Source organism: Nothoprocta perdicaria, unplaced genomic scaffold, assembly GCF_003342845.1.
Source record: "Nothoprocta perdicaria isolate Ctin4 unplaced genomic scaffold, notPer1 scaffold_56, whole genome shotgun sequence".
Lineage (NCBI taxonomy): Eukaryota > Metazoa > Chordata > Aves > Tinamiformes > Tinamidae > Nothoprocta > Nothoprocta perdicaria.
The window spans coordinates 1,478,259-1,546,300 of NW_020455821.1; the positions used below are offsets into that span (position 1 = coordinate 1,478,259).

The window sequence follows — 68,042 nt, forward strand, 5'->3', positions numbered from 1 at the left end:
TGCCAAAAGAAAAACATTTGGCATCCAAAACAGCGTAATGTTTTTTTTCCACACTTAGGCAGAATGACAGGCCCAGAAGCCTCTGTGCTCCGAAGAAAACCGAGTTATTAAGGGGACGTTGCTGTGCAGCACGGTGCCCATGGCTAGACAGCAGCCCTGGGAACGCGAGGGCAGTGGGAAGAGTCGCAGGCCCGTGGTGTGTGTTTGCTGTAACCCTTTAATTCATTAAGTGCCCTAATGAATCCCGCTGCCCTTCCTCGCCAGCCCCGAGGTTGTCGTGCTGGTACTTGGGGGTTGAGACCTTACGTTGGCATCCATTCGTGTCCGAGTCCTGATGTGGAAGCCACGGCAGCGGGTGCGTGCGGCTGTAAGCGGGTCGGAAGGCTGTTGTTAAAGGTCTGGTATGGAAGTGTTATGTCCTTATTACCTGTGTCTTGACGGGAAGTGGAAATCTCCATGACAGCCGCTTAAAGAAAGGAGTCCGTCTTTATTAGGACCAAGTATAATACACGTATATATGTATATGCTTAAATGTAAGTAAAGACAGTTGGAGATGAGGTCTAAGCAGAATATACGTGTCACTAACCAGACCAGCTGTTTACATGTCAATGAGAACTATGCAAGAGTAAAAAACACCCTTTTCCCTGGGAAAGGGGTACTGTTAATCCCAAAACCTTGTTTGGTTCGGAGTGTTTGGCTCTCAGGCGCTTTGGGGTGACGAGTACGAGCTGCGAGGCAGCGTGTGGCAGCGAGCACCCTGTTCCCGGCGCCTTCCTGGGGGGCTGGTGTCCTCCGGGAGTGCCTGGGGGCTCCCTGCGGCGATGCCAGATCCCTGTGAGCACCTCCGGCAGGCTGCGTCCCTGGGAACGCTCCGTGCAGCACCCGGAGACGGATCCGGGGTCATAAGGTCGTGTGTCAATACAGCCTCTCCGTGCTGTAGCTGGGAGCTGAATAGCGACAGATACACCAATCTCTGGTGTATTTGCAGTGCTGCTGAAAAGTTCTGTAAGGAGGCAGGATAATTCTGCTTCCTGTGCAGCGTCCTCCTTCCTACTCTGCAGAAAGATGCAGTCGAAAATGCAAAATTCTTTTGAGGTAGCGACTTAAAGTAGAATTGAACTTTTTATGGCGAGCCGTCAGCAGCGCGCTTGCCCTTTCTGCACCGTAACCCTGGCGCGGCCGAGAGGAGAATCTTAATAACACCCCAGAGCTGGAGCAACAGAGGGGTTTATTTTATTTTATTTTTAATCTTGAGGAGCTTAAATCTTTCCCTGCTCGCAGCAGCCAACATGAATGGGATGGAGATGATGATGGTAGTGGAGAGCTGTTGCAGTGCTGTTGGAGCTGCGCTTTTAAAGGGAGGTGCATTCTCTCTTCAGATAGTGTATTGAATGTCTGCTGCTGCATCTTAAAAGATTTCAGAGATCTCTTTTGGAGAAGCCAAATGATTAAGGTATAGAGGGTTTCCAAAGGAAAAGTGAAAGTGGGGGAGTGCTCTTCCAGGAAGGGAACATAAAGGCAGCAGAGCAGTGATAAAGCGAGCTCCAGATAAAGCTGCTGTGTTGCGCTCTGCTAGAAGGCTGCCACACATGCACTCCTTGTTACTGCAGGTACAGCCAGAACTGGGAAACAATATGTTTTTTCCAGGCAACTAGCCTTGCAGAACTCTGTTTCTGCAAAATACCATTTGAGGGGAAAAGTGCTAGCAGGATCCAGTAGAGGTATTCATGCCGTTGCAATAGCAGAAATATCCAAAGAGAATGAGATAATCCTCACTGTGTAAAACTCTTAGCTTCCAGCCTAAAACAAACAGGCTCTTAATGCATTATTTACTGCCTGAGCTGCCTGAGTCTTTAAAAAGCCTGTTTGCCTCTGTGTGAGATAGGACATCCCCTGTCTGACAGCAATGGCAAAGGGGCCCGAGGCCTTCGTGGGGATACAAATGTGTGGTGGTTTTTGTGGGTGCAGCGTGAGGAGTCCTGCGTGGTTGCTGGGGGCTTGTACCCTTCGTGATCAGGGGCCAGTGGCTCCGAGGAGGCTCCGTGGAAGGGCTGGTCGTGAATTAGTGCTCCGGAGTTTTTAATGGAGCGATGTGTAATGGGGCAAGCGGAGGGAGCTTGGGGTCCTGTTTTCCTGAGGCGATTGGCCAGCTCCGTGCCGCAGTGTGCTCGGCTCTCTCCTCTTCCCCTTGGCCGTCCTTTTCCCTAGAGCATGAGGGGAAGGTGGGAGGAATGTCCCTGTGCCCTTTTCCCTGTGGAGGGAAGCAGGAAGGAAGGTCCCGCAGGTGGTGTGGGTCATCCTCTGCAGCTCAGGGAGCTCGTAAAGACTTGATGGATGTGTTAGGCCAGCTGGGCCCAAGCCAGAAATGTGGCGGTGGAGGCTGCAGGAGCCTGGGGATGGCTTCCCTGTTCCCAGCTCTTTTCTCGGGCAGTTGGAAAGGCCGCCTGTGAGCTCGGTGCACGCTCCACAGCCTCCTGTTTGGGAAGCTGTTGCGATAGGGTTGGAGTGTCACCGTGTTTCTAGTTGTGCTGGCCCGTGGCCGCCGCATCCCAGCGCCGATGGGCTGCCCTTCGTGTACCTTGGGGTGCACCTAAGGCCTCAAATTTGCAGTGAGGAGGGTCTGGGCTCTTGGCTACAGGTTACCTGTTTAGCAGCTCTTAGGTTTTATTTTAGAGCGCGACTCCCCAGTCTAAGTGAGGTTTGATTTGGGGGGATCTTCGCGTGGGTGAGTGCAAATAGTTCAGCCGTGTTGCCCTTCCTGTCGCTGCCCCTGTCCGTAGCATCCTGGCGCGTGGGCCGCGCGTGTTCCCGCATTGCTCCCAGGAGCCTGTGAGCTGCGACACGGGGCCCATGCCCTTGTGGAGGCTGCCATGAGCTGCTCTTCTCCACTGAAACGCAGAGGATTTACTGTGTGGAGCGGGGAAAGAGGAATGGAGGCGGCGGGAGGCTGCTCCTGGCCTCTGTCACGACAGCCCTTTCCTCCCGCCGCGACGCGAGGGCCGCTCATATCCCTTGTCTGCGGCCGGACTGTCCCGGAGAGCGCGGTGCCGAGCTGCAGGAGGCGCTCCAGGTGTGGCCCTGGCTTAATTCCATGCAGCAGCCACTGCTTTCCCTCCAGGAGCAGCAGGGAATGTGCTGGCGAGGGAGCAAGTGAGAATTGCCACGGCCCGAGGGGGCCTTCCTCACGGGAAGCTTTTCCTCCTCGCTGTTTAGTGCAGTGATCTCTAGTGTTGCTAGCGACAGTAGTAAGTGAAATATCTTCAGTCACTATTATGGTGTGTGGGTTTTTTTTCTTTTTTTTTGTTTGTTTTTGTTTTTAAATGTTTGCTTTCATCTAAATTGACTTTGGAAAAGCTTGTAAAGATCAGTCGCCCTTAGGGGAATATAAAGGACTTCCTTTCTAACACGTCAAGGGTTTTGGACAAATGCTTCAGTTTTGCTGCACAGTAAATGACCACCAAGTGGTTTTCTGAAACGTATGAGGAAATTAAAACAATCTACATAATTCCACAACTTATGTCTGTGTGCATTTGTATTTTTACAGTCTATATATATCCTTATAATTGTTAGTAAACTTTTCTTGAACTTTTGCTTGTTTTGGGGATCAGTTATGAGAGGTTGGGTAAATAACTCATCAATCCCTTAGGGCTACTGACTACAGGTATTTCCGCTGCCTCTTTATCTGCAGAGAGGAGCTTCGCAGCACTTTTTGTGTGCGTAGAAGAGTCTATGTTATGCTGTTCTAGTCCTCGATGTTGGCTTTTGTGAGTTGTATAAAAGACAGAAAACCTGAAGGCCTTAGGTTAGGACTGACTCAGGCTTTTTAAGAGTCCCATTGCTGGAGAAAGAGTCCTGGATCTTCGAGGAGCTACCAGCAGGACCTGCAGCACAGGGGAGAAGGCGGCTCTGCTCCTAGCCAGGTCCATGCAGCAAAAAAATCCTGTTTATTCTGTGATGAAACACAAGTGCACAGGAGCAACTCTAGCGTGCTGTTGGAAGGGCCGCTGAAGGGTGAGACAGCAGCCATCGGCAGGAGTCTCTGCGGCGGGTTAGCGGGGTGATTATTTGCTAAAAACCAACCCAGAAACGGTGGCTTGCGCCAACAGACAAGAGTGGCCTTTCAAAAGAGCATCCAGTGGAGATCAGCACTGTTAAAAAGGGGGAAGGGATAAAGAAAACAGAATTGAGGGATGCTGGCTGTGCCTCGCTGTAGCTGGTAGTCTTTGTGTTCTCCTTTGTGCGATGGTGTGGGTCGGGACGGGGCCCCGGGCGAGCGGTGGCTGCCGCGCACGGGGCCTCGCGCGTGGCCGGCGCTTCCCCGGGAGCCGGGACGGCTCGCGCGGAGCCGGCGTTCCCTAATGGAGAACGACAGCAGCTTCGTCCTATTTTTGTGAGATATTAAATCAGCGTTGCGGGAGACTGCCAAGTGGAAATAGGGCAGGATAAGCTGCTGCGTTAATAGGTTTGACTTCCACCTTGTGAAGGGGGGCAGGAAAGATGCCGCTTGCAGCAAGGGGGCTGTCTGGGCGCAAAGAGGGATCTCAAGTCTGGTAACAGTTGCACTTAATTACTGGTTTTCCTCACTAAGTATGGAAAACAAACGTCTGCTGTGAATGATTAGATTAAATATAGAAGCGTGCTGCTTAAAAAGCTGCCTCCTCCATTTGTTTTCTTTAGGCTTTTCATGAATTAAAGGGAGTTTATCTTGCTGGAATCTGCAGCAGAGAGGAGGTGGCCTGGGTTTAGAGACTGTTTGGGTGAGTGGATTTCCCCCCATGAGAGGCTGCTGGGTTTTTTGATAACGTAGGTTTTAGAAAAGAATTATAAGCTCTTCGTATAGTTATGGTGTGTGGGTTTTTCTATTATTATTACTTTTGTTATATTTAAACCAAAGGTTAAGCTTGTGCTTTATAGCAGGCTTGTTCATTGGGATTTGTCAGTAAACTGCAGCCTCGCTGGCCCTGAAGGAGCTCGCTGGGAATGCGGGTGCTTTAGTGGAGCTGGCCCATTTTGTTGCTAGTCATGGGCAACGTGTTGAGGAGAAGCACCATTGCTTTGAAGTCAGCTTTGTTACGGTCTTCATTTTATTTGGGTTTCAACAGTTTTAAAATGTTTGCTAATTCAGTTTCTCACTGGGTTTGGTAAGTTGATAACTGGCAAAGACCAGATTCTTTGCTTAATGTGGGCTGCTGTTGAAACAGGTTGATGCTTTTCTAGGGGTGCGTTTTATAGGATTCCTGTTTCCAGAAAACCCAATCATTTCCCACATGGGAATAAAAACACTGTTCCTGTTAGGCTGCATGTATCCTTTATATATATAAAACAAACCAAAAAAAAACCCCAAAAAACAAAACTACCCTTTTTATAGTCAGGAGGTGATGCCTGAAAAAGGATCCAATTAACCAGGAACACCTGAGGAGGAAGCCGAGGTTTGTTTTGCCTCGCTGCTGAGGAAGGGAAGCTATTAGGATCCCTCTGCAGCTGCTGCTTTCATTGCTTTCATTTTCCAATTTGTGTTGCCTCTGGCTAGAAGGCACCTTGCATCATCTTGCAGGCCTTCCCCTGCTCCGAGCGCGAGTCTCCCTCCCTTCTTGCAGAACAAAATACTCCTTTCTTGCCACAGTGCACCAGTTCCTGCTGCCGTGGGAAGGTCTGTATTTCATCTTGCTCTCATGCCACCTCTTCTGGGTGTCCCTGCTGGAGCAGGGGGGGTTGGACTGGATGGTCTCCAGAGGTCCCTTCCAACCTCAACCATCCTGTGCCCGGCTCCGGTGTTTTTAGTGCTGCAGGACAACGTTACAGGTGCCGTCAGTCAGCGCTGATGTTTGGCATGAGCCTCAGCAGTGGCAGAAATACTGGAGTTGTAAGGAAGTAAAAGTGAAGGTAAAGGCAGCCTGCCCCTTTACATGCTGTTTACATTTGGAAAACTTTCTTTACAGCTGAAGGTCTCAAAATATAGCTGTTGATGAAAGGAAAGCATAAGCAGATGGTGCTCTGCCCACGAAGTTTCTTTCTTATTTTGCTGCCTTAAAAAAAAGAAAAAAAAATGGCAGTGAAAATGGCTTAGCAAAAATTGCTCTGTATTAATACAGTTGAGTTTTTTTTTTTTTTTACTAAGATAAGAAAAAATGTGAAATACTATAGAATAAATGCAACATTTTTATGGAAATATGTGAATGTTTTTCATATCTGAGCATTGTGAGCTGAACTACTTTGATTTAGGTTTGCTTTAACCTATAGGTAAAGATTTTTTAGAGTTCCCTTATTAGGAAGCCTAAAAGGGTGGATAGTGTTTCAGTAGGGACGAAGCTTAGGGTGGCTCCATTTTATTTCTCATTTTCTGTTGCTAAAGATTTCAGATAACTTTAAACGTTTTTTGGAGATAGCAGATAAGAATTCTGCTTAAAATTCATTTTGTTTTATGTTAGTTGACTGTGTTAGTTGGAGAACATGCACCAACCACGGTAACATTTTAAAAATAGTTAAAACCAAACTTAAATGTCCGGGACGATGATTATGTTGTGGATTTTCCATTTCCATTCTGTTTGTGAAGGATTCCTGGGAAAGGCAGTATTGAGAGGAGGTTTCCTTCAGGGAAAAGGCATCTGCTCAGCCTGGTTTGCCTTAGCCTTGAGACTGGTTTGCTGGTCCCTTGCTTAAGCGCAGCCTTGGAGCGCGTGCTGGTGATGTGCTTACCGCAAACCTTAGCCTTCCTCTCCTGCTCTGTGCCTCCTACTGTCTCCCATGCTGTTATTTGCACTCTCCACATCTCTGAGCAGGTCTAAGCAGCAGCTGTGAAGTGCCTCTCACCTCCCCCGCCTCCTCCTTCCAGACTTTTCCCTTCCTTTTCTTCCCGCTCTGCATTTGGGATGCTGTGAGGCATCTTCCTCTTGGGCAGGATCAAGAACTTCCCTTGTGATTAGCTTGAAAATAACAGTGTCTCATTAATCTGCACAGGTGGAGAGCGGTAGGAGCAGTTTTTCCTTGGCTTCTTTTTATGAAATATCTCCCTTTAGTGGCTATCTGCAAATGTATTCCAGTCGTGGGCATGTAGGCAGTGACCTCCTTGTGATCAGAGAGGTTTTAGTCGGCAGTCCTGAGGTCCAAGAGGAGGGTGCATGGATTTCCTGTGCATCAGCCGCTTTTGATGAGCGAGTATCTCTTAATGCATCTTTTATCACTGCTTGGAGACCATGAACTCCAAATGCTGCTTGCTCTCTCCATGTGTGGCCCAGATTTATTCAGGGTATAAAGTGATCTCGAGTACTTTCTGTGCAAGTATTCTAGCCTGGGGCCTCTGAAGTAAGGCTGCAGATTTAATTTATGGGTTATGTTAGTGTGATGTAGATATCTAAGAGCAGAAGACTCCTTCTCTGATTTCCAAAATCATATTTGTGTTGAAGACCTGTATTTTTTTAGTTAGAAAATTATCGCAGCAAGATTGTGCTCAAGAAGCCTGAAAAGTGTTGACTTGTCACTGGGATGTAACGGTGTGGCCCTGAGCTCCTCACTAACTTGTAAAACACCTTTGAGAAGCATAGGTGCTTCCCAGAGCACTTGGAATCAAGTTTAGGAGAAATTTTTGCTGTCAAAATGGGGTCAAAAAGTTTAGTTTAAATTTGGGACATCCCACGTTCACAGAAGGCCAGTTTCCCTTAGGAGGAATTGAAGAGTATTTTCCGCCTGCTCTGGAAACTGGATGTTTCTTCCATCGGCCTCTGCAAGGCTCTGCAGGCACCCATGGGCATCTGCAAGGAAGCTGCCATTGCCCAGCCCTCACCTCTCCAATTCCAGGTCTGCCTTGTTGCCGGGAGAGGTGCAGAGGACACTTGTGCCCAAGTCACCTGCGTGAAGGGAGTGCCCCACAAAACTGTATGAGCATTTTTGGATCTAAAGGCAGTTTGTGCAGCCCTCGAGTCCTTGGTTGGGTAGTGCATCCTGGAGCAGTACATGGGAATTCAAGCTGTCACTACCACAGAAACTCTTATGTGGAGAAGCAAGGATGAGAAATTTCCGTAAGATAGAGTCACTGTGTTAGAGGGCAGACGCCTCTTCCATAAGTAGTCACTCCAAGCTCTCAGGTAGGTTTCCAGGTTTTGCTCCTGTTACTCTCTCCCACCAAGATTTGCGGTGACAGGGGAGTTGTCAAGCTCCTCTGATAAAAGGGAGCAGACTGCCACAATAGTTCATGTAGCCTTTAATCTTTGTGTATGCCTGAGGGACCTTGGGAAAGGAGGATGGCAGGGAGCAGACTGGATTAATTTTCCTGGATGAAATGGATATGTCCTGGGGGTTGGCCTACTTTGTGATAATTAGAATCCTGTGAAACGTGCTGTCCTTGAGCCCGCTTGCTGCGTGCCCGTCGCGCGGGGCGCCGCGCGGCGCCGCCTCCGGAGCTGCCGGGGCAGGCCGGGCCTCCCCGCGGAGCGGCGAGCAAGGCCTTCACGGGACACCGTGTTTGCGGAAACACCTAAAATACTAACAATAAACCCAAACCCTCTGTTTTATCAGCCCTGTCTGTTCAAACTGACCATGGTAGGGTTGGATCCTCATGGATCCAGCTCCGTGTCGCTCGCTGACTGCAGCCTGTGCTCGCCGAGTGGAACGTATTGATCCTTACCCTGCCCATACCATCCCAGCTGAAGGATGGCTTCCTCATTCAGCCTTTTTTCTTTTCTCCTAGCGATATTTTTTTTCTTGTTGATTCTTCATAGGAACTGAGGGAGTTAACTAGGCTTGTTCTCTTAGCCTTCAGCATAGCCTCATATTCTTCAGCACATTGCAGCACAACCAGATATTAGGCAATATGAATAAACTCAGGGAAATTACTTTTCCTGAGTTTATTCTCTGGAATAGCAAGGGCAGTGTATCTGTTAGTGCTCTGACAAACCTGTTAAGATTTTTATTGGATTTAGGAGAAAGAACTGTTTCTTTTTAAACCTGATAGCTCAAGTTTAAAGCCAAGGAAGTCTTTACAGCTTCAAATGGTAAGCACCAAGCTCTCACCGACAGCCTTAGCCAGTTAGCTCAGCTGCAGAAGAGAGGCGACTTTTCAGGGTTCTTTTAATGCTTGAGGCATTTGCAAGAATTCAGTCTGTACTGGTAGCTTCTCAAAACCCAGGTTGCAGGTTATGCCTAGCGAGCCTGATGCTAAAGTGTGGCTCGCAGCTGCTGATTTTTGAAGAAGCTGACAGGATTGTTTTCCCTGATTTGGTTTATCTAACCACCTTAATGTACTTTTTATGTTATCAAAGGCATAATATTGCGAGCAGAATCTATTATGCTTATTAGGTCTATACTTTAAAAAGATGAATTTTTCATAAGTGACTGAAGCTCTAAAATGCTCATCAGTTAGAAAACTTCAAAGGATCTGGAGGACTGTATTTTAATCTTCCTTCTTTCTCCACCTTCCTAACATGAGATTTGCTAACCCCACAGCAAGACTTATAAATGTGCTGAAAAGCAGGGACGTTTTTAAAGCCCAGCTTTCCTAATGAGAAAGCTAAAGTTTCAGTTACAAAATCGGTGTCTAAAAGCTGAACTGGTTAAATATTTATGCACGCAGTTGACTTTTATCTGTTACTCACCTTGCTTTTACAAGTGGCAGTCGTTAAACTACATATGTTGTCAGAGATCTATAGTCTGTTTAAGGCTAAACCTTAACGGTTTGTAGTAGAAAGTCCATTCACTGCCTCAACACACACACACATTCACTTGTTAGTCTTGCAGTTTGTGCTTCTTGTATTGCATAGTTCTCTGTGCAGCGGAGTTGAAAAATACCACCTTCAGGTTGTCCTTCATCCGTGTATCCGCAATCTTGGGAAGATAAATGTCATGTAATGCATCACCGTATTGACATTCAGAAGTCTTCCAAACTTTGCTTTTCAGATAAAGCAGGCGAGTCGAATTTGAGTACCTTTACTCAGTAGGGAATGTAGACAGATTCTTTTTTTTTATTATTATTATATATATGTGTGTGTATGTATAAATCTGACTTTTTACAAAGCTATAGCTATATGTCATACTGTCAGGAATTACAGCACTGGAAATGCTACCCTAAATGGAAAGAAAGCATCCTGTTTCCAGGCAAAATCTTACGTCTGGAACAACTTTTACTGCTTGTGGCTTGTACCTGCTCTTCACTAAAAGAATAATTTCTGCTCTTCATGTTCTTTTAAAGCTAATGGAAAGTGCGTAGCAATAGCATTTTTTAGGCTCTTTTTTAAAAACTAGACTGAATTTAAAAAGTGAGAAAATCCAGCTGTAAAGTCAGGCTATCATCTCAGCCGTTTCATAGGATCACTGGATATTTCCAACGGGAAGGTACCTCAGAAGGTCCAAACTCCTGCTCAAAGCAGGGTCTCCTCTGAGGTCGGACCAGGTTGCTCACAACTTGGTTCAGTTGGGGCTTAAAAACCTGCGAGGATGGAAACCATTTGACCACCCTGACCTAACTGCTGCACCTCTTGACCATCCTCTAGGTGAGAGCTTTCCCTTACATCCAGTCTGATGTTCCCTCCCGTGGGCATGTCTGTGTAGTAGAAGCTAAGCCCTATGTACCGTAGAGAGCTGTAGTTCCAAGAGTTGTCATAAAGAATACGGAGCCCAACTCTTCCCAGAGGCGCACAGCTAAACTGCAGGGGTCCTGGAGCAGTGGCCTTTGCCTAGCAAGGGAAATAATCCGTGGATGTAAAGAAAAATTGCTTCTCATGAGGACAGTGAAGGACTGGAACAGGTAGATCCTCCATCCATGGAGGCAGGTGGAGGGCAGCAGAGCAAGGCCTGGAGCAACCTGCTCTTGTCAGTGTGAGGTTGCCCCCACTCTGAGCAGGAAGCCGGGGGAGAATCAAGTCCTCTGCGTTACTGTGGGAGTTGGTGGTAATAAATACCAGTTAGTCTGTCTGTCTCATATCTTTGGTTTGGTTTCAGACTTAAAACCTTAAAATTGTTAAATTGCAGGTTAAAAATTTAAGAATTTTTTTTTTTTAGTTTTGAAACGGTCTGGTGAGTTAGTCATTTAACTTCCTTATTTTTATCATAATTACTTGAGGCAATTTATCCAAGCCTGATACGGTCAAGTACTGTGTTGGAGTAACTAGCATGTGACACTTGGCTTTTTATTTAAAAATAAATTCTTCTATATTGTGCAGAGGTATGCAAGAACTTCTAAAAATGACAGCCTTTCCAAAAGGTAGTTGGAGAGTGACAGGCATTATTGTATATTGTTATTCGTTAACTTCAACACAGTAGTTTTGCAAGTAATGGAGATGTTAGAATAACACAGTGAGATATATATATATATATATATTGAGATATATATATATATATATATCTCAAATGTGATATAAAATTAAGGCTTTTTTTTTTCTTTAGTGTCTGGGATTACAATATTGAGGGTGGTGCTTCTTTTTCTATTTTTTCTTGCCTTTGCGGATTCTGTTCCGAAGCCAAGTAAGGAAGTCTGTCTCGGTTAGTGTTTTGTGGAGGTGCTTCCTTCACCTTCTCCTTCTTTGGCATTTGGTGCCTTTTGCACCTTTTCCTTTCATGCTCGAGACCCAAGGAGTGACGCCGCCGTCTGCAGCTCCCCCCATGGGAGGCACTGGCTATTCCAGTGTGAACAGTCTTGGTGACTCTTCTGTTCCTGATTGCTGGCCAGATTTTGCTCTGTTAGAACAGAGTGTTTCTTAGGGACTGGGGACAGCTTGTGAAATGCCATTTCTAACTGTTTTTAACAAAATAGTCTCTTTTTTTTTAACCTTAAGTGCAAGGCTAGCTGGTGATATTCTTGATTGAGGTCGAATTGTGCCCTCTTATAAACCCTTACTTAATGAGCTGGATGTATCTGAGCTATGCTTCCTTTACATCTTTTACATGTTTGATGTAATAGATGAAGGCTGCAGTCACCTCTGTGTCCGTAGATTGGGCGCCTACGTGCCTCGCCTTTATGTCTTGATTTGCAGCAGTGATCTGAGGAAAGGCTCACAGTCATGTTGGACTATGGGATTTTAACCAAAATTCCATTTTAGTCACTTAGGTGGGGAGCTTGAATTGCAAAGTCTGCTGAGTTCCTAACAGAAAAGCTTCTGTGGAGTCAACTTTGAAACTATTGCAATACTTAATGCAAATATCTCTCTTTCCTGCTTCGATGGTTGTGTGTCATGAGGCAGCCAGACAGACCACCTGGCACAAGCACTGACCTCCGTGCAGGAAACCCCCATGTCTCCGCTTGTCTTCTGCATGCGAGATGATTTAACCAGGAGGGTGTTACTGTAATCTTTCTAAATATCCATTTAAATGCAAGAGATTCCAACAAGCAACATTAATGGTTAGCTTTATATTAAATTCCCTTTAAAAAAAGGCAAGGAGAGGCTTATCACACTAGTTGAAATTCTCATCACTTAACAGCACAGGAATTTAACTACCAAATAGAGCTGCTTGCTTTTTCCTCTGGATTCTTGTTGTTCATTAGGAAAAAGGGGTGACACAGCAGCTGTTGCTGCCGGCGTGTGACACGGTCCCTCTCCTCGTCCCTCTCGCTCGGCCGCAGGTTGTCTGCACCGCCACGTCCCAGTGGCAACCAGCGAAGTGAACATCGGGGTAATGGGGTTTTCAACTTCAGCACGTGTGGATCCCCATTAGAGAGTGTCCAGAGAGGAATGTGGCAGCTTCTGCGGCCGAGGGAAAGCTTGGTGCACGCGGCGCTCCGAGGTGCATGCGGGGCCCCGAGGACAGAGAGCAGAGAGCCCAGCTGAACTCGATGCTGTCACTGGTAAATCAAGGCAGCCTGCAAGAAGTGTGTGGGCCGCCTTGTCCTCCTCCTGACCACCTAAAAGGTGCAGTCGCTCCCTTGGCCGCACATCACAGCAGCCCAGGGGCTGCTACGGCACGTGCAGAAAGCAGGGTTTGACATTCATCTCTTACACTTCACAGCAAAACAAATAACCCCTCTGGTTGTCCTCATCATGGGAAGAGACATCCGTCTTTTAAAATTGGTGTTCATATTTTTTTATTTTTTTAACAAATGTACTATCATTTCAGAGCCTGTTTCTTCTCTTCCTGTGCTTCAAATGTATTGCATGCATTTCCTTGCTTTCCTTATTTTGCAAAGTAGTCAGGACAGATGACTTACCTCAGCAATTCAACAGAATATTGATTTATTGGCGGATATCATGCACATTCTCTTTAATATCCTGTGCAGAAAAGAAGCAGAGATTAAGGGTCAGGGCAGGATGGACAGAACACAACTGCCGAGAGAAGTGATTCCCCCTTACTTTTATTGTGAGTCGGCACATAAGGTAATAGTGTAAATGCTCCAGTGACTTTCTCGTATCTGTTCAGATTAAATTTAGAGAAGTGGGTTTTCGTCTGCGTGTGTAACCTGCATGCAAAGCAGCTTTTGGTTTTAGCTGGTTATTTCTTTGAGATATTTGTGAGCAAAGTGGTAAGGCTTATCAGGTTGTGAAATGCAGCTTTAGAAATGGAGCTTAAAACCCCATGCAGGAATAGGCTGAGCCTGAGAATGCGAATAGTATTTCAAGATAATGAAAATCTAGTCGTGCCGTTTGTTTTTAATAGCAAGAAGTATGAAACAAGATTGATGTATGTGGTTTAAAGAAATTGAAGCACAAAATATAGTAAAAACCTACATTCCTTGATGGAGCATGTCCATCGGCAATGGATTTATTACACTGCAAATGCCATTTACTCGCTGAAGTATATAAAATAGATGCATGATTTTTAAATATCCATCCGTCTCAGATGATTGAGAAATAAGGATGAAGTTCCACAGTCTTTCTCCACTGCCTTTAACTAGCTCTGTGTGTCCTAACTGGTGCCTGGAGGGGGTTAGGATTTATAGCAGGTTTTGTTTCTTTCTGAGGCATTTTGAAAGAAACCTGAGGCCTTTGGAGGGAAGAGTCATGTAAGTTGGGTTACTTCAGTAGCAGAGTTATGGGTTATAAGTGGCAACCTTTTGTTTGGTCTCTTAAATTCAAAGCATCTCCTTGATTCTGCTTGTTTGTCTGTCAAGCTTAAAATTTGATCGTTTGAATTTTGGTCAGCGAAGTCCAAAAGAGAAAGCTGCATCTTTCTTCAGTGTATGGGGAGCGTCTCTGGGAGGGACTTGGTCTTAGTTAAATCAAAAGCCTTTCCCCCTCTAGAGGAAGCAAATGAAGCTGGACAAAGTCGGTCTTAGAAGTGCTCAAACATCTCTAACGTCCATATGAATAAATATGAGTTCTAGTTATAAAGTCTTGCTCCAACATGAGCATATAGTGAAGGAGATTCCTCAGGGAAGGCAGGATGTGGAAGGAGCAGTGACTCAGCTGGAAAGGCCACCAGCTTGACCCAGAACTTAAAGGCAGTGACAAGATCCTTATAGCAGCAAACTGCAGCCGGGAAGGCTTATGGCAGGATGGGGAAAAGCATCTATTCTGAAGCCTTGTCCGTGAGTTGTTGAAGGATGAAGTTGGCATTCTTCCCTTAGAAGCTTTTGGCATTTCCAGGCCCTGGCTGGTGCGAGCTGTTCAGCAGGGATTTCAGTCTCATCAGGTGCTTAGGCTGACTGCAAACCTGCTAGCAGGGTGCAGATGTAGAACTCCTGATTGCTTGGAAGAAAGGGAGAGGGGAAAAATACCCTGTGTTTGCTGCAATAAGCACAATGTTTGCTTTAAAGGGGATTTGCTGATACTCAGTTTTTGTCTAGGAAAAAAACTACTTGGAAAAAGTTCTCTTCATTCTGCCTTCTGCTCCTCGGAAACACGAGTAAGCAATGGCAGCATCTTAATCAAAGCCTTGTAAACAAAACTGGCACTGTTAGCTGCACTCCGAGAGAGACGGCAGGGGGAACATAAGGTTGCACTTGAGCAAAATACATAACAGCAAATGTTTACAAAATGAGCAATGATAATATTGATTAGAGCTAGCCAGAATTCCGAGCATTTGGTGCCTTCCCACAGCTTTCGTCTGCTTAAACAGTTTTCTGGGGCTGGCTGTGTCCGCGGAAGCCGCTCCGAGTCGCTTTTCTGCTCGGAAATGCATCCCTTGCAATAGCTGCTGTGCTCGCTTGCCAGCAGCTGGCACCAGGGGTAAGAAGCTGAAGCAACATCCAGGTTGAAAAGCTGGGGGGAAAAGAAACTCTGCAAAGCTTCTGCACAGCAAACGAGGTGCAGCTTCTTCAGCAGTGAATGCTGACCTGACTGTGAGTAGCTGCAGCTTGTCTCGTCCCAAGGCCTCGAGTAGGGAGTGGTTTTGGGAACAGAAGTAAGTGTGGTGGAGATTTGGTCCTTGGGAGTCTTGAGACTGGGCTGAAAAACTGCATTTTGCCTTGGAAAGAAAGGGCTCCCTTTGTGGTGGACTTGGCCGATGTGGGACACCCTCCTGGAATGAAGGCAGCGCCGGAGGCTCTTTGTCTTCCCTGTTCCTTGGCCTTTCCCTGGCACTTGGCTTTATGTTACAGTGCTCTCTGAACAACTAAATGACAATAACTTCTTACAAATGGCAAAATAAAACGAGTTGACTGACTGAATTGCTTTTGCTTTATATGTGGCATCTCATCTGTGAACAGCAACCTGTATGGTGTGTTTAAGGGTAAATATTGAACAGATGGGTTTTCTGCTAGCTTGCGGATCTGAGTCACTGCAATCTCTGTTTGAGAATGAATCGCTGTGGTTGGTGCTGTTCGCCATTGAAATCCCATGCTAAATACAGGCTAATAACAAAACGTAGGTTGCAGTATCTACAAACCCTGCTGTCATGCAGGGAAGGAAGGAAGGAAGGTTGTGTAGTCAATGGCAGACTCAGAGTTAAAGCCTGGGCTCCGGCTCAGCTGGTGGTTGATTAGACCAGAGTCTTAAGTACTTAACCTAAAATGACTTATCTGGTGTGACGCAGGGTATTTGTCTCTCCTCAATTTGTGTCGCGTCCCATTAGGAAGAGTGGGCCGGGATCAGGAGAGTTCAACTGCCCTGCAGAAAAGGAGTTTTTAGATGCCAAGAAGAATCCAGCTCCACTCTCTGCTAGGCAAATAGCTGGGCAGTCGGGTTATTTCTATGGAAAATAAGAATTCTCTCCTAGCTGGAAGTTTATAGCAGGATCCTTTATATTTGCAGGTAAATCACAAAAAAAAAGGGAAGGATGAGAGGCCTCCGTACAGTTTGGTTCCTGAGAGCTTGAGAGCTGAATACAACCTCATATTCAGCCACACTGTGAAATGGTGGCAGCCTGCAGGCAGCAGCCTGGAGTCACTGTCCTAGATAAATCTTTGGATTATGAAGAAATAGACAATCCCTTCACAAAAATCTGCAGAGAGAGGAAAAGCTAGTTGATCTTTTGTCCAGAGAGCTCTTGGGGCACCTGAAATGGTAAGAAGGTTGAGAAAATGAGTTTTATTCTTCCCGAGGGCTTGCTGCCGCTCACAGCTTGCAGCAGCTGCACAGGTGACTTGGGATGTTAATGGAATATCTCTAGTTTTTGGCTCATTGCTAGGTGACAAGAGGCTGTTTTTGCAGTTTTCTTAGACCGAGTGATGCAGAGAGTCTCAGACTAATGTAGGTCACTTGGAGTTTGGGTGCTAAATTCTGACAAACTCTCAGATGTGCATTCGGACAAGCGTTTCCTCCTCCTTATTATGGGGTCACTGTTTTGGCCCATGACTTTTTCTTGAACAATGCTCTCAAACCTCAGGACTGTCAACCCCAGGACTGAGGAAAATAGGTAGTCTCACTTGCAGTGTGGTTTTGCCTCAACTGGTTGTGGCAATTCAAAGTTATTGCTACTTTATTTCTTAATACCATAACAGGTGCTAATGACTGCAGTCCACTGGCATCTCTTGAAAACTTAAGTAGCTCCTGCCTGGATATGGAGCAGAAGTGCAAATAAATACTTGTGATTCTCCTGCACTGCCTTATTGGGTAGGATATAAAGAGTGAATGGATCTCTTTTTTCCTGAACCTTGCTGTTTAACGTTGCCATTGCCTCTGTCTTGAACAGAACAGTCCCCTCCTGAGCAGCCCCTTGGGCACCAAGGGGACAGGGCAGCCAGGCTCAGTCAGGATAGGCTGGAGTAGGAGCCATGCATCAAGTAGCCATCAGCTGGATGGGCTCAATCAGCACGATGAGGGGTAAGGAGCAGGAGGGATGGAAGATGCCCCGCTTCAGGAAACCGAGTTTCATGGTTTATCACTCACATGTAGCTCGGAACAAAACTGGGGCTGAACACAGTTTTCTGCAAGGCTGCTTGTAGTCCTTGCACCTTAGTTACACTTCTGAGTTGTATAATATTTTTTAATTAACTCAATATTTGTGTGTGTGTATACTTGCCTGTTTAGTTCCTTAACCCTAAGCTTAAGGTTCTTTTAATGTTTTTTTTAAGATCTCTTGATCTTAAATCTCCAGGGTTGTACATCCATGTACTCCATGTCATAAGCACTGCTTGGTTTCCCTAGAGTATTTATTTAGCAGGACAAAAATCAATTGTGGGCAGACGTCCTTAGCTGTATGAGGACTTGTATGTTTTAGGTATATCCATCAAAATGGAGGGCAGCTGGGTGTAAACTTAACTTGAGGACTTGTTCTCCTGGGAATGTTACTGACAAGCACCTTTAGCAGCAAGGGTAATTACAAGGTGTGAAAATACAGTGTTTTAGCAGTCTGTTGTTTTTGTAAGCATGTAGTTTTAAATGTCAAAAATTAATTTAGGAAGTAGGAACTTGTAAAATTGTGCTTCTGTCACGTAAGTTTCTGCAGCTTTTCACGGCTGCTCGTGTCTGAGGCTTCACAAGTATTAAAACTAACTTCCTGTAGCAATCGCAGAGCGCCGCTCTGTCCCCTTCGGAGCGGCTCCGAAACATCCCGAGAGGAGGCAAAGCAAAAGAGACTGGGAGTTTTTCTCGGATACTGTGACAAAAAAAATGCCCCTTTCCAGTGGGATCACTCAACTACTGCTCCTCAGAGCCATGCAAAGAGCCCTCCTGGTCCAAAATCTGCCTTGGCTTGGTTTGCATCGGAGTGTATTTGTGTGATGGAGGGTTTTCCAAGCCTGACTTGCAGGCAGCGCTCCTTATGGGGCGTAAAATAAACCCCTTTGTGCTGGGACACTTGGCTGTGTTTGCCCAAGGATTTGCAGCCCTTACGAGGGACCTGCTGGTTTTCCTGATGCTGTCTGATTTCTGCACCCCCTACCAGCTGGAGGAGCAGGGTCCTGCTGCAGGACACGGTCACTATCTTCAGCACAGTGCTGGTCAGCCAAGGGACCTTCCTCGTTTAGTTCTCCTGAGCTCCTTTGCTTTTCCGGTGAGGTGACTGCATAAATGTGAGCACCTTCCCATTTACTGGCGTCATTGAGTTTGCTGGGCTCTCAAACGCGTTCCCGTGATTCCTCTCCTGTGGACTTCTCCCTTGCCAGTGATTAAAATGCACCCACATTAAGCTGAGGCAAGCAAAACCAAATAGTACCTTAAATATATCAAAATCCTTGCAAATGTACCCAACAATACACTGGTAACAGCATGGTCTGTATCACGATACTTGTGCCAATCTCTATTCCCAGTTTTTTACACTGTGTTTAAAACCAGTTACATAGATGACTCTCCCTAGAAGACAGGGAACTTTGGGAACTGAGGAGTTGTCCGCGATGAAGAAATCTTTGACCTTTTCCTCATGACATAAGAGCACCTCATGTCTGTCCTTGCCTCCTGTGGTGAGAAGAGGGGTGTAGATAGAGCCAAGAGCTGTTAAAGGCGACGACTGGACTGAAGGAAATGGAACTGCACCAGGATTAGCTTCCTCGGTTTCTAAAATATTAAACTCTATCAGGTTTCTCTAGCTTTCCCCCTGGAATATATAGCGGAAGTAGTGCTTGGCATTTGTCTTTAATTAGCAGTGTATGAGTACGTATATTCTAAGAGTGGAAGGCTTTTTAATAAAACTTCCATTTTGCATCCTCGGATAACGAGTGTACCACTGGCTGCTGCTTAATTATTCCTCTTCCAGTTTTTTATGCATCACGGATTTTTGTCCAGATAAGCAACTTGCTTTTGTAGACGTCCCTTTGAATTAGCAAGCTTCTCTTCAGTTGATAATCTTCTCTCTTATAAGTTGAACAACCTTCTCTTCCATTTTTTTCACATCAGTTTGTACTTCAGATGTTATTTCCTAGGTTTTTAGGGAGTTGCTGGTTTACTTAAGAAAAGCAGATTACGTAGCCTTAATGTTTGCAGTTCTGTTGCCAGCTGCAGTTCAAACCCACATGTTAGTTGACCAGCCTTTTGAAGGCACCTCCCTTTTTATTTTTTTCCCCTCGCTTTTTATAATTTAGAAATATTTTTTTCCAAATGGAAACCTATCCCTTTATATATAACATATTCCTTATCCCATAAAGCCATATCCCAGTCTCATTATCCCACCCCGAGCTGCTTTTACAAGAACTTAACATACAAAAAATCCAAGCAAATAGCCCTTTTTTGTTGTTGCTGTTGTTACAAAGTGAGGAGCTGACTGAATTTACATCATTTCCACATTTCTGAAACGCCCGTTACAGTGACTCATGCCTGATCCTTCTAAAGGGAGAAAAATAATGTCTGAAAGGTAGTGAAATGTGCACTGAGCTGCAGCTAGAAAACATGGCAGGAGCTCTTGAATTTGACCCTATAGAAACCATGCAAACACCCAGTGTTCTATGGGGAGGGGAAAAAAAGCATTTTTCTGGGTTGCTGTAGGTAAACTGCTTATTGCTGTTGTCTGCTCTGAGGATCTCATGGGATTCTGGCTGTGTCAGACTTAGGGAGTGAGACACAGTGATTTCAAATGGTTTTAGTTTGGGGGGGTGTATGTGCTTAAGGATCTTCTTTTCTCCCCTTTTTAAATTGCAAAGGAGTTGTCAGTCATACAAGAGAAGAAGTTTGCAGCCAAGGCATGGGGCTTTGTAGAACAGCTGAAGCAGTTGGTTTGCACGTGGCTTGACCCTGCGTTTTCTTTGGCCGGGATCGGGGAAATCCTGTGTCGCGGTTGGTGCCGATCTGTGGGCTGCCCTTTGCCCTTGAGCACGTCTCGTTAAATGTCCCTAAAAGGCTCCCAGCCATGTGTTTCACAGGAAGAGGTGCCTGCGGGTGCGTTTGGTGGGTGTGCAGTTGCCTGGTGCTCTGTGTAGCTCTTCTCCATGTCCACAGGAAGAGGAGTCCGTGAGGGAGCGGGATGCGAGCGCGGTTGTACCCAGCGGCTGCAGCGAGGCCTCTGTCCCGTGAGAGGGGACGTCGCTCCTGGGAATGGCCGGGAATGGCCGTGAGCAGCTTCGTGCTGCAGCCACAGGAATGGCCCCGTGGGAGCTCCCAACTGCTGTTCCATGGGCGATGCTTGTGGAAGGAAAGGATAAATAATCTTAAACAAACTAAGAGTGTAAGAATTTCCTGCCCAGGTCAGGCCAGTGACGCAGCCCTGTGACGGGCACTAGGACGGGCGTTCCAGCCTGCCCCGTGCCATGGTCCCTTCCCTTTGCGCTCCTGCAGCATCCGCAGCTGCTGAGGAAGAGGCTTAGGAAGGCAGACCCTTAGCCTGTCGGTCAGTTTTGTTCAGCACCTCTAGTGCTTGTGTTTGAGGTGAGCAGCACCTTGGCGTTTGACTTGTCCCTCTCCTTCACGGCTTTGTGAACTTGAGTCAAACCCTCCCTCGGGATTCACCTCCAAGCTGGAGCCCCAGCCCGCCACGTGTCTCGTCCTAAGGTGCCTCTCCACCGCCTCTGACATTCTGGTTGCCCCTCTCTGTCCCTTTGCCCCTTTGTCCCTTTCCCATCCTCTCGGGATGTGGAGAGCAGGGCTGAGCACAAGCAAGGATGCAAGGACATCAGCTTCACGCAGCCGGGGTGACCCTCTGCTTTCAGCCGCCTTCCCGAGGATGCCCAGCGTTTTGCTGGCGTTTTTAGCTGTCCCTGCACTTTGGGCTGGGAATTATATGGGAGCTTGTAAGCAGCGCTGTGTTCAGTGATGTTAGCAATAATCAGAGCGCTGAGTGCTGAAGCCTCCCTTTTGATTTCTAGTGGCAAGGAGGATGATGCTCCTCTTACGAGTCCTCTTGGGGATTTATTTAGATACTCGGCAGCCTCTTACCGCCCTGCCGAGAGTGCCATTTTGTGTGCTCAGATCCGGCCCTTTCTTCTGAGGGCTTCTCAGAGTTCCTTTAAAAAAAACGTGGTGGAAGAACAGCAGAATAATTTAACAGCTCTGCGTTTTGTGTATGTTCCCCATTTGAACTGCGACCAGCAGAGAGGTCAGCATGGTTCTTGAATAAAATCAATTACTTTGAACTGAAGCCAGTCCGTCCCCATTTGTGTTCATGTTGCTTCAGGTACATGTTCTAGGGGGGTTATTTTTCGGGAATTGATTCCGCGCGGCGGTGTGTGTGGAGCAGCCGGAATCGCGCGGCGCAGGCGCATGCGACCACCCGTCAGCAACGCGCCCTGTGCTGCAGCAGCGGGTGCAGGTGCTCCCAGGAGCAAAGCCATCGAGCCCAGGAACGTGGTCTGGTCCCTGTGGAGCGTGGAGGAGCTCCCGTCGGGAGCACCGTGTCCCGTGTTCCCGCTTGCTCTGCCCCATGCACGAGGGGCCTTAGCACACGGAGCGGGTCTAGCAAAGAGCTGCTGAGCTGTTCCAGGCACTGGTGCACGGGAGGTCCCTGGAAAGGCCGCGGAAGTTGCACTGACTTAGCCGGGAGAATGAATGTTTGATGGGGAGCTAATTACAGCTTTCTGCATTCGAAAGGGAGGTTACAGAGAAAACCACCTTTTCTCGGAGATGCACGGTGAAAGGGCAGCCGGCAGCCACGACAAGGTCTGGCAGGGAAACTTCTCACTGGGTATGGGGAAAAATATTTTCACTGAGGCTGATTAAGCCCTGAAACGACTTATCCAGAGAATGTGGAGATCTGAAAATGTTGGCCACACAAGAGTGAGCAACCCAATGTCACTGTGAAGCTAGCCGCGCTTTAGCAGGTTGGAATAGATGACTTCATGCTACCGACTTTTTTTTCTTTGATTCTGTGTTTGAAAATAGATAGTGAGACATTGCTCGAGTGTCTGTGTTGTTAGGTCAGGCTGCAGTCTGCAGACGGCATCTGTCCCATTTACTAATGGATAATTTTAGCTGGAAATCTGAACTTTCAGCAATGTTTCCCAGCTGCCCTACAGTCCTGGCATTCTTAGTGACAAATACCAGCCCAATAAGATGCTTTTCAAAACAGTAGCCAAGAGGTGGTTGCAACTGCCTGAGGATTTAAGTGCATTCCTAACTTCCAAGTGTTACAATATCCGTGTGTAAAACATCTTTCTAGTTTCTTTGCGAGAAGTAAATCGAGCTTAAATGTTCCCTTGAGTATGGGAAGGGAAGGAGCTTACAGTACTTTCTAGTGAGTGTTCGTGGATGTGGGAGTTGTACTTGGAAATCCTTTGCACTCAGACTTCAGAACCTCATGTATACATATATATATATATGTATATATGTATTTAGTTACCGAGCCTTATCCAAACCCTGGAATTTTTTGGGGAAGCTTCGGGCTCTTGCCATTTCCCGGCTGTGCACCCAGGTAAGTGTAGATGTTAGCAGTGATGTTCTCAGACTCGCAGCGGGTAGGAAGCTTCAGTACCAAGTTTGGCTTTTGACCCTTCTCGGGGTCTTAATGAACATATGCTTAGTACAGACTGACCGCCTAAAATACGGGATTTGTGAAATGAAAGGTCATAAATTTATACGATCTTCTGCTGTTTCTCTGTGTGTGTATATATAGGATGGGAAGGAAGCCAACAAACCCATGCCAAACAAAGGAGACCATGGACTAGGAAATGAGAAGTTCAAACCCGTGGTACCTTGGCCTCATGTTGAAGGTGTGGAAGTGGACTTGGAATCCATTCGAAGAAAAAATAAGGCCAAAAATGAACTAGAGCATCACGCTGGTGGTGATAACAATCAGCAAAACATCATCCAGAGGCAGTATCTCACATTTAAGCCTCAGACATTTGTATACCGAGATCCCGTGTTACGACCTGGAGTCCTTGGTAATTTTGAACCCAAAGAGCCCGAGCCTCATGGAGTTGTTGGTGGCCCTGGAGAGGAAGCAAAGCCATATGTTTTAGGACCAGAATACAAAGAATCCATTCAAGCCAGCATTAAAGAGTTTGGGTTTAATATGGTGGCAAGTGATATGATCTCGCTAGATCGGAGCGTTAATGACTTGCGTCAAGACGAGTAAGCAGACTTTTTGTTTTATTTTAGTTCTGTTTTTATGCAATTTGATCATTTTCTTTCCATAGATCTTAATCGATGCTTAAAATAATATTATTAATTAGACCAAGTAACCGAGGCCTCTTGTCTTGGCAAGCAAGAGCAATGTACTATGCCAAATGTTTCCATATATTTATCTTTATGCTGTTCCCGTTAATCCTTTCATAAATACTTAATCTATATTGATTTTCCTCTGAAGCCATCCATTTTAGTCTCTAATTGCACATGTTTCGATGTTCCGGGTCCAACCACGCACTTTATTGTCTTATTTGCTGTACTAATCTGTAACTTCTCGTGGTCTGTTCTTGAGTAAGAATGCCTTTTCTTTATTATTTCATGCAGAGTTCATATACTACAGTGGATTGGTTAGGTTTGGGGTTCTCCTCAGCGCTTAAAAAAATAACAGAAAATCCTAAAACATTAAAAAAAAAAAAAAAAGTGAGAACTGCAAGGAAAGAAGGTTATTTCCCTTGAATAGCTCTGCTTATTTGCTTGCACTGACCGAAGGATAAGTCTGTAGACGGGCCGCTGTGGCAGGGTTTGGGGCTGGCAGCGGGACAGCCTCCGAACATTTTCACACTGGGTTTGTCATGGGCAAGACCAGCATCTCAGAAACAGGAGTTTTCACTTGATTTTGGAGAAGGGGAGGGGAATTTGGGGAGGATGTTCGTGTTTACTCCGAGAGTGTGACTGCTAATGGATTCACGTCATTTAGACCAGTGATTGCCAGGGGATTTACGCAGTGGTCTCTGCTGGTCGTTAAGCCGCCTGCCGGAGCCAGATTCGCTCCCAGGATTCGCTCCCTGTGACACGGTTTCCTTGCTGGCTCCCAGGGACAGGTCTCTGAGCAAGCTGTTCGTGTGGTAGCGAAAGGGGGGCTCTCGCCTGCTTTCCCTCGAGTCATCTCTTGAGTTTATGTTTACTAAGGATGTAAAGGAGAGTTCTAGCGAGGAATTCCCCCCAAGGGATTGAGCAAGTGGTTTGCATAGCTTCAGGAACATGGGGCTCCCTAACGCTCCCTGCATTAGGGAGCGGAGCGGGAAACGTGAGCTGGAGAAAACACTGCTTCCTGCCAAAGAGCATTTGCAGATGTGTCTTCTATGGAGTTTAAAGCGAGTCAGTAGCTCGAATGAAAAGGTTAGGCTTTGTTATGGAATACACTACTGTAAAGAAGCAAACAGAACAGCGCTAGGAACTGCGTTGACAAAGCAGTCTCTCAGGCAATGTTATGATGTCCAGTGTTTTGTGTGTTGGCCTCTTGGGGTGTTGGCCCTATCCCAACTCTGTATAGTTTCTGAAAGAAAATGTTTTCTTGTCCTTTTTTTGGATGTTTTTATTATTATACAGGTAGATGGCAGCCTTTTATTTCTCATGCTTATTGCGTTTCACATGGTGTCCCTTGTCTTGTTATTTTTTATTTTTGTATTTGGGATCAATATAGAGAAATAGCCGATGTAAAAACAGAGTTAAAGTTTGTGGATGATCCTAGATTAAGGATAAGCACTCCCTGCTAGGCAAATAAAAGACAGATCTGGGCTGGCCATGAGTGCTGCCAGGTACAAGGTGCATCCTCACAGACAAATCTTGATGGAATTGCTTTGAGGGAGAACAAAAAATGGGGTTTGGCTTCTTCTCCATAACTTAAGTATAAAGATGTATGGGGCCAGAGATCTGGGTTTTGTTTGGTTGTTCTTTTTTCCCCAATATGTTGTCTCTAGCTGTGGCCAATATGTTTGGAAGAAGACATATGTGAATGGGGTAAATGTTTGTCTGTGGCAACCAGAGGATTTATTGAGCCGGAGATTGGGATGGGATGGTCGTGCTTCACACAGCTTTTCCTGTGCACTGACTTGTCTCTAAATGAGTCAATGACTTCTCCTTTTCCAAGCCAGGAAAGGTGGTGTTTGTTTAATCTCTCCCATTGGGAATTGCCCTGTACTTCTGGGCCTTTGCCACCTTCCCTCATGGCTTTGCTATTGCACCAAAGTCTCTGAGGTGGAGTGATTGGATGCAGTATTCCAGCAGAGGGAATATCACGGATATCCGCACAAAGCGGCTGTATTCCTCTCCGTATCATTCCTACTGTTCTCCTTGCCCGTTGATCCACTCCAAGGTACCATTTTCAAAGAGCTGCCCATGCTGACTCCAAGATTTTCTGAGTAATAATAACATATTTAGGTTCTGTCGCTGAATATGTGCAGTAGGTTACGTCTGACAGTCCTTATACACTGGATTTGCAGTGGTGAAGAGCTCTCCTGCCAGTGACTGCCTGGTTTAGTGTCCTTGATTTTTCTGCAGCTTTTTACAGCCCTTTTAAGCACAACTACGAAGACTATTTTTCTATTATTCAAAAATGACCTGGAAGAAGGGTTGGACAGTGGGGGTCTCAGCACAGATACTTATGTGTTACGGCCACAGACTCTAGTCGGGGTAGAAAATGAGTACTTATTCCTATTTCTTAAGTGATTATTAAGAGAAGGTCGTCCATCATATCCCATCACACTTTGATTTCTTTACAAGCAGAGTCCTTTGGGAAGGAACCCCATCAAAGGCCTCTTAGAAATGCAGTTACTCTGTTACAGACTCACCCTTGATTCCTTTTGATTCCTTCAAAGGACTGTAATAGGTTTCTGCAGCACGGCTCTCTTGCACAGCAGCTATTTCTGTGGTTTACTAATTCTGTTCTTTGTTACAGCTTCTATTCAGCACAGACGTCAGACTTAGCAGTCTGCAATTTTGGGGTCCTCGAGGCCCTTTTATAAAAATTGATGTCATATTTTCCTCCTTGCGTTCCCTTGATAATAAGGCTGGTGTCAGCAGTAGTTATGTGCCACAACAGTTTGTCAATTTGTGTTGCATTCTTCTAGAAATACTGGGTGTATAAGAAGAGGGGAAAAAAAAGCAATTAGACTGCTCATGGCAGAAAAATCCAATAAAAGCCATTGTACGGAGATTGTCTGTTATCTCCATATTACAAAGTCCCTAGGCTTTAGATAGCTGAGGGTAGCAGCAGATACTGGGGAAATATTGCTGTTTGCTTGCTCTGCTCCTAGGCACTTCCCTAGGCATGTGGTGCTGGTTGCTGTTAAGAGGTTAGTAGAAATACCCAGTTCGTGTTTCTTGCTGTAGCTTTCCCTCTGGAGTGGTCCTTTTCCGTTCAGATCATCTGGCAGCCCAACGGGCTTTCTGGCAGGTGTCCTGCTTGTGATATTTAAAACCTTTTCAATAGCAGCTTTTATACTTCAGTACATTATTTCTCAAGCTCTCTTTTTCATCTACCTTATTATATATGTTCAGTTTGCCTGAATTAGTGCTCATTTTTACTTTCCTTTTTTGGACATCACCCAGTGTGTGTAAAGAATGTCTCTTTTATTGCTAACAGCGTCTGGCTTTTGATCACGCTGGCTTTTCTAGTTTCCTTACAGTGTGCTTTTTTTTTTTTTTTTTTTCTTTTTAATCATTAATGGTAAACACTCTCTGTTTCTGCTGTGGTGTCTTTCAAAACACTGTGCTCCGGGGAAGTGCTTTATCCTTACTTTTTCCTTTTAAGCCTGCTCATCTCTGCGTAGTTGCCCTTTTCAAAAGGAGGTGTTACCAGGACTCCTCTTTGCGGTGCTGCAGCTCGGTTGTGCTGTGGCTGCGGCTGCAGAAGGTCTCCTCAGTAGCTGTGTCCTCCACTGAGTTCCACGCCGTGTTGAGGCCCAACAAGCGGGTTTGCTCTCCTGTGGGTTCCCTGGCTCAGTTATCCGTGGAAGCACTGACGGATGGTACCCAAAGCATCCTCTTTGGAGCACGGTTTATATCATCTGTGTGTGCTGAGGCAGCGGTGCTCATTTCTCTGTGGGCATCGCGGCCGCAGCGCTGGTGGCTGCGCGGGCGGGCGGCCCTTCTGCTCTGCTCCCTTGTGTCCGTGACTCCCCTCCTTGCCTGGGGCTGAAGGTTCCTGCAGGATTTCGGCTCCACTAATCTGCTCCTGATTTATTTCACAGAAGGCAGTCCTTCCTGAATAAAGCTAATTAACTCTCCAAATTTCCCCAGGTACTCATGAATTTAGAGCATGCTGTTCTACACTGTTTTTTCAACCAGGTGCTGAAGGTCTCTGCTTTTTCCTTTTTTTATCTCTCTCCCCTCATCTAGTAATTCGGTAATTCCAAATACTCTCTCACTGTTTCCACCTGGAAACAGTAAATAAACCGTCGGTGCCCTCTCCGCCTCGTGGCTCGGGATGTGAGATGCAGAGCAGGTCCCTGGGCCAGGGACGACGCGGCTGAAGGACCGAGAGGACGGGCACAGCGAGGGCCAGAGAGGCCGCGGCATGTGGAGCGGGGCAGGAGCACAACCGAAGAGCCCCGTGGCTGTGCGAGGAGCCCCCGAGGCCGCAGAGCTGGAGCGCACGGGCAGCGGTTATCGATCGCGGCGGCCCGGTGGCTGCTCGCCCCGCCGGAGGGGCTGGGGTTGCTCTCCCGTCGGGCCAGCACAGCGTGGTCTGCCCTGCGGTCCCGAGGAAGGTGTTAGTTCTGCTACGCAGTTACCTAAGGAGAACGTAGGTAGTCGCTGTGTTTCGAAGGAATGCGGGTCCCGGTGTGAAGTGCTGTTGAGATGTTGCTTCACTTCTGCACACGTGGCCGCGGGACACAGCGCGCTTGGGAGCAGGGACAGCCGGCCCTGCTGGGAAAGACCAAGGGAAATAGGGTGCCGAGTGTGTCCGTCCTTTCTGTGCCCTCTGGCAGCAGCAGCCGCCCGCATGCTCAGCGATGAACCCCCGTTTTCAGTTCGTTTGTCCCTAAACCTTCTCGTTGCTCTTTCCATGTCCCAATAATGTGAGCTACGCCGGCACTTTGCCTTCCTGCACGCTGTCTGCATCGGCCCAAGCAGCATTTCTCCCTTGCCTCTACCCACTTCTGCCTTTCCTGATTTCTTTTGGAAATCTTGCTCCTTGAGAACAGCCCCTCTTCACCTCTGCTCTTCCCACGTGGGTATTTTGCTGGGCTCAAATCGTTCATTTGCTTCGTATTGCACCCAGGATTGAAATCTAAGCCAAGAAGCACTCTCTTAAAGCATGTTGCAAGTGACGTGCTGTGAAACTCCCTGTCTGTCCTGTTAACCACATTGCATGATTTCAGAGCCCTTAAGCCAAGGATGTTCATCCTGTTGATCAAATGTTGTTCCAGGGTCATTAACTACGGAGGCTTAGGAAAGGATCAGTACTCAGCATGTTTGCTAAGACTTGATATGCTGCCGTTGTTCAGCCTATCAAAGATTTGCTTGCAAGTAACTTTTTTCGACCCGAGGGTTTTAATATTTTAATTTTTTTTTTTTTTTTGTGCCAGATTGACAGCTTCTTTTGACAGAAATTGCAACAATTTTATTCTGACTAGCTTGATGGGGAGAGGAACTGGGAGAGACTCGGGACGATGCCGGCTCTTGAGGAATGTCCACAACACAGGAGCAGTGAGACCGGTACCGGGTGTTTCTCACTGCGTGTGTGTGGTGCTGGCTGCACCACAGGTGACCCAGCCCCGAGCAGGGCACCGCGTTTCCAGGGCTGCTCCTGGCAAGGGCTGCGTTTCAGAAGCTGCTGCCTAAAAGCTGAGCCCTGAGCCCGAGGTTTTGCCGCTCGCCTGTGGCGTAACCCGCTGCCTGCTTCGTTTCACGGCAGGACGTGCGGTTCTTCTGGTAGAAGGACAGAGAGAGTAGTTTTATATTAGATAGCTGCAGTCTGTGTGATGTCTAATAGCAGCTCGATCCAGGCTTTTAGTGCATCACCCACGCACGTCTGTCAGGTTGATAATGGCAAAACAAATATTTAAAACATCTTTTTTGTGTGTGTGTTTTGTTTTCTTCCCTTCCAGGGGCTGTCTGCTTTCAGTTCTCTCTCTCAGTGCCATTTCTGCTGTGACAGGGTGTGTCCTCTGGACCGTTCATGTTCCTATGTGAATAACTGGATCTGTTATCATAGATAAACATTTTATTTTAAACAGAACTCCTGGTGATAAGCTTTTTTGAAAGATCTGAAAAAAATAACTCTTCCTTGCTTGGCTACAATGGTCCTTGTGCAGAGAAAGGTATTTTTGGACATCTGTTCTTTTAATCTTGTTTGTTTTATGAGTGTTACCTTTGAAATGTCAGTTGCTTATCTTAGGGAGTCATACACTGTTTCACTAAAAATAAAATGTTACCTTATTTTTAAATACCAGGCTGTACCTAATCTCACTGTTGTTGGAAAAACTATAGTTATGTTTCCTACAGCTAGACTGAACCAGAAGCAGTAATTCATTACCAGACTATGAAAGCCTTGTAATTGTTCCCAGCGTTTTTATAAATGGTATTTTGATAGTCAAATCCAAAGTGAATGAGAATTGGTTTGTTCTTGAAATTATAATTTTGAAGGTTGTTTTTCCTCTCTCTCTCTCTCTCTCTCTCTGTCTCTCTCTTTTCGCTATAAATGGAGGAGGACCTTTAAAAAACAGACTTTGGAGTTTGTTTAAATATACATATGCATCCAGCTATGTGTAAGTTACTTTTTCTGTTGAAGTTTAGTGAAGACTGCCCTTTAGTTGGGCCAAGTGTTACTGAAGATGCCAAGCTGCAGTATCAAGTTTTTATTGCTGGACTTGAGGTCTTTAGTTATAAATTACTCAGCGTACGGAGCAGGGCCGATGAATCTTGGCTGCTGCTTAGAAGAGGGTGTTGTTTTTATGCAGGGTGAGCAACGTGCGTTTCCCATCCCCTCTGCAGCAGTTAGTTGTCCAGTCAGTCACTGCGGAGATGCCTTGGAGCTGCTCTCAAGTGGGGCCTGCCTTCCCCAGGATTGCGATTAATGGCTTAATTACGGCACGGCACTAATTACATATTTGGTAGCGCCACGTGCAGTTCCAGCAGTAATTGCTGAGGGCTTCTCTGTGTCTTTGGCATGGAGCTTGGGGGAGCTGGGTCCGTTTCACGGGTCTCCTGGGGCAAGGGCTTCTCTTGGGGCACTGCGGCGTGGGGCGACCGTTCCCAGCCTGACGCACCTGGTTTTGCAGCGGGCGCATCAGTCCTTGCGGGCAAGCATTTGCTGGAGGCCAGGAAAGCTTGGGATCTTGGGCATTGTCCTTGGAGGGAAAACAGGCATTTTCTGTTGGCTTTTCAGCCCCCATTGAGCTCTAAGCAGGGCTCCCTATTGCAAATACACGTGTGGCAGGGTGTACCCGAGCCCTTCCTTCAGCCCTGACTTCGGAGCGGTGCGGAGGGAGCGGGAGCAGGGCCCTTCCCAGTTGCTCCCTATGTGGCCTCCCAGCCGCAGTGCCTGCTCTTGCACATTTGGGGTAAGTGATGGAGCTGGTCTGTCAAACGCGGCGTAATCTGGATGCAACACCAAAAAAGAAAAAGAAAAAATGGAATAACTTATGCTCTGTGCTGTTTCTGTCGTCAGGGTTTGTCGTGTTAAAGCGTTTAAATAAACGTGCCTCGTATAAAGTGTAGTTCAGTGCTGAGCGTGGACGGGAACTTGAGGGCTTAATGCCTGGTGAGCGAGGCATAGCAGAAATATTAGGTATTTCCTTGGGACTGAACTGGCTGCCCCAGGAGGTTCTTTGTGGCCTTTTGTGTCCCGTATTGGGTAGATCCGTCTGTGGCTGCTGAATCCCATTACGCGCGTCTGGGAAGCGCGAGTTGTGCCTAGGCAGATGCCTTCCTCAGCAGCTCTTACCCCGCGGGAGAAATGGCAGGAACTGCCATGGACATGGAGGCCTCAGCAGCTCATCAGTGTTTTCAAAGGGTTTCTTTTAAAGCTCTGTTAGAGTTGCTCGAAGTGTGAGAAAAATACAAGCCCTGCCAAGCAATTATGAGCAGGTGCTGCATAATCTCAAACCACTATCAACTTGAAGTACAACTTAAAATACGGTTTAAGAATGTGAACAGCTCTATATTAATGCAGAGGAGAACTTATTTTAATTTCAACATGCGGGAAGACTGGGTGATGTAAATGCCAGACGGAGGCCTTGGGCTTTTCCCTGGTTCCGGGCTTGGCTTGATGCAGCGCCGAGGAGCTGCTCAGGATGCGTCTCCCGGAGCGGTCGCAGGAATTGGGTGGCCTTGGGTGGCCAGGACAGCGACCTGCTGCCTTGGGGGAATGTGGCTGCCCCGCGCTGGTCCGAGGATGCACGTTCAGTGCTTCAGCGTTGGGAACAACGTCCAGGGAGGCACCTGGTAAGCGCTGGTCGGGCCTGAGGCCCGAGGAAGACCATCTCGAGGAGGAAGGCCGGCCGAGGCTGCGTGCTGTGGTGCTGCTCCCCGGATTTAGGTGCTCGCACCCCGGGGGATGCAGAAGCTGAGGGTTACGGGCGAACGCCTGCGCTCTGGCTCCCGGGGATTCAGCCGGGATCCCGGGAAGGGGCCCTGCTGCAGACCCCACCTCGGCAGCTCCGTGCGCTCGTGGGCAGCCCGGGCAGAAGGGACATTCCCTGTTTGTGCTGTTTGGCTTGGGATCTGCCCGTCCACGGGTGCATGTGCGTCAGCTCCCTCCTGCCCCCGGCCTGGAGGGATCGGCAGGCACGGCCTGGTGACAGTGTCAGCTTATGGATGCAGCGGACCTTCCTGCACATCCCTTGCAACGTGCTGCCCTCTCAGCTGTACTCATAACAGTCCTTAATATACAGATATCTATTTATGCATTTTCTTTCTCTTTTTTTTTTTAATTGCTTTTAAGACTTATTTTCACCACTTGGGTTCACACTATCGCCACAATTGTCATCCCTCAGGTTATATCTGAAAGGGAACCGTGCTGCAGTCTGTGGGTCTGGAGGATGAAGTTAGAGGTTGGAAAGTCATTAAATCCTCTTTGTCCCTGTCCCATTCGTGCTGTGAAACTGGCAGGTGCCCCGTGCCAGCTCTGAATAACCACCTGGTCACTGGGCTGTGGAATCTACTTGATCCCGTCATTCCAAACCGAATCCCAGTGGTCTGCAAACTTAGGCTTCTTATTTTTCTTTCAGGACTCTCTGAAGTTTATAGGTAAGCAGGCAGTGTTAAAGGCAGCTTCAAAGGCAAGGGAAGGGCACGTGCTGTTACCTGTGTGGTGTTTGTTTCACCAACCACTGGATGTCACTGCTGCTCCACACACAGGTTCTTCCCAACTTCTGCTCCTTGGATTTGAAGGAGACGAGAGAGTGGAGGCTCCTGGTTTTGGCACCCAAGTAATTCAGTAAAGTTCATATATCTTGGAAAAATTGCTGCAGAGACTCCAGTTCACATTAACAGCATGTAGTTAGAGTTACTGCCATGTTTCAGCCCTCCAATTCTCAGTGCAAGCCAAGAGATGAGGTTGAATGTGCAAGTTATTGCAGCCTGGTGCTGCTTATGGGCCTGATGATGAGTCACTGTGGTGACTGTCCAAGAAGTGTAATCAAATCTCTGGAAAAGGCTAAAATAATGCTCTTACTACAAGTATAAATGCAGTGTTATTATGGCTTGCGAGTGGCACATTTAGCCAGACATGATTTTTCAAGTTGAAGAAGTAAAATATGCTGACAGGTCTGCAGGAATTAAGTTGGATAGGCAGCAGAAAACCCATCTAGACCTCTATTTTTATGTTTTAAACAGTGTATTAAACACAGAGCAAAAAATGCTTTAAAATTGCTTTTAAATTGCAAGCAGATGTTTTGTATTATTCGGGCTTTTGTAATCAGCTGGGGTTTTTCTAATTATGTTAAGCTACTTAGTATCTTTTTGTTCTTACATTGTTAACCGTTTTACTCCTAAATATTATTTTTCTGCAAGAAGAGGATAAAATAAGCGGGCACGATGTTTTGGCTTGTTTGTAGTGTTTGCTTTTGTTTCTGTTATCTGTTGAAATGCCCAGGTTTTGTCCATTTGGAATATAACCCTTGTCTTTTTAAATGGAGACCGAGAAAGCTTTTTGCCTAAGCGTGGGGTGCTGGAGGGCAGCAGCAGCCGCTGCAGCCCGTGCCAGGTCCTGCTTCTCCAAGGGGAAAAGGAGCCCTTACTTTTCTGCCATCCTTCCATGGAGCTTTTCCTTGGCCTTCAGCTGGTGTTCCAGCTTGGCTTGAGATCACCTCTTTCTCATGCTCTCTAATATAACTAAATCACCAAACCTAACCCACAAGAACATGTGCGTATATAAAGCAGGAGGCATTTCTGTCTTTAATCCCCTACTAAAAACACAATGGGAAAAATTTCCTTGGAGAACTGACCTGACGCAAATGCCTCTCATCTCTGCAGAGCTGAGCAGCTTAAGTGCAGGGCTGCAGACTGAAGTGTTGCAATTTGAAATCATCAAAATCTGTTGAGAAGGATTTACGAAAGGCACGCATTAGTGGCCTGAATCCTGCGGTTTAGAAGTCAGTCCCGCACTTGCATGCCCGTAGTTTATAAATAGGATGGGCTGCAGCAAGTTAAGGCCTAGAGGCAGCTGAGATGGGGGATTTTGGCATCAGCAGACGGTGCTTTTAGAGACTGTGCCGCTTCAGAGCTTGCTTGCATCGAACACGAGTAAGAGAAGGTCTTACCATGAGTTGTCCTAGCTCTAATGCGTTCTGATTCTGTAATTTTCATTTTCCCCGGGATCAAAATTAATGGTATGTTTCTGCCATTTTTTTCCCCAGCAGGGGAAGAATTGATAAGGTTTCCCTATAATAAGTGGGAATTTTCTTTGACCTTTCTAACCAAAGATGTGCTGCTTAAATACACATGTATGTCTGTTCTTTGTGTGTGTGGTTTGACTTTAGTTTCAGAACTAAGCTTCAGAATTTTTCTTTCCAAACACAGGAGTGATTCTTTGCACTTAAGCTCTTTGTTGCATGGAGAAAAATATAAACATGGAAGTTTGAGCAGCTGTAAATTCCAGTGCCAGGGTGAGTGATCAGATGGTAAAATCCCCGGCAAACCAACTACCTGGGCTGGTTTTACCTGCAGGAGGCTGTTCCGTTTTACTTAGGTGCATAATTGGGTAAATGGGCATTACAATTGCCAATCAAATGTATTGCTGATAAACATGATTTATATATAGGAAAGCGTGGATTGAATTACTCATACATATTATTTGTTTTTAAATCATCTGTAATCTCTTGGCAGCAGGGGGAGGAAAAAGAAATGATTGAATGGATGTTTTATGTGAAAAAACTGTAGTATGCATCAGTGGACGGAAAAACAAGGCAGGTATGAGGACACGTAGGGAGTGAGAAACAACAGGAGGAAGCGATTATGCCACCCTGTGTGTTTAATGACATGTCCCTGCGTGTGGAGTATTTGGCTCTGGAGATACGGAGCGCTGCCTGTGTAGCACTGATAGCAGGAACAGAAGGGATTCAGGGAGAGACAGAGCTCGGAGGGTACCCGGAGAGCAGGTTTGGAGCTGTCTTTCCTGCACGGCGATCGGTGGGGTGGGAAGTGGAGCACAGGGTGGATTTTGTATTTCCTTAGCAGTAAAACAATAAAAAAGAGTGCGGTGGAATTGGCGAGCGGAATGTTTTAAGTGGCTGTAAAAGTGCTTTTCCATGGTGCACAAAGCTGGGAGCTGCCAGGGCGGCTGTTTAAATTGAAGGGCTTAATAGGAATAAACAGAGGAAAGAGTCGCACTTCCCATGTGCGTCTAGTCAGGGGGTCAGGCAGGTTGATGCCAGCTGTGATTTGTCACCGCCAGTGAGGAAGTGCAAGGCTGACACTGTAACCACACACATGCTGCTCCTGGAGCCTCTTGCCTGAATAGCCTTTCTAGGCGTTTGTAGGGGAAAAGAAACTTTTGTGTTGATTAAAATATGTGTCATTTACTATTGTGATAGCATTTATTTATTAGCAAATTTTAAGTAGACATTACAGTTTCAAATGAGCTGTAAATCCTTGGCCTTTTCCTAAAATCCCGTGGCCTTGCAGTGTGAAACTTGTCATTTTTATTCTGTCGAGGGTTCTGCGCTATTTCTGCTTGAGGACTGTGACGGGCTGTGTCCGTCCGTCCCAAGGGGGAACCCTAGTGTTTCCAGAGGGGATTCTCATCTCACAAGCCCCAGTTTGGGGCTGTCGCTCCCTGCCAGCTGCCCGGCAGTGGTGCTGCTGGTGGCCCTGCCTCGGGGCCGGGGCAGAGCACGGGAGGAAGCCCCGAGCGATTCGGGCAGCGCTCGAGGCTCCCTGCTGCATCCTGCCTCATTTGGGAGGTAAAAAGGGTCTGGAAAGCCTGGAAGCAGGCTGCGATTTGGGCCTCGTGCATCCAGATGAGGCACTTAAGGTGCATTGAGGTATGGATTTCATGGCTTGTTTTTCTTTAATCCAAAGTCCAGCCACCTGTGCAGGTTTCATTTGTGCAAATGTGTCAATGAACAGTTCTGTAAATCTAATGTCAAAACTGATGCAGAAAAATCTTTTTGCAGGTGCAAATACTGGCACTATGACGAGAACCTGCTCACCTCCAGCGTTGTCATTGTCTTCCATAACGAAGGGTGGTCCACACTCATGAGGACAGTTCACAGTGTCATCAAGAGAACGCCGAGGAAATACCTAGCAGAAATTGTGCTGATCGATGATTTTAGCAACAAAGGTATATTTGGCATGTTAGCACACCATGTGTAGAAAAGGAAATATCAGCTTTTAAAAAATGCATTTTTTTGCTTCTGATTTATTACCTGTCACGGCTTGAGTTGACTCTGCAAGAAAAGTAAGTTGATTTTTCAAAGTCATTGCAATTTTCAGTGCAGGATGGGCTCCTTCCCACTGAATTGCTTTCAGTGGTGGCGATATTTTATGTCTATTCAATTCTTTAAAGTACAGAATTTGTGCTGGCTGCTTTTCCACTGTTATGGAGCAGTGTATATCGGAAAGCTGTGGTAAATAGCTCTGCTCTTTGCTCTTGTCAAAATGAACAAATTTGAAGGAGGTTGTGATAAGCCTATTAGGAATATTATTTTTTTCCTTTGCATTCCACAGAGGAATCCTCATTTCAGTTTATACTGTAATACAAATGTGTCTAAGGCTGTTGAATTATTCATTTTCATTATCTTTTAGTTTAAACACAATCTTTAAATGTGTTGAAGTTGTTGTTGCTCCTTATTTTGGGGAGAAGGGGATACTTCTAAGTGCATTTTCATTTTTACCTTTCTTTGACCCACGTATTTCAAAGTTTTCTCAAGTCCTCAGTCCAAAGTTTCTCAAGGGATTTTCTTCTTCCTTTATAATATACATTATGGTCTTGGTACATATTTACAATGTGTGTACTTAAAAGCACGATGTTTTTAAGTGCAAAAAAAAAACCTTTGGCTGTAGTAGTGTTACCTTCAGAATTAATGCACTTTGGGGATAGAAGAATGAAGAAGAATAGAGGCACCAGTGTAAGATGATTGACAGTGGATGTCAATCTGATGCCTGCTTTTAAAACATTTAAAACTTTGAACAAATTTCAGGATAACTATTCAGGATAACGTATTAACCAGTGCAGGGCCAGTTTTTTACCAGATTTTATTGCTGCCTAGTTCTGTAATAGATGTCATTAGAGAAAAGAAGTATATGTAAATAAGAATCTTGTACTCTTGTCGCCCAGACACCATTGAGACGTCAGTTACTGCCTCTGACTTTTTCTCTCTCTTCAAGTATCTAATTTCTTTATCCTGTAACTTACTTGGCAGCAACTGTATTTCTGCTTCATGCACAGGTTTGTGGGGGTAAATCCATGAAACTTGGGAGGCATTCAGGGAGCAAGAGGGAGCAAACCAAAGACGTTCTTAGAAACCCTTTCTGTAGGGTGAAGATCTGTAGGAGGTGCAAATCCGAGATGAAACCTCTTCAGAGGCTCTGTAGGGATGTAAATCCTGGTTTCAGAGAGCTGCCTTTTGCAGGCCGTTGGCTGCTGTGTGTGTGACCTTGCAGGGCAGCTCCTCACTGCAAGGGGAGCTTTGACCCGCTGGCACCGCCATGCTGGCGGTCCCCTTCGCGCCACGAGGAGGAGGATGAGCAAGGGCGGGATTTTAGGAGCAAGGGCGGGATTTTGAGCTGCTCGGGAAGCAGAGGATAAGCTCCCTCGGCCCTCCTCTTTGTTTTTGTAATAGCTGAGTTGGGCAGTGGCCCAGGAGAGACGATGACTCTGCTCTGAAACTCTCTGTTTTATCAAGCGATCGGAGCTTCTCCTAGTCCTGGTTGTTTTCTTGTGGTAAACCAGCAAGGAGCTTGAAAACTTGACTCATCCCACAATCAGGACCATCTTTTTTGGAGTATTAAAAATACTTAGTATGTGTTAATTTTTGTATCATGCCTTGAGATAAGTAGGTGATGTTTTCTGTTTGGTTTTATGGGAGAGGAAAAAGTTTACCTGCATTGTAAACTTCAGTGCATCTGGTTTGCAGTATAGACACTGAGTCCTCCATAATGGTCTCCTGTATCCCTGTACAGCCTTTGAGAATTTGGCTCGGATATGCACACATGCTATAGAACAAAAATATCTTCTCTCCTAAGGGATATAATTTTAGTAATTCAGTCAGCAGACATGTACTGTAGTTTTCCCTTTCAGCTGGGATCACAGCTTTTCTTTAGGGCTGTTCGAGGACTGACTGAGTTAGCAATATAAAATAACTACAACACTGATGGTCTCTAGGAATATTACTAGAGTTTTACTAACGATTGGGCTCAGTTTTGCATGAGAAAATATGCATATGTGATTCGTGGAATAAGTGAGTCTGGCATAATAATTAGCGTAATAAAACAGGTTTCCAAAATGCAAATAATTGTTACAAAAGCTTAAGATTTTTCAAGAAACTTACTTTGAAATACAGAACCTAGGCTCCCCGTGCATATGTGAATAGTTAACAGACACAACCAGCCTGGAACTGACATCCAGCAAGCCCTTGTGTTTATCTTTCCCACACGTGGTCTTCCCACGCAGCTTTCCCAAGTGGCAACGTTGGGTAAAGCGGGCGCAGGACGAGGTCTGCTCGTGTGTGCGAGCAGCTGCCGGGCAAGCCCGGGCTGGAGCAGCCCTCACCCCCTCGCTGCGCAGCTGCTCCGGCTCGCCCCGATAATTCCTTACGGGGCTCGAGGCTGTTGCTCGGTAAACATAGTGAACCTAATTCCCATAACTCGGGTTGCATTCTAGATCAAAAAACCCAGCGTGAGCGTAGGATCTCGCTCCGTTTCTTCCTGCCCGGAGAGGAGGCGCGAGGAGCGTGCCGGGCAGCCTGAAGGGATCTCCAGCCATCGGGAGGGAGCAGCTTAGTCACAGCAGAGCTTAGTCACAACCGAGCTGCTGGTGGCTGTTGGCTTTTGCAGCCACAGTGTCTGATAGAGCAGACAGAGGCTTCATACCTGCCTGCAGAGTCATCGCGGGTGCCTGCGGAGGAAGATTCGCACCGGGAGCCACCGTGGGGCTGCGCTCCGAGAGTGCCTGGTGTTGGAAGGCAGGTTCCCAGCCAAGCACACGTCTGGTCTCCCGCTTTCTTACTGCTTCGGCCCTTGTTCCTCCAGGGACCTGGAATTAAAATGAAGCGTGGCTGTTGCAAGTGCCCCTGCACGGTGATTTAAAATAAAAGCGTGTGGGTCCTTTATGAGAAATCCTACTTTGTTGGAAAACAGTGACATGAAACTGCATATGTCAGTTTATCTGTGTGGTAGCTTATGGGGAGACACAGTTGAAATGTTTGGGAAATGTTATTTTCATTATAATTCTTTGTATGAAGTCAGGGAGCAGGGATTTTTGCAGAACAACTTTTCTTGTTGGTCAAAATAGAGAGGATGGTAACAAGAAGATGCTGCCACTCATTAAATTCTGCCAGTTCTAGTATTTGAATGCAAAAAATCTGTATTGATATATGTTAGAAACCCCAAATCCTGTCCTGGTATCAGTGTGGTCACACTGGTGCCTGTGGACTTTCTTTTCCCACTTTGTCACGAGCATTAGCTGTGTGGAGGATACAGCAAGGATGCTCATGAGGATTCGTGACACTGTATTTCCTGAAGCATTTGAAGCACTTGGTAGCTAATGTATCACCTTTATGGATTTCTGTAGAATAGGGGAAGAGAAGCACTTCCCCCATCTCTCAGTTTTAGTCTTCTATGCCTAGGATCTTCTGAAAGAAAAGGAAGTCTCTCTTTAAAAATTAGTTGATGTACTAAGGCATGAGTGGAGAGCCAAAATAAGGAAACATCACATTGGTGGTTATAATGTTTGAAAGGGTAATACATATAGTTTTAAACAGAAAATAAAAGACTTTGAGGCTGCTGACAGATATCCTAAATTACCAAAATATACAATTTAGGTGGGAAGAAATGATTACTGGCTAAACAGTATTTCTCACCATAAAAATACTGGAGTTTTACACACTTCTGTCACACAACCTTGCAAAGCCAAGCCTTTATAATAAGGGAAAGGGGTAAATTCACAGTTTTCCTGTGGGAAATACCACTTGCTCTTAGCTCTGGCGGGCTTTCAGATATTAGACTGCAAATTCCTGAGACTTGTGCTGTAGAAGAGCGTTACACAATCAGTATTACAGATTTTTACAGCTCCCCATGAGCCTTACAATATTTAACATTTGATAACTAAAACATTTGGTTTCATAGGCAGGAGAGCTGGAAATAACTTCAGGATTTAAAAACTCTAAAACTTTTCTGACAGTCTTTCGGTAACATGTGAAATTTACAGAATAAATAATGGGGTGGTTTAAGGACTCTGTTAGTACCCCTTTGGGATGGCCTCCTAACTCTCTTCCTTAAAAATTATATTACTGCTATCAAATCTCATATTCTATGTCTGTTGTGTGGTATGTTATGTTATATAGTGTATGTAATAATTTTTCTTTCTCTATTCTGGTAATTCAGTGCCCATGATTTTTCTTTCTAGTGCATGAGGATTTACAAAAAGTTACAGATGTGCAAAAGGGAGAGGGAGAAAAGGATGCATAAAACTTTCACTTGAGAAAAACTTTTTTTTTTTTTGTAGGTTTGAAGAGAAGGGATACACAACCTTCTATTAGTGATTTTCAAAAGATTTTCAAAAGATTCAGGAGAATTGCTGAACTGTCAACTTTGGAAACAATGTTTAAAAAATCAGTTTCTATTTCAATTATTTATATGTAGTCTTTGTTTAAACTAGCTCTTTTGGGGGGGATGCTTTCATCAATAATGTACAATCCAGCAGTTGTACTGAAGTGTAAGCCACAGCAATCTCCAGACTCCGATCATTTTAATTTAGGCTGCAGCAGCAGTTACAGCCGAACCACTCAGTGGGTTTATAGCTGCCCCAAGGGATGTCCTTCCCCTGCCACCGGACCCCTCTCCTGGCCCTGCTGCCGTGTCCCTCCCTGACAACATGGCCAAATGGAAAATGGAGGCACCTCATCCACCGCAAAACCTCTGACTTCCCTTGCTAGTTGGATTGCTGACGGATTGATGACTGCCCATGAGATAAGACAAGGTCCAGAGCTGACGTGAGGCCTCGGGTAGGGTCCAGATCTGGGCAAGAACAGGCTGCCCAGGGAGGTTGTGGAGTCTCCTTGTCTGGAGGCCTTCCAAACCCGCCTGGATGCCGCCCTGTGCCACACGCTGTAGGTGTGCCTGCATGAGCAGGAAGGTTGGACTAGATGATCTCTAGAGGTCCCTTCCAACCTTGAATATTCTCTGATCCTGTGAGAAAGAAGATTTGGCTACCAAGGTCCCCCCGCTTTCCCCAAGACCAATCTAGATGAAGGAGGGTATGGCTGAGAATCTGAGTATGGCTGGCTTTTGTTTCAGGTTTCTGCTGGACTGGAACCCAACTATGGAAAATGTTACTGTATAATAACTGAAGCGAATTGCGATTTTTCACATAATTCCAGCTACTTTTAGCACCTCAAACATGTGAAAGAGGAAGGTGTGCCAGGAGGTCAAAACCCCCCAGTCTCACTGTCTTTACATTTAGCAAAAGTTTGTGAACAGTAGTACAAGGAGCCGAATTAAGGCTCTCTTAATCCTGAATGCCCCGGCCAGACGTTTTTAAGTAGACGTTTTTGATCTGGGTGTGTATAAAGCTCATTTCTAAACTTTACCTAAGTACTCCTTTTTTTCTTTTCTTTGTCATTTGATAGCACACTTAAAGGAGCGACTGGACGAGTACATTAAGCAGTGGAATGGCCTTGTAAAGGTATTTCGAAATGAGAGAAGAGAAGGTTTGATCCAAGCTAGAAGCATTGGAGCCCAGAAGGCTAAGCTTGGAAAGGTAGGGACCAGTTTTCACTCATACTTTGTGTTTCTTTTCCTGTGCTTAGTTAGATGCATAAAAATTCCTAGTATTGTCTTATGAATATTGTTTTTAAAGTAGCTTGGTTTTGCTCGATTAAGCTTAACTTTTTTAAATGCAAAAACCTGTCAATGTAGAGGAAGCTGAATTAAATCTGTGTGTACAGAGGTAGTAATGTTTTTTCTTTTTTTCTTTTGAAGGTTTTGATTTACCTAGATGCCCACTGTGAGGTGGGAATTAATTGGTATGCACCACTTGTGGCTCCTATATCTAAGGACAGGTAATGTTCCCTTGTTATTTCCAGTGCTGGCCTCTTCGGGAGAAAAAGCCACAGTAACAACCTTTTCTTTTTTTAACTATAAATGATATGCTGTTTGTTTTATGATGATTTTATTATCTTCCAGAATAAAAGTTATGTTAAGGGAAAAAGCAAAATAGCAAGGCACATAATGATATTTTAATGGGCATGCTGAATATTTTGCTTAGCATAGATTCAAATATGAGAAGAATCTTGTCTTTTTGCAATGAGATGAAAGACTGTAACAGAAATGTTCAACCCAAGGTAAATAAGCAACCTGATTAAACAGTTCCTTTTTATTTATTATTTTTATTTATTTTACTACTGAACAACATGTGGGGTTTTTTTGGAAGAGGAGAAGTAGTAGCAAGAGAGAAAGGCTTAAATTTAATGGGCGCTTAAAAATTATGTGATCTCAAGAGTTTTATAACTTTAATCTTTGGTCTTGCAATATGGTCTTATTGCTTCATCTGAAGTGCTCTGGAGTAGTATAGATATATGAACCTGTATATGAACCTTTTTAAGGCAGTAACTTAGCTTCAAAACCGTTTTGGGGCCAAGATGCTGGAAAGAAGGTAGACATGTCCTGTGTCCTTCTGCTGAGAGCAGCCTTCTGGCCAAGCCCCCTTCTGCTGGCACAGATTTTTCTGCTTTAAAGGAAAGGCCACATTGTTGTCATTTCTTTTACCCCAGCGTGTTTTTCTATCTCGTATAGCATTTGCCTTAAAAACAGAGGAGTGCGCTATGACAAGATTGCAGTTTGGTCAGTTTTACTGGGAAACTTGCTTTGAAAATTCTGGGAGAATAACGAAGTTATGTCCTTTCTTCACTGAATGTTGTATATGACAGCTTGCAGTAATGAGCATATAGCAAATCAGAAAAGAAGATTTATGTTGAAGAGTGCTGCTAAGCGAGCACCAGTAAAAATTTGTTTTGTTTTGTTTTTCTTCTGAAAGTTTGGATTTTCAAATGGGCTAGAGTAGTGAAAATCCATATTTACGATAGTAAAAGCTAGGACTTTATCTTACTTGTGGATAGCCAAGATCTAATAGAAATTATGGGAAGTGATAATCCTGTGAGGACCCAGTCCTCTAAAGGCTGCTCTGTTGCCTCCAGCAATGCTTTATTAGAAGACCAATCGCAAGAGTATGCAGAAGAGAAAACCTATAAATGTGTTGATGTGTTAGCATTTCAGACCTAACCTTGCTGCTTTTGCTGTGTCTTAGAACCTCTTAAAATAACACACGGAAAGGCCTTTCTGTTTTTCCAGTGAGGTTTTGTTTCTAAACAGTAATGCCTTTACCAATGACTTGTCATGTAAGTTGCTCTGCAGGAAAGATTAAAAATGAATGGTGCGAGTTTTAGATTAGACAGATGACTCTTCTTAAATTGTATTTTGCTCTTTCTTTCCCTTCTGTAAATGTTTCAGAACTACATGTACTGTACCTCTAATAGATTACATAGATGGGAATGATTATTCCATTGAGCCCCAGCAAGGTGGGGATGAAGATGGCTTTGCCCGAGGGGCCTGGGACTGGAGTTTGCTATGGAAACGAATCCCATTAAGCCACAAGGAAAAGTCCAAACGAAAGCATAAAACTGAGCCTTATCGGTAAAGAGTGCTGCTTACGTGCTGTGACGTGTGATGAATAACTCTCGACACCCTCTCGTTTTTCCCTCCCCGCTCTTCTCCCCCCACGACCTGCGCTTGGTGTAAAACGGGCTCCCCGCGCGTCCCCCGCCCTGCAGAACCACGTGCACGGTGCCACTTATAGATGTCATAGACGGCAAAACTTACCAGATTGTCCCGCAAGGGGGTGGTGACGAAGACGGGTTTGCTAGAGGAGCGTGGGATTGGAGCATGCTATGGAAGAGGGTTCCTTTGACCAAGCGAGAGAAGGAACTCAGAGGGACAAAAACCGAACCGTATCGGTAATCACTAAACCACTCACCCGTTTCTTCTTCCCTGTTGATCCACTAAAACCCGCATGTCCTCTCCGCTCAGGAACCTGCCCGGTCCTGGCCTCAGCGGCTGCTTTGTTTAATCCGGCGTTTCGCTACAGCTGTTAATTTGCTCAGAGAAGCTTCTGTGTCCCTCCTGCCTCTGCATTCCTGCTCTTGTGGGGTTAATCAGGTGTCCTTCAGAGTGACGAGCTTTACTGGCAACCTAAAATATTGTATGGCTTTTTACCCCCCCCCCCCCCCCCCCCCCGAGAAATCTGTTTCCTTAAAAATACATAGCATATTTTTAAAATAGTGTTGGGAACAAAAGGGCTTAGTGCTAGCCATTTGATTTGAAATAATGAGCATGCTGTGAGGATTCACAATAGCCGGTAATGCACAGAACCTTTAGGCTGCTGTAATGGCTCGGTGCATGCGTCAGTGCTCGTGGATTATGCATGCACACCCCCCAAAAGTACCTTTTATCTTGTTTCTCCCACTTGCTTCACCTCTGACAAAGAAGCATGTGGTTTAAGAATATGGTGTAGATCATTTGGAAGCTCTAGATGTGTTTGGAGGGTTTTATTTAGTGTATGCAGCTTAAGGACAAAACTCTGTGGGAGAACTCTAATAATTTTCATAGAAGCCCAGCCTTTTTCTTTTGCTTTGTGGGAGAGGTGTGGGTTTTGTTTGTTTTTTTTTTGATTTTCCCAAACCTATATGTTTGAAATTTTACTTAGAATCTGGGGTTTCTGGATTGCTTTTCGGGCCTGGGAGTTTGTGGTTCTGCTCTGTTTTTTATTACTTTCCCCTTCGCACTTAACTAATCATGTTACTACATTCGAAAGCAATCTTTACATCTTCACAATCTGGTGTCTCCTATTGCTTGTACATATGATTTAAACATTGTAAGACCTTATGTTGGTAATTGTGCATCCTCACCCATGATTGTTCTGTGCTAAAATGGCAACACATGCAAGGAAGTCATGAAGCTTTGATCCGTTCCGCTTCGTATCCACTATAAATAACACCGTTTTCTGACAAGGCTGTCCACGTTGGAACTGTAATACTCGCTTACAGGGGGATAAAATGTTTTAAACATTGCTGCTGCATTCTGTGTTTACCATCCAAACAGGTCTTAAAATCCTTCAAACTGTTCCCAGAAACACAGAACACATGTTCTCAGAGGGCTTTAAAAGATGACCTTATGTTTAATAATGCTTTGATAGCTACAATGCTTTGTCTTAAAAAGAGACCTTCCCTACATCTGTTATGTGCAGGCCATATGCATTTTGTTGCAGCAGTACCAAGGCAAGACACCTACTAAGGGTTTTGCTAAAACCACAGCCAGAATTGCCTGGTTTGAAAACTGGAAGCACAGAAACTAACTTCTTGTAACGTGGCAGTTGCCTCAGAGCCGAGTTCTTCCAAATCTTTTGTTACAAAAATTAAAGCTTACCACTTCGTATCTCGTGAAATAAACTACAGAACTGACGTAGTTTAGTAATGTCCTCTCCGCTCTGCTCCCTGGCTTCCTAATCCTTGCATCCCTGTGATGCAACAGCAACGTCGGGGAAAAAAATGCAATTGGCAGGCAAGTGGGAAGGGGCATTCAGGGAAAAAAACAGCAGTTGGTGTCTGATCAGGTAGATAGGTCAGATTTACTATTTATGTTGCCATTCTTCTTCCCCAGCCATGCCGGCTCCATAGGGACTAACCCTCTGGGGTGCTTGTTACTTCAAGCAATTCTTCATATATTTATATGCACAAGGAAAATATGTGATCCTTACTACTAGAAGGAAGGCCACTAAGTTAAAAGCCTTAGGGACTCAAAAATAAAAGAAAAATAAGTACTATTAAAAGGAACCTGTCTTTCATTGGTCTGCTCAAGTGATAATGTTTCACCTGTGTTTTACTTAACTCAGCAGAGGGATCTGGCACTTGGATGCTCTTCCTTTCCATGCTGCAGATCATCTACAGGGCCAGGAGGAATTCACTTTTTCCTTGCAAACTTTTTAAAGCGGAGCACTCAGTGGGGACTCCAGGTTTTATCCATTAGGGAGTTTTATGTGCTTACTGATCCCCAGGTGGAAAATGCCTGGTATGTGCACTGAAAATGGCTTAATATACTCTCCTTTCTATTCCAGGGTGAGCAAAGTAGCCAAAAATTCTGGTCCGAACCACTCTGGAGAAAATGCTGTAATCCAAACGACACCTTTTTTTTGACACATTGCAACTTGTTAATTGAACCTTGGCATGCATGGGAGGGCACCGCAGAGCCATTTTTTTCCCCTAAAAACTGGCCTAAATTTAAACTGTGCAACTTGATCCAGGACCCGCTTTAAAACCTCTCTGAGGTTAATAAGTGTCTCATGTGACAGTGGCAGGAAAGAGCCAGAGGGGAAGCTGGAGGGCTGTGCTGGAGCTGGAAACGCTCCGTTCCTGGTGTCATAGGCAGCGAGTGTCCACGTGGCAGCTGTTCAGGGCTCAGGCCTAATTCTGCCGTGCAGCCTCGTGTCTCAGCTCGGCAGCTCCGCTGTGCACCACCGATTCCTGCCAGTTTCCTTAACGCTGCTGTAGATGCTGCTTGGGTGGCTGATGGACTGAATGACCAACTCAGGCCAGTGCTTTGTGTAATTCAAAATAGATACGACAAAACAGGTGGCTTCACCTAAAATGATAAAAATGCAATTTCAGAAAACCTAAATAATAAAAAATGTAATTTCAGAAAATGTCTGGAAGTTTATGTCAGAGCTTCATGGCTTCAAAATGTATTGCCATTAATCCAATCTCCATGGTATGTTAACAGGGAGTTGCTCCCGTTTTGCTGAGTGTTGTCATGTCCTTTTGGCAAGAGTTGCCCTTACTCTGTGCTCTCCTTCCAGGTCCCCTGCAATGGCTGGCGGCTTGTTTGCCATCGAACGGGATTTCTTCTTTGAACTGGGTCTCTATGACCCAGGTCTTCAGATCTGGGGTGGTGAAAATTTTGAGATTTCTTACAAGGTAACCCTGAAAATTAAGAGCTGATTGCATTTGATAGGTCGTCCTTAGTAAATCTTTCTGTTCGGTATCCAGGTGGCCTTACCTCTGATTTTCACTTAAACTGGTTTCAATTGATGCTTGCACCTAAATACCTGATCTGAAACTGTACTGGAAAAAGTGAGAGAAAGTCTGTTTTATTCACTAAAAGCAAACAAACAAACAAAACCACCCTTGAGTTCTCTTACGGTGTTTATAGAGTGATGTTGTTGCTAATAAAAGTGATTATAGAGAAAAATAAGTGTACAGTTCATGCACAGGTACATGTAAAATGTACAGAAGTGCAACAAAGTATCTAATTTCTTCCTCTCTGGTATTTTTGGGGTGAAAAGTGATCTCATGGACTTTGCCAAATTCTGAGGATTTCTTTACGAAAAGAAGGACCTTCATAACACACCCTGTAACTGCAGGATGCAAAATCACTGCAGAGGATTTTATTTGCAATCCTAGACATGTGCATGGTCCTCAGTTGGCGGGACATATAAGACAATAAATATTAACCTCCTGCAGCCTTAGTATTCATAAAGGCACAAGCATCGGACAGCAAGAATCTGCCCCAATCAGCAAACAAAACTGCATTTCTGCTCTAACATCCCCCCAGTGATCAGCAATGCAATCCTAGAAGAGTTTTACAGAAAGTGCTGTCAGAGCTGCCCAGCCTGCCTTGCTGTCAGTGATTTTGAGGAAAGATCAGGCTGCATTTCCTCAGCTGTAACTTCATGTATAAAGGCATTAGTGAGGATGTTGTATATACAGGGTCCTTATCCTTCTGATTATCCATCTTGCTTCAATTGAAATCGTGGCTGAGTTTGCACAGAGTAGTTCCTAACTCAAGTAGGTATTCAGTGCTGATTGGGTAGCTGCTCCAGATTGGTTTAACATAGATCAGAATCAGCCTTCAAAAGACCTAGATAACACTTGTGTAAGTGCTGCATGCTGGCTTCTCCACAACAGGTATCATGGCTTTCCATATTAGAAGTTCTTAGTAATTTATTCTGGTGAAACTGTGTAAGAAAAATGATATGATAATAAAATGTTTGAAATGAAGGTAGTAAAATATTCTATCTATCTTTCCTAATAATGATAAATTATATTCTTTAATCTGGAATTCAGTCTAATTTGGAAAGAGCTATATCGAATATTGATTTGATGCTGCGTTTCAAACTCATCAAAACTATGAACAACTAAACTACAGATTATTTAAGATACCTTTCCATTAGGTTCTCTTTTAGATAATATCATTAATCCATTTGTACTTGGGTGAAACACTGAAATACCACAGATACCATTTTCCCCTACAAGTCTTTGTTAGGAAAAGCTTGCTCTGTGGTAGGCATCTAATTAAGCTCATCTTTGTGATGGTGTATGAGTTGCTTTAGTTAAATCAAGGTATTATTAATCTTGTAGTTATCCACCTACTCATTCCAAACTTTGTGCACTCATTTGTTACTGTCACTTTAAAGCAGCAATGGAAGGAGACTGAAAAACTTGTTTTAAAAGCTGTACTTGAGCTAAGTAAGCTCATGATACAGGTGAAGACGTGCTTAACGCAACCCTTCATCTCAGGCCCAAATCCTGTTTGTGTTCGTGTCCAACGTAAAAGAACTTCAGCGCGTTACACAGTGCAGTAAGGGAAGCAGCTCACGCTGCTGTTGCAGTTTGTTTGTGTTTGTCCCGGGATTCCCGTGCGCGTGTGTGAATATCCGTGTGGTCGTTTGAACCGGCAGATCTGGCAGTGTGGCGGGAAGCTGCTCTTTGTTCCCTGCTCCCGCGTCGGACACATCTATCGTCTCCAAGGCTGGCAAGGAAATCCACCCCCTGTCTACGTTGGCTCCTCTCCGACGCTAAAGGTACCGTTCTGCTGCAACCTGCAAGGTGTTTTCATTTTAGACAACAGATTTAAGTTTATAATTAAACTGTCAGCAGTATTTCAACAGCTCTTCATCTAAAGCTAAATGATGTATAAAACTAAGGTTGTTGTTCCAGTGGCAGGGATATCTAGGTGCCAATCCCAGCAATATTAAGAGCAGAGACTCCCAGGAAACTTTCTCCTCTTCCACTCCTCACCACGCCTGAGGTTTAAATCACATATCCACTTATTTATTCTCACCCATCCAGAGTGCTGAACTACAGCACACTCCTGGAAGATGATGGTCATGGGTTTGTTTTGACTATGCAGAACATGATCCCCAAGATCCTCCTGAGTTAATGCTGTAATCTAGTGTCTCTCAGACCTTTATAGCTGCTTTTGTTTCAGTTAATTTTTGCAGCAGCAAAGGACACTCTGAAAAATAGGGTACTCTGCACTTTGGAGGAAAGGTTTGTCACTCAGGCACCTTATAAGATGGAAAATACTGCTCCAAAAGGCTACCAAAGACTACTAAAATACTACTAAAAGGAGACATCATCACCTCAAGTGAGTCCATATCTGAAGAGAGAAACTGAATCAAGAAAACCAGCTGCGGGTTATGAACTTGATCCTTTACAGGCTTCTACCCATAGGCACAGAGACAACCTTCCTGTTGAGGTTGCCTGCTGTCTAGTTTAAGCTTCTTGTAGTGCAAGGTTTCGGCACTTGTAAATCCCATTTCTACAGACGCAGTGTTTTATGAATTCCAGGCCCAGAGATGTCTTCCATGACTGTCATCTAACAAAGCGAAGCAAGCAGACTCTAAAAGAAACACTTTCCTTGTATTAGTGAATTGATTTGCATGTTGAGCAAACAACCCACTGGAAGGGAGAGGTAGATGCATGTAGCTGGGAATAGGGACAGGGAAAGAGCAATGGGAGGCAAGAGAAGTGTTAGCTATGTTTTTATTGGTGCTAGCAAGCTATTTGTCTTGTCTGAGATGGTAAAACTCCACTAATCTGAAAAAAAATATATATCTGATCAAAGGTATTTGCTGCAGATCCCAATGCCTTACATGCGCCTGGCCATCTCCTTGGTGCATAGAGCAAGCCCTGCTGAGGATCCCTAAATATTAGGGAGCTTCTCTGCACAGGGCAGCACCCAGGGGCAGCTTTTGCCCTGTTCAGCCACACTCCTCCTCGCACGTAGATGTGGTTTTCTTACCGCTTTGCTCAAATTGGCTGGATGCAGATGAAAGTAAATCATGCAGTAATATGTGCCATTAGTCAGATCTGTTAAGGTTTTGATTTAACACTGTAAAACAGAAATGCTGGAAGACCCCTACTAAGTGGGATGTGCATCTGGCATGTGTGCAGGTAATGTAGAGATAAGGGCCATCATAAAATCTGGGTGGATGGATGTGCTGGAGAGGCTTCTTCACCAGATGAGCCTTCCCATTTTTTCTTTCCTTAAAGCAACAATAAACTACTTTACTTAATGCATATAAGGAGATAAGATCACCTTGATGTGTCATTAGCTGACTGGTTTAAGGCTTAAGACTTCACCCTTTGTGGACTAATGTGTGCCATTCACTCTGTTAGTGCTGTAGAAGGTGAATGCAAACTCTGAATTGCAGCCCTGCTATGTAGCCAGTGACTGCACCTATAGCTGAAGAAACTTTTGTTTTCTTTCCCAAAGATTCCCTAAACTTAGAAAAATACTTCCTGTGCTCATTAAGTCAATTCATTTTGCTGGCTTCACCTCTACAGTCTCATCTGAGAACAGTGTTTCTGTGTCCTGTATAATCTTCTGAAGATGCGAATTATTAGCGGTATAAAATAATTTCACTCAAGCATTTTTAGAAAAAAACATCCTTATATTTGTAGAATTAATGTGCTTTATATCTGACCTATTGTGTGCATATCACGAGGTAGCAACGAAAGATGTTGTTATTGTTCACAGAACTATGTCAGAGTTGTGGAAGTGTGGTGGGACGAATATAAAGATTATTTTTATGCCAGTCGGCCGGAGACAAAAGCGCTTCCCTACGGAGATATCTCCGAGCTGAAAAAATTCCGTGAAGATCACAACTGCAAAAGCTTTAAGTGGTTTATGGAAGAAATCGCATATGACATAACCACCTATTATCCCTTACCGCCTAAAAATGTGGAATGGGGAGAGGTATGTAAAGCATATAACCTATATTTATTTTAGAGGCATTGGTTTTAAAGTTGGGAATTCTCTCTCTCTCTCTCTCTCTCTCTTTTTTTTTTTTTTTCCATTCTCTATTTTTTTTCTTATCTCCTCACATCTTGCACAAGATCAGAACAACCTAACAGAGTTCCTACTTCACCTCATTTTTGAAGATCTGGGAGGTTGAACACACTTCAGTGGGAGACTGAATAGATGAAAATACTTGAAAGTGCTGCACTCTTCAGTGTCATTAATTTGGGACTGATCTTTGCAACTCTAGCTTTACCACTGTGCTCATTAGCTCTTAAGAGCCCTCAAATTAGTATGGGTAGCACGTTCGCCATCTGAAAAGTGAACATCTTTATTTAAATTTCACTTGCAGTCTTATCGAGATGTCTGTGTGGCAGATACATTTTCCTGGTTTGAATAAGTGGAAATTTCTAAATTTTTGTCCATTTATTTTTGCCTAGAGACCAGTTTAAAGTGAATCACCCCTCCTTTTTTTTTTTCCCCTAGATTAGAGGGTTTGAAACCTCCTACTGTATCGACAGCATGGGACACACCAATGGCGGCATTGTTGAACTTGGGCCATGTCACAGAATGGGAGGAAACCAGGTAAGTGGCTTTGAGGAAAGTTGGAAAGAGAATTGCTCTCATTGGAAGGTAACAAAGCCACTTCTCTGTTCAAGTCGCACGTAAAATGTCTGTGCCAACTGCAAAAATGTGAGTTAGGAATTTTCTTTAAGCATACCGATGCCCCTCCTATACAGCAATCTGAAAGTATCATTTCAAACAAACTGTCCAAAATTGAAGAAATAAGTTTCCAGTCCTCCTCCTATCCCCACAAGAGAGGTAAATACATGAGGAAGTGAGCCTGTGCTTTAAAGCAATGATAACACTGCGCTAGTGCAACTGCAGCTCTGGGCATCACTGACAATTGTTCATTTATCCTCAAGTAATCCTTCAGGAAAGAGCCCCCTTGCTCTGGCTCAGTTATTTCCCAAGATTGTTTCCTTTTGTAATGAAAATATAAACACTGTTCTATAACAGTAATGAAATGTAATGAAAATATAAAAATTCACCTTCTGCCACAAAAGGTGAGTACAAATTTGTCTTTTCTTCATTTATAAACTAATTGGCAAAAGTTAATTGCTGTTAGATCATTGCACTCTACTGTCTACTGTCTTGTTTCATCTAAATCTTCATAAACATGTCCACACTACCAAGACTACTACAGGCTGTACAGGCTGTTTTGTATTTATGTCTCCTTTTTGAGTTGGATAAATTCTCAGCATTTAAAGACCTTACTTGGTCTAATGTAGACCTGAAACAAACTCAAAAGATATTCATAATGAGCTTGTGCTCATGCAGGCAAGGCTCACCATGGCAGTCCTGAAACCACATTATCGAGTGATGTTGTAAATAAATAAATAAATAAATGGAAATAAACAAAACCTCTTCAGTTAATTCTTAATTGGATAGCCTCTGGAAATGCATTTTTGATTTTAAGCAAACACCCACTAAAATGCCTTTCCTGTATATGCTACCTCAAAACATCCTATGGCAGTTATTTCATAAGAAGTAATTAAGATAATCTGCCTGTATTTACATATATTAGTTTTTGATTTTCTCCATGTATAAAATATCAAAGTTTTACTGTCTTCAGATGAAAATACTGGCTAGGGCAAAAGACTTGCTAGCAGCCCTACAGAAAGGGCTATTCAGCTGTCAAACCATACAAAGACTATTAATCAAACACTTCCAGAAGTCTCCCAGATAGGAATCCCTCACTCTATTTTTATGATTTTTGTCTCACTTGGCAAGTTTCTTAGCCCTTCTAAATCCAAATGGGAAGTCAGCCATAAAATAGAGTATCTGAGAGTGAGACTAATGCCTTACATTATCTAAAATAAGGAGTCCTCCTTAAAGCTAGAAGCAATAATACCAAAGGATATTTTGAATGATGCAGTTTCTTTGGCGTTCTTGATGTGTCTAAAATGTTGGCTATTTTATGAAGTAAACTACTAAAAAGGTGTCATCTTTTTATGTGTTAGCTTTTCCGTATCAATGAAGCTAATCAACTCATGCAGTACGATCAGTGCTTAACTAAAGGAACAGATGGATCCAAAGTCACAATTACACACTGTAATCTGAACGAATACAAGGATTGGCAATACTTCAAGGTATGTAACAGAAACAGGGGGAAGCGCATTTCTGTTTGTATCCTGTTTTGTCTCACCTTCTTTAGTATTATTCCACGTGCACCTGAAAATAGACATCTATGACAAGGTTAACTGAGCTCAGTAAATTGCCCATGGCATGTTCTTGGAATCCCCTGCTTACTGGAAAAAGGTTCTCCTGGGGGGAAGATGTTTTTGTTGGTGCCTCCTGTATTCTGAAGGGAGAATCTTCAAAGAAAACCTTGTGAGGCTCCATGTGCAGCCACAGGGGTGTTAGGAGCCAGCCCTTGTCTCAAGGGAAGTAAAGAGGATGCCACCAGTGACAGCGTTTGTAGAAGCTTTTTGTGCCATCCTCCTCTCTGCTGGTAGGCTTGCCATTGACAAAAGTTCCCCGCATAATGGATACTCTGAGAAGATGACTTAAAAGCTGATGCGCTTTTAGCAACTAGGAGCAGTACAACATCTGATCTGGGGTTGTGTAAATTGGAGCACTGCTCTCTTTTAGAGACAGAAGATATTTTAAGCCTCGCATAGGAACAGCTAAGCATGACTTTGCTCATCAAGTGCCTTTTTGTGTTGTCTTTGCCTTTTTCAGGATTTCTTCTCCCTGTTCATTAACCATTCCCTAAGTAAACACAGTCTGTTGTGAATTATGGGTGTGGAGCCAGTATAAAGCAATTGCAAAATATTATGGATTTTTAATAAGGGCTTGGAATGCTGGCTGATAAACGTGTTAAAGCTGTTACCATCCATTTAGTAAGCACGAGGCTTTTCATGTCTCTAGTCTTGATTTTCCCTAAAAAAAAGAGGAGGGTAGTCTAAGGGCAATGTTATCCTCAGATGCATCTGCATATAATTTGGTCTTGTGTCTAAGAAAATCTTCGCCCTGTTAGGGATTTTTGCCTCGCTATGTCACTGCTCCTGGACGTTTGTTAGTTCGCAGCCGGCCACCGGGCCGTGTTTGTCTCACGGGTGCAGGCGCTGCTGAGCTTGCTGTGCCCTAAGCACCCCCTCTTGTGTGGCACGTGCACAGAGCTGGGGGAGCCCGAGGGCAGGATGTGCCCACTCGGCTTTCCTGAGCTGCTCACAAAGACAGAAATCTTCACATGCGAGGTTTAAATATCAATAAGCAGTGTTTCATTGTCTGCTGACTCTGCCTTTAATATCAGAGTGAGATACAGCACTTGTCGGTCCCCCAGCCTTTCTAGTTTGTTGCAGCCCATTGCTCGGCTCCTCTCCGAGCATTTCTTTTGTGCAAGAAGATCCATTTCCTCCACGGTGGTGCCGTGTTGTGCAATTGTTTACTTATTGCTACAGTAGGCACTGCCTGGGTTCTAGCACAAACCAGTGGTTGATTTCCAAAAAGGAGGAGAAAGAGGTGAGAGCAGCAGGACCACCAAGGCTGTGCTGCAGGCAAGCAGAGAGAAACTTGGCACTTCCCGCAGCACAGTGGGTACGGCCGCTTTTTCCAACGCAAGGGTGCAAGCAGTGAAATGCTTATGAACTGCTGAAAGACATTGTGGCCGAGTGTGAGCACAGGCTGCCAGGAGATGCTTATCGGGCCGGCGCGCGGCGTGTGGGAGAGCGCTGTGCGCCAGCCAGGGTGGTGCTGTGGCTGTGTGCAGCCTTCAAGGCCGCAGCCCCACGGCCGCTGCCAGGCCTGCGCGTCAGGGCCGCAGCCCCATGGCCACTGCCAGGCCCCGGCCTGCGCGTCAGGGCCGCAGCCCCACGGCCGCTGCCAGGCCCCGGCCTGCGCAGCACCCTGCGCCTCCCACAGGCCAAACAGCCCTTCTCCTCTCTGTTTTCCCTCCTGTCACCAGTCAAACGAAGCAAAATCCATGCTTTCCTCCCACCCTCAATATAGTTAACATGGTTACTTTATGTGAGAGCTAACCTGAGGAGGATCTTCCCAGTGAAGGCAGTTCTCATAGAGCTGTTGAGCTGTCCTCAGCACTTTACTCCTCTTTTTTGGATATGGGATAAAAGTGGAAGTGTTTTAGACAGTGTTGGTTATCTTCTTAGCAGTGTATTTCCACAGAGAAATGTGAGCTGTTTCAAGTGGAAAAATATATATCGAGTTTCATAACATGAAGGATGTGAAAATCCAGATATAACAAGTAATATATTGAGTATAGAACTAGTCTTTCCACAGGGACCCTGAAACCTGTTTCTATAACAGTAAATAGCTATATTAAAGTCGTGAATGGGGGGAAAAAATATCAAACGTGTCTGTAAATATATATATATATATATGTGTGTGTATGTGTATGTGTGTGTTGTTGATGGTTTTGTTTTCCAGAATCTGCACAGATTTACTCATATTCCATCAGGGAAGTGCTTGGATCGTTCCGAGGTCCTACATCAAGTCTTTATTTCAGAGTGTGACTCCAATAAAGCCACGCAGAAATGGGAAATGAACAACATTCTTAGTGTGTAGACAAACAAAAAACCTACCTACTGACACATTAATTTGTACAGGACTGAAAATAGCCTGAAAACTGCTGCAACTATTAACTCTGTAAAGCTGCAAGCCTCCTGACTTGGATGAAGGACATAGGTGAACTGTGACTATTACAATAACATTATCATCTGCAGTTAATGTTTACAAAACTGCTTTACCTTAAACTCTGTAGATGTTTACATCTTTTTGTTTCAAGATGTTGGTAAATTAATGTGCTGTTAGCTATGTTTCATAGGAACGTAGTTAAAAGCACTGTCGTCTTCTTTGGGATTACACTCAGGGGTCTGAAGGCAGTTTTTTTACACACACTTGAAAAGGTTGGAGTAACCAGACTTTCATAGAACTTGGTGATTATCAACCTGTTGTATATTTTTATTTAATTTCACATCTTACTAAGCACTGCCACAGGTTCTTAGCCAGGGTGGCCTTCTCTCACAGTCATGCTGCTTTTTCGGAAGGTGAAATTTAACATATTTAGTGCCTCTTTCATTTCTCTATTTTACAAGAACAGCATTTGTTGGCAATTAGTGGATTTTCTTTTCTGAGCTGTGACCATGGTAGGGATCAACTGTACCCCCCCATGTAACTACTGTGTTATCTAAGAGAAATTTCTGCTTCCAGTTTGGCGAGTGGACTTACTGCTTATGGGTGAGTTAAAGCACAGGCTACAGGAAAACGAGCAGTGAGATCTCCCAGAATCTCTCATGTGCCCCTTGGCTGCAGATGCTCCAACTCCATTAGAATCTGAAATTGGGGATGTTGCCCCAGGATCTGTTCCTTTCACTTGGTGTATTTGACCAAATGCTGGAGTAACTAAATGCTTTTTCTATAGCGCAAGGAAGAGCTTAGTGTCACATGTAGCACTGTGTGGTACATTTGATGAAGGCAAGCACCCTCTGAATTCCAATTAAAAATTCATCAGCACCAAATTTACTTGTTTATATCATGCCTTACATACATACTAAAAAGAAAAGCCGCACAATTAAATAAAATGTAGAATTAATCCAATTCTTTATTTGTAGAGTTCCAAATGGAATTCACGCAGAGGTGAAGTGAAACTTTTAATTGGGAAAAAATTATATCTATATTAACACATGTGCATACTTCTTAAAAAGATTATGGGTAACGCTTGTTTGGATTCCAGATTTAGAGTTGATAAAAGGGAATCCTGAAACCACATCTGTTCATATTTTTTTTTTTCACTGGAAACTTTTCCTGAAGGATTATGAACACAAAATACAACCACTTGGTGCTATCTATGGTGTACAAAGTAGAATGTGAAGAAGCAGTTGCTAAAAAATGTTTTGAATGGGAGTTTGTAGTAGAAACTTCTGTAAGAATATAAGTATTTACTCTAAATGAACAGACGTGGAGGAGAAATGACTTACCCTTCCTTCCTTATTCAAGATTTTGTGACTGTTAAATATTGATGCCATCAGAGTGTACTGATGTAATAAGCATTACATCTATAACATGTCACACTATTAAATATGACTGAATATTCCTCTGAAATCTAGCAGCTTCCATTGACTTTAACAAGGGTTATGTATCCTGTGACAGAGATTGATCATTATAGGGCTGTCTGCACTGATATGTTGATTTGGGATCTTTCCTAGTTTCTTTAAACTTTTCATCTATCCTTTAAGAGGTATGGAACATAAAGGAGGGAGAAACTGGAAAAAGGAGAAAAAGGGTGTGTGTTGGTACCTGTCCCTTGTGTGTATGAAAACTGACTCCATTTTTGTTTGTTGGGTAGATTAATTTAATCATATTACTATGCATAAGAGAAAGGTGGCACATAAATTGTGCGGATGTGCATTTTCAATGGGTATTTTGTGCAATTCATTAAAAGCTGATGCTGTATGTGAATATGAATCTGTATGTGAGACTGAAAACCTTACAAAATATGAGATCATAAGAAGCTGTAGCTGTAATGACTTTTTCCTATCTCGCCTGCTTGGAAAAAAATAATTCCCATAATCTTGCTTTGTAAGTTGATGATAATATCACTATGCATTTCTACATATTTTATAAATTTGATTTATGCAGATTTTGATACACTGTATGTTTCTGTAGAAATTGTATAAATCTTTTAAAAATTTATTAGGGATAAATCTGAGAAGCCTATGTATATCTTCGTTATGGGTTGCTTGTTTTTTTAGGTGAAGTAAATAAAATATTTGAAATTTTGGGTTTATTATGCTTTACAGAATAAAATGGATCTTTATAGGAACCCCTTATTTCTAAATTTAGACAACTTAAAACATTAAAATATTTTTTTTCTTTTTGTTTAGGTGCCGTTTATCACATCTGTGGGTTTGAGAGTTTTTTCAGTGATACCAAAACCAGAATTTCTACTGAGAGTTACCATGCAGACACATTTGGATTCTGTGTTACCTGCCCTGAGCTAGGTGGATAAAATTTAGCCGGTTCACAGGAAATGAATGTGGTGATGATTTCTAAAGTAGAACCAGAAAACAGTTGGAAGTGCTTTAACTTACAGTTCACCTCAGTCAGTATGCTTGCATAAACAAATACTTTTTTCCCCAAATATTTTTTGCCTGGGAAGGTTTGTTAGTAAAAGATTGTGCAGTTCATCCAAGCTATGGAAGATGCAAGTTCTGGCGTAGGAGCAAAGCTAAATGCTGAAACTTGCAACACTAAAAAGTTTTTGGAGGTAAATTATTGTTTTCCAGCCGTGTCTAACAATGCACTTCCATGTGTTCAGCCTGTGGAAGGCTCCTTTGGCAGGTCAGCGTGTTTACAGTGCCAGCCACTCCATGTGCAGAATACCCTCTTAGGCTGAAACACAGCATCGGGGAGGAAGGAGGGAGGAGGAGGCCTCTATAGGGTTTCCTCATTACCCTAGGGCACCAAAGCCCATGAAAATGCTGGCATCCTATAGTCAATCCCTTCTCCTTCCCTTCTGCCCATCAAAATCCTGTACCACTATTTGCTCTTTGTTATGATCCTCCTCCTCCGAATAGCAATCCCTGACTGCTCTTGAAACGAGCTTGAGGTCTAATACCCATGCTACACTAGGCATCTATCGGAGAAAAAAAAAAAAAAAAAAGGATCATTTTTCTTAGGTTTTGCAATATCTGCAGCACAGTTCTTCCTTTAGGTTAAAGAAGGTTCAATTGTGCAAGACCCATAGAGGCATAATAAGAAGAGGAAGTTGTGAAAATGCAGAAAAGTTATTTATACCATTAAACACAAGCTATTTGCTTTTGTTTTTGTAAAAGCATTTACTGTCTGTTTCCTGCTTGTAAACTTGCATCCACTGATGACAATAGATGAAGAAGAAACAGATTAGTAAAAGAAAAAAAAAATCAGTATTTCTGCTTTTAATAGTTCTCTGCCTTGCTCTGAAAAGAGGGAATGCTGCTGCTTGCTCTGTTCTCTGTTTGCTGTCTGGGGAGGTCAGAACCCGTTGCTAGTTTTCAGCCCCTTGGCTGTTGACTTCACTTACGTTGCAGGTCTCCTTTGGATGCCAAAGCCTGGGAAAGGTAAGCCAGGTAGCTCGTATGGAATGACTACTTAAAGCCTACGTGGATAAGCCATGGAGAACCTCAGGTGAGTCTGCCTCGCTGAGGCTAAGGGGCAAATCTGCACTTACAGCACAGGCTGTAGGTGCCCTCGGGCCTGGAGCCCCTTGTGCCGCGAGCTCTGGGGAGCCCCTGCTCTGCTGCAGCCCTGTGTGTGGTTCCCATGGGCTCGTGTCCCGATGCGGAGCACGACGAGGGCAGGAAGAGCTGATCCGGGGCATTGCACATCTCATTAACCAGCCCAGTAAATGGTTAGTAACCTCCTGGTTTTAATCTTCAAAACGTCGTCTGTGTCTCTGTGACACGAGACTGTTTGGGTGTTCTCGGCTGCAAGGTGACATAGGCCCTGTTCTGTGGGGTGTTTTGGCTTGCTTTCTTCTTTCACAAAGGCACGCTGTCCTGCGGCCCTTCTCAAGAGCAGTATGGAAGGAAACGGTCCTTGGCAAGGCAGGGACATAGCTCATGGTCTGATGGATCTGAACTAGCTGCAGAAAAATGCAAATTCCTTCAGTTAACAGGTGCGCCAAGGTGACGAGGATCAAAGCCTGCAAGAGGGATTTAGAGCTCCTTGGACACCGGAGATGAAAAGTGTGCGTGCTTGCCCGAGCCCTTCTGCTTCTCACCAAGAAGCTACTTCCCTGAAGAGAAATGATTTATTTAGCAGCAAGAACCATGTCCCTTCCTCCAGGGCAAGTGAAGCAGGGTTAAAGCCAGGTAGATCCCTTGTGAATGCAATTGTGGAGTTGGAAAGCAGAGCTTTCCTATGTGAGCTCCCAAGTGGTGAACCTCGGTGGGCCTGTGGATGTGGCCTGGAGTCAGCACTGCTGCTTGTGCAAGAGAAGGGTTCTCGTGGGAGAGGGAGGCTGAAAGGAGCAGAAAGGTGGGAGAGGCAGCGTAGCACAAACCTGGATTATATAGCCCCAAATGCTGAGGCTGTAATGCCTGACGTGTGGGTGGTGGCAACAGTAGACCTATAGCTGAGAATGAGGCCCTAGATGGAGAAGGGAGAAATCACAGCAGACGGGATATTTTACATTTCTTGAAAATGTAAAATATGGGGGAAGAGTGTGTTAGTCAAGGGGGCAACGTGCTGGGGCAGTTGTTAAAATACAGTCATTGGATAAAAATTAAAGTGTCTTGTTTGGAGCAGGCCTTCCATGCCACTCCAAAGCTCTGGAGTCAAAATAGTCTAGATACAGCCTTCTCTCTTGAAATCTATGCCACAGTTTTCCTCCACTGATGGATCTCTGAATATGAAGTCCTTTGGATCTTGTGTTTAACTGCGTATTTTGGATTAGGTCTGTGACAGAGATCCAGCAATAGAACATCAGATTAAAAGCTGTGACCAGAGCCACAAAGACTAGTATAGGCATTTTCAAGGGCTCTTGAGAGATAGGTGCCAGCTCTGCTTCCAAAAAAAAAAAAAAAAGAAAAAGAAAAGAAAAAATTGGCATAAATCTCATGCCTAGAGCCCCCGGGAAAGCGTCGCCTCGTTCTTGTGCATTCAGGGGACTGGGAGATGTCCCTGGCAATGGGTGCCTCATAGTTTGCCAGCCTAAACCTGTAGGGTCATTGCACCCTCCTGATGGGGCCTTCGAGACAGGTGGGCTCATCCTGCGGAGAGCTACAATTAAAGTTCTCATATTTCTGAGGCAGCAGTGAGAGAAAGTAGGACTGAATGGAGGTGGAGGCTTTCTGGAAAGGTTCTGGTGGGTTCATAAGAAGGGAGATTTGGCAAGAACCCACCGGGGTGGGTGGGGAAATGGGAAAGCGCACATAGAAAGCTATGGAAGTGGCTCTGCTCATACTGCCCTCTTAATTGTCTGAGAAATGCCCTGGAGTCCTACGTGTCCCAAAGAAGAAGCATCGGAGATGGAGAATTGACCAGCTAATGGAGGGGCAGGCTGTCTGTCCTGTGGCCTGGGGATGAAAAGGAAAGGTAACACAGTATGGGAGGAAAACAACCCTGTAACCTAGTTACAGAATGTGGTCTGGTTCCTATTGATGATATAGATCTGGAGTAAGATACCACTGAGTGGAGTCATTTCTCACTGGAGATAAGCATAACCTCTTGTGCTTCTTTTTTGCCTGTCACCACCATAATCACCATCATTATCTTGTTATCTTCCATGTGATGCCTTGAGAGATGTCTGCCCTCCTGAAGTATTGGGACTCTTGGTTGTTACTCGACAAAGCTGAAGAATATTCTTACTTCAGACATTGAGTTTAAGATAGGAGCTTAGAAGGTATTTAAAGATTACACCAAAGGTCTACCTTGCATAGCATGCCATCTCTTTTGGTGGTCAATAGGATAAGATGGCCAAGGACAGAGTAAAAAGATAGGGCAAATATACAATATTGCTTCTCTAACACTATTCCTGCTTTTGGCAATTTATAATCAAAGGATTTCTGAGCTGGAGATGGCATTTTCTGTGTAATAGTGCAGGATTTATCTAACCACTTTCTGTGCCTTTGGTGGATTTTGAGCATCCATAAAATGACCAAAGTTTCAAGGTACGCTGGCTTATTGGTTTCTTCCTGTGGTGAGATCCAGGAGACTCCCAAAGACCTGTTGAAGACCTCAACTCCTCAACCCAGTAAGTGCTGGGTTAGTGTCCAGTCCGGTACTGGGCAGAGGAGCTTGTTTAGCACTGTCATCACAATGCATTTTTAGAAGAACCTTTCAGGTCCTTCTCTATGAGAAGGCATTTGACTTTGCTCTTTAAGCTTGTCCAAACAAATGTCATCCCTTCAGCTGTGCTCAAGGACAGATACCATGGGCACAAAGTTTACTGCTAGCTCTTTGGGGTAGGAAATACTGAGAGTAGCCTGGCGGGGTTTAGGGAAGGCATCAGATTTGCTGACTACAGGATTCTTTTCTCCGTGTTCATTCCTGGAAGAGCATCAAGGCCCTCTGCACCAGTGGGGATTAAGGTGGGGTATTACCTTGTAGTTGGAGCAATGCACAGGTCAGTGCACTGCTTGGTGCTGCCATGTGACAATTCCTTGAAACTACATGAAAGTAAGTGTGTGTAGACAAATAAATCAAATTGAAGGGATGGGGAGGGGGGAGATTGGGATCTCCTGCACATCCCATTACGAGCGCTGTGGGGCTGCATGCACTGGGGATGAGTTGCACATCTGGGCTCTGTTATGGGATCCTCCACCCGATCCAGGAGGAATCACGCAAAGGCAGGCTGGGCTGGGAGGCAGCTCGTACTAAGGCCCCAGCAATTCCAGAAATGCAGGGACTGCAGGCAAAACGTTTACTTGCCTCAAGATGTGGAGGGAAATACAAGCCAGGAGGAGGAAGGAAGAGAAGAGCAAACAGAAGGTAAGGAAGCGAAGGACGGTGAGACAGGAGCAATGGCAGGTACTGCTGCGGCGCACGCTCCCTCGTCGAGTGAGTGAGGGGAGGCCTGGGATTATAGACAAAATGCCTGTGAAACAGTTACCAGGCCTTTGAACGGAGCTTGAGGTAATCCCAGATAAAATTCCCATTCTGCTTTTTAGGATGTTCTTTGTAGATGCATTTGTAAATTCTTTCTTGTTATTTGAATAGCAAAGCCTGTACCTACTGGGTTCAGTCTGTAGCTGTTCAGATCAAGATTTTCCTTCTGAAAGCACATGGAAAAGGCGGAGGTCTATATACTGCTCTCCAGACTCAGTTCTTTACCTGGAACCTGCCTTATGTTCTAGCTGATTTTGTAACTAATGAGCATCTATTACATCTTCAGGGAAACACCTGTTACAATTCTAGCATCTGTTCTACATTAATATTAAGTAGTTTATTTTCCATCCTCCTTGATGATGAGAAAGGTTAGGACTATTTTTTTTTCCCCTTTACATGTATTGTTTTGAATTAACGCCAGATTTCATCTGCTATTTTCATTATCCAGTCATTTCAGGCAGTAACTGGCTTTGCAGTCTTCTTGCTTTTAGCCTTCTTGTTCACCAAAGCACTGTTCACCACTTTTTTTCTGGATTTTTACTATGAACTTATTTAATAGTCTTACTAGCCCTAGGACTGCCTAAATCCTATGCTTTTTTTTTTTTTAGTAGATTTTTTTTTCCCACTGATTAAATGGGTAATTCATTCACTTATTTATTTATTTATTTTAAACAGACCAATTTAGCTTTTTGTCCACACACTCTCTTCTGTATTATGGTTTCTGCCAGCTTGCTATATGGACTTTGCCGAAGTTCCCTGTATCTCCACGGAATGCTTTCTAAAAGCTCATGGCATATTTATCACCTTTTGTTCCTCTAGGACTAGGACAGTTTAAAGTGTAAAATTATAAACTACAGTTAATAGTTCACCCATTTCGTCCTTGAGCTCCTTAAGAACTCGGGGATGAAAACCATCTGTCCTGTCGGTGTTCCTGACCCTTTATGCTTGGATTTGAGACAGATGCTGCACCATTCATTCCCTCCCCCAGCCCTTAAAAAGTTGTCAGGAGAACTTCTGAGGCTCTTCAGCAAAGGTTTTAAATCCTCCCCACACCTTTTCCCTGCTAGTTATCTTCCCTGAGCATTGCTTTATATGTTGGCCCAAAGTTGTCCCAAGGGACTGTTTGGCAGGTTTCCTGGGCCTGGTGTGCTTGAAATTAGGTATTAATGTGTTCTCACAAGTTGCTGTAATCCCGTTTCTCACTGCATCTAACCTCTTCCAGTGTTGTTTTGCTGGTTTAGAAATAGCTCTGATGGTTTAAGGAATATCCTGCCTTTAATACTCAGATACCTGTTTTTTTAATCCGTATCATCCTAGTTCTGGTGGTCTCAGTCTACTGCAGTGAGTGGCAGGTGCTTGTGCTGAACCTCCTATGCAGTGTCCATGAGCAGCCTCCCCGAGGCCTCTTTTAGTTTTCCTTTGAGACGAGTGGCCCAGTTCATCTCTAGAAAAACAAGCTTCCAGTGACTGCAGTTTCCTAAGATCTTACATGTTGAACGCAGATGTGGAAAGCTAATTTAGCTTTTCTGCCACAGCCTTATCTTTTCTGCGCATTCCTTTTATATTTTGATCACCTCCTAGTGCTTCCCAGTGCCGGTTCTTTCAGTAGTCACAGATGGACATTATCTGCACCTCCTGATCTGACCATATCACACTTCTTAAAGTGTAATTTGCAAGCAGTAATTTCCACTTGCTCATTTCCCTTGGTCATTAATCCGTAGTCAGCGTTCTTACGGAGAGGGCAAGTTGCTATTTGGAAATGTCTCGGATCCCGGTGGGGATCCCAGCTGGCGGCGCGATGCCGAGGGTCGCTGCAGCTCGTGCCGGTCCTGGATCCCGATGTGGGTCAGGCAAGCGGGGCAGCACCACAGGCTCCTGCTGTGCTCAGGGAATATTTATAAATGGGATCACAACACAAGTGAGCCACAGAGGGCTTTCCATGGAGTACCTGCAGGGCAGCGGGTATGGGACACCTACCTGAGAGGTGGCAGCAAGCAGCTCTGCTCTGTCTGTGCAGAAGTTGGTGGTGGTGTAGCTAAATTAGCCAATTAATGCTAAATGAAACTGGACCCAGAAGTCCTTTTAATCTCAGAAATGTATTAGAGGAACTTGCTGATTTATTCCTAATTATACCTCAAGGTATGCTCTTATTCTGGCACAATATTTTAAATCATCTTGGAAAGAACAGGGCTTTTTGGGACACCTGAAGGATTGTATTTTGTTAAAAGCAATAGAAGGAGAAAATATTTCAGATGATAAACTAGTCCGTTTACCCTGATGCAACTGCAAAGGGTTATTTATTTACGTGCGATCAGAAATACCTCTTAAAGCACCACTGTTTTATTCAGAGAGTGACCTGAGCAGTCGGAGGACGTGGCGGGTGCCCTCACAGCATGCACCCTCCGCTCCGTATTATGAGAGGTAACTGCACCCAGAGGCATTCCTGAGGCCGGGCTGCAGCGCTCGGTCCCTGGGAGCATGAGACGCCTGCGAGAGAACCGGGACCGAGCTCTGGTCGCCCGGCACAGAGCCCGGCCTCGCGCGGGAGCCTCCCCGGGGCTGAGCTCCTGCAAACGCTGATCCCGAGCGCCCCGGCAGGTCCGGCACGCATCGCGGCAGCAAATCCAGCCTTCCCGATGCTATTTTAAGTATCTCAGGGGAAGAGTGGGAGTGGGGGGGTGGGGGAGAAGGGAAAAGCAAAGCACAAATTTGCAAAGACTGATTCTATGGCTAGAACCGGTATCCTGCTTCAGCAGGAAAAGAGAAATGTGTCTTTACAGTTACTTTCATGCTTTGGGGGGAGCACAAACTGGTTTAGTCGACTCATTTCTTGCAGGAAATGTGACATTATCATCTCTAGCCTGCAGTTGCTGCTGCTAGCGTTAGGCCTGGAGCGCAGAGCGCGCTCTCCGTCTTGGATGGGTAGCATGACTGCACACAAACCTTCTTAAGAACTTACCTGACAATAGCGTGGCTTTAATTTGGGAGACTGACATTTATAGTACTTAATGTTATATGTTTTTCAGCATTGTGTTTTTCGAGTAAAAATGTTACCTAACACTTACCTCAACTACCAATTAAATTCCGGCTGTTACTTAAGTTATGGAAGTCTCAGTTTCCCCCTTGCCCTTGTATGCAGATTTTTGCTTTTAAATACACACACTCTTTTTGAACAAAACCAAAAAAAGCTTCTAAAGACCAAGAAATATTAGTGACAGGGGGATATTCTGCCCTGGTGGTACCAGCAGTATATGGCTCTTTAAAAATCACTCATGTTTTCTGCAGGAATCTCCCTGCTGGCATGTAGATAACATTCCAACACTTCTCAGGCCCTTCTTCCCAAGCTGTGGGTTTTTAAAGAAATCACTAACATGGGGGCAGGGGAGAAGGGAGCACAGCGAACATCTGGAGAGGAGGCTTCGAACCCTGCCTAGTCCTAGTCCTAGTGCCAACTTTCCTATCCTGATATGGACAAGGCCAGGGAACCTGCACTCTGGAAAACTTCTTGTATTTACGCCACTGTCAACTACTATGGTTTAACGCAAGGCAGCACTTGGAGTTTTGTTTTCTTCAAAACTGCTGCAGTTCTCTAGAAACAAGTCTTGCATTCTAGAAAAAAAATATCAACAAACTTGACTGATGTGATGTAAACATGTGCTGGGGTATGAAAAACAACAGTTGCAACTAAGGGTAAGGGGGGGAATAAAACTGTGCTAGCATAAGAGGAAATAAATAAATAACTAGCTCAAGTCCTGCAATGGATACAGGGCTTTAAGACTGAGATTTACCAACTTTGTCACGTGAGCAATATCCCTGTTCAGAGCACCACAGACCTGTCCACAAGAGAAAGCAGCCAGGCTGGGACTTCCGCAAGTACACAGCCCCTTACGAACAGTAAGAATACACCAAGAATCATGTACATCATTTTATTACAAAATTGTTAAAAAAAGTAATACAATGCAAATATACTACAAAATATAAGATCAGCTATTAAGCTACCTCCTTTGTTTTACTTTGCTAAAAAGAAACACCTGGCTATCAGTCACTGAGTTTCAAACAAAACCATTAAATATGCAGAAACATTCCACAACTTTTTCTTCTTTGTTTTAAAACAGAACTGTAGCAGCCCACAGCTACTACTTACATTAAAAATATAGGTCTCCCTACAAAGAACCACATCACCTATACACAATTCTGTACAGATTTTTATACTGAAGCTAACAATGAGCTGCACTTGAGTTCACATTCTTAGCAAAATATTGTATTCTGAGCATAAATCTTTACAGCAGGACTTGCATCTACTCCTCATCCTCATCTTCCTCCTCCTCTTCATCGTCTTCTTCCTCTTCCTCATCCTCTTCTGGTTCTGCTTTCTTCTTGGATCCTGCAGGCCTCCCCGGGCCCTTTTTTCCTGTGTCACTCTTGCTCTTGGCACGATACGCTGCAATATCCTGTAAGAGAGAGAGATGCTGTTTAGTTGCTTGCAAGGTAATTACGAAGAAAAGTTTGTACAGTTCCAGAAGTTAATACTTTATGTGTATCCTAAGTGAAGGAGGGAGAAGAAATAAGGTGGGTGTGTAGGGGGGCGGTGCTTACATGTTTTGCTAGCAAGACCCAGGCAGTTTGAGGAATTTAATCTGAGCACGGCTGTGTATTCTCCCAAGTGGGTAACCTGTTTTCTGGAGGTAAAGGCTCCCTGGCGAGGTCTCTAGGCGTGTAAAAATTGCACCAGGAAAGGCCTCCACATTCCTTTTGTGCCACTCCTTCCCAGCACTTGTAAGGCGCAACACAGGCTCCGCTTAGAACTATGGACCCTGCACCGCTTAGGTGCAAGTCGAGCCAGACCAGCCCCTTCACAGCAGGCTCTGCAAGCCCAAGCAGCACTTTCTGCTCCCCCCCACCCGGTACCTTCTCGTATTTCTCCTTTAGCTTCGCGGCCTTCTGTTCGTAGGGCTGTTTGTCTTTGGCCGACTGCTCGGACCACATTTCACCCAGTTTCTTGGCCGTGTCGCCGATGGACAAGCCGGGATGTTCGCTCTTGATCTTGGGGCGGTGCTCGGAGCAGAAGAGGAAGAAGGCAGACCTGGAAGGGGAATAAAGGGTTAATCAAGCGAGCGTGGAGCTGCCAGCGCCAGCCAGCACTGCGTGACACACACGCAAAGCACTCACGGCGGCCGCTTGGGAGCGTTGGGGTCCTTCTTCTTTCCCTTCTTCTCGCCTTTGGGGGGGACGTAGTTCTTCATTTCCCTGTCGTAACGAGCCTTGTCCCCTTTGGCCATTTCCTCGAACTTCCCTTTTTCCTTGCTCGACATTGTCTGCGAGGGGCACACGGAGGGGGAGAGGAGGAGGCGGGATGAGCCCACGGGCCGGCGGCGCCGCCGAGGCGGCGGGCAGCGCCGCGGCCGCGCTCACCTTCCACCGCTCCGAGCACTTGCGCGAGAACTCGGCGAAGTTGACGGACGAGTCCGGGTGCTTCTTCTTGTGCTCCTCGCGGCACGTCTGCACGAAGTACGCGTACGAGGACATCTTGCCGCGCGGCTTGTTGGGGTCGCCCTTGCCCATGGCGGCGGCGGCGGCGGCGGCGGCTCCTGCGCGGCGGGAAGGGCAGCGGCGCCGTGAGGGGAGGGGGCG

At 44.9% G+C, this 68,042-nt stretch overlaps 2 protein-coding genes across 3 annotated transcripts; one reads left to right on the plus strand and one right to left on the minus strand.

Annotated features, from left to right (window-relative positions):
* Positions 1-22,749: 22,749 nt before the first annotated feature.
* Positions 22,750-57,086, plus strand: GALNT7 (polypeptide N-acetylgalactosaminyltransferase 7). Of its 2 annotated transcripts, none has more exons than XM_026048638.1 (11): positions 22,750-23,228; positions 35,627-35,793; positions 41,300-41,430; positions 41,652-41,731; positions 43,179-43,361; positions 46,576-46,693; positions 48,457-48,579; positions 50,541-50,759; positions 51,288-51,386; positions 52,826-52,954; positions 55,251-57,086. In XM_026048638.1, the coding sequence occupies exons 1-11, from the start codon at positions 22,795-22,797 to the stop codon at positions 55,386-55,388; spliced, it is 1,821 nt and encodes a 606-aa protein (XP_025904423.1). In that variant the 5' UTR covers positions 22,750-22,794; the 3' UTR covers positions 55,389-57,086. The 2 variants fall into 2 exon arrangements, with proteins under 2 accessions (XP_025904423.1, XP_025904424.1); XM_026048639.1 differs by lacking the exon at positions 43,179-43,361 and adding an exon at positions 43,499-43,681.
* A 9,239-nt stretch (positions 57,087-66,325) lies between these two features.
* Positions 66,326-68,015, minus strand: HMGB2 (high mobility group box 2). Its single transcript, XM_026048640.1, has 4 exons — positions 67,824-68,015; positions 67,581-67,726; positions 67,320-67,494; positions 66,326-66,862 (listed from the first exon to the last, which is right to left on the minus strand). Exons 1-4 carry the CDS (start codon positions 67,971-67,973, stop codon positions 66,710-66,712), a joined length of 624 nt encoding a protein of 207 aa, XP_025904425.1. The 5' UTR covers positions 67,974-68,015; the 3' UTR covers positions 66,326-66,709.
* Between the last annotated feature and the right edge of the window lie 27 nt (positions 68,016-68,042).

Excerpts from the sequence above, each read along its gene's own strand:
- GALNT7 (XM_026048638.1), top strand. The coding sequence starts at position 22,795 with ATGCCAAACAAAGGAGACCATGGACTAGGAAATGAGAAGTTCAAACCC. Across the intron at positions 43,362-46,575 it reads CATAAAACTGAGCCTTATCG|GTCCCCTGCAATGGCTGGCG; the intron begins GTAAAGAGTGCT and ends CTCTCCTTCCAG. Across the intron at positions 50,760-51,287 it reads AAAATGTGGAATGGGGAGAG|ATTAGAGGGTTTGAAACCTC; the intron begins GTATGTAAAGCA and ends TTTTTCCCCTAG.
- HMGB2 (XM_026048640.1), bottom strand. The coding sequence starts at position 67,973 with ATGGGCAAGGGCGACCCCAACAAGCCGCGCGGCAAGATGTCCTCGTAC. Across the intron at positions 67,495-67,580 it reads AACGCTCCCAAGCGGCCGCC|GTCTGCCTTCTTCCTCTTCT; the intron begins GTGAGTGCTTTG and ends TTCCCCTTCCAG. Across the intron at positions 66,863-67,319 it reads TAAAGGAGAAATACGAGAAG|GATATTGCAGCGTATCGTGC; the intron begins GTACCGGGTGGG and ends TCTCTCTTACAG.